This window comes from Oncorhynchus masou, chromosome 22 (genome assembly GCF_036934945.1).
Source record: "Oncorhynchus masou masou isolate Uvic2021 chromosome 22, UVic_Omas_1.1, whole genome shotgun sequence".
In the NCBI taxonomy this organism is placed as follows: domain Eukaryota; kingdom Metazoa; phylum Chordata; class Actinopteri; order Salmoniformes; family Salmonidae; genus Oncorhynchus; species Oncorhynchus masou.
This window is the reverse complement of record NC_088233.1, coordinates 6,123,639-6,195,727: the sequence shown is the minus strand read 5'-3', so window position 1 is coordinate 6,195,727 and position 72,089 is coordinate 6,123,639. Positions and strand designations below refer to the sequence as shown.

General features: G+C 43.7%; 1 protein-coding gene across 1 annotated transcript; it reads right to left on the bottom strand.

Moving 5' to 3' along the window:
* Positions 1–19,472: 19,472 nt before the first annotated feature.
* LOC135509779 (protogenin B-like) lies at positions 19,473–65,892 on the bottom strand. The gene is made up of 21 exons (XM_064930679.1): positions 65,823–65,892; positions 64,790–65,089; positions 58,118–58,262; positions 57,637–57,773; positions 57,271–57,451; positions 56,862–56,977; positions 53,402–53,561; positions 52,871–53,118; positions 49,875–50,039; positions 49,153–49,458; positions 45,133–45,321; positions 33,173–33,266; positions 32,723–32,896; positions 30,479–30,531; positions 29,940–30,014; positions 28,295–28,465; positions 27,500–27,691; positions 22,734–22,857; positions 21,789–21,936; positions 20,235–20,324; positions 19,473–20,093 (listed from the first exon to the last, which is right to left on the bottom strand). The coding sequence occupies exons 1-21, from the start codon at positions 65,890–65,892 to the stop codon at positions 19,473–19,475; spliced, it is 3,759 nt and encodes a 1,252-aa protein (XP_064786751.1).
* Between the last annotated feature and the right edge of the window lie 6,197 nt (positions 65,893–72,089).

Sequence of the window (72,089 nt, the reverse complement as noted above, 5' to 3'; positions counted from 1 at the left end):
GTATGTTGTAGTACTAGTTGTGTATATTGTAGTACTAGCTGTGTATGTTGTAGTACTAGCTGTGTATGTTGTAGTACTAGCTGTGTATGTTGTAGTAATACCTGTGTATGTTGTAGTACTAGCTGTGTATGTTGTAGTACTAGCTGTGTATGTTGTAGTACTAGCTGTGTATGTTGTAGTACTAGCTGTGTATGTTGTAGTAATAGCTGTGTATGTCGTAGTAATAGCTGTGTATGTTGTAGTAATAGCTGTGTATGTTGTAGTACTAGCTGTGTATGTTGTAGTACTAGCTGTGTATGTTGTAGTACTAGCTGTGTATGTTGTAGTAATAGCTGTGTATGTTGTAGTACTAGCTGTGTATGTTGTAGTACTAGCTGTGTATGTTGTAGTAATACCTGTGTATGTTGTAGTACTAGCTGTGTATGTTGTAGTACTAGCTGTGTATGTCTAGTAGTAATAGCTGTGTATGTTGTAGTAATACCTGTGTATACTAGTTGTATGTACTAATAGCTGTGTATGTTGTAGTACTATGTTGTAGTACTAGCTGTGTATGTTGTAGTACTAGCTGTGTATGTCGTAGTACTAGCTGTGTATGTTGTAGTAATAGCTGTGTATGTTGTAGTAATACCTGTGTATGTTGTAGTAATACCTGTGTATGTTGTAGTAATACCTGTGTATGTTGAAGTCAGGTGTTTCACCTGCATGAGGTGAATATTCTTCTTCACTTCGCTTATGGCCTCTTCCTCCTCCAACTGTTTGCCCTTCTTCAGCCTGTAGGATGAGCAGATGAAGAAACAGGTATGTGTCACGCCCTGGTCGAAATATATTATATTTATCTTCATTTATTTGGTCAGGCATGGGTTACTGTGGTGTGTTTTTGTCTTGGGGGTTTTGTGGGGCGTATAGTATTAGTCTATGGCTGCCTGAGGCGGTTCTCAATCAGAGTCAGGTGATTATCGTTGTCTCTGATTGGGAACCATATTTAGGCAGCCATATTCTGTGAGTGTTTTCGTGGGTGATTGTCCTTGTTGTGATTGTCCGTGGGTGATTGTTCCTGTCTCTGTGTCTTCACCAGATAGGACTGTTTAGGTTTTCACATTTCCGTCTGTTGTTTTTGTTCATGTTCAGTTATTTCACGTCTAGTCTACTTTCATTCAATAAACATGAGTAACCATCACGCTGCATTCTGGTCCGTTCCTCCTTCAACAGAAGATAGCCGTTACAGTATGAGCTCATTGAGCTATCACTTCCATACATACAGATTGACACAACGACTTGCTAATCCACTGATTTACTGAGATATCATAATATAATAATAATAATATATAATGATATAATAACATAATAATAATATAATAATATAATATTATATAATATAATATAATAATATAATATAATAATAATAATATAATAATATAATAATATATAATGATATAATAACACTGCCTTGTTTGCAATATATACACATTGCCACAAAGACTTTGCAAACTACTCCCAAAGTTCCTTCAAATATCAGATCATAACTTCTGCCTATAATTAAAGGGCCCGTCAGGAAGCATTACTATCCCAGGGTCAGGAAGCATTACTATCCCAGGGTCATGAAGCATTACTATCCCAGGGTTAGGAAGCATTACTATCCCAGGGTCGGGAAGCATTACTATCCCAGGGTCAGGAAGCATTACTATCCCAGGGTCAGGAAGCATTACTATCCCAGGGTCAGGAAGCATTACTATCCCAGGGTCGGGAAGCATTACTATCCCAGGGTCAGGAAGCATTACTATCCCAGGGTCATGAAGCATTACTATTACTATCCCAGGGTCAGGAAGCATTACTATCCCAGGGTCAGGAAGCATTACTATCCCAGGGTCAGGAAGCATTACTATCCCAGGGTCAGGAAGCATTACTATCCCAGGGTCGGGAAGCATTACTATCCCAGGGTCAGGAAGCATTACTATCCCAGGGTCAGGAAGCATTACTATCCCAGGGTCGGGAAGCATTACTATCCCAGGGTTAGGAAGCATTACTATCCCAGGGTCATGAAGCATTACTATCCCAGGGTCAGGAAGCATTACTATCCCAGGGTCAGTTACTATCCCAGGGTCAGGAAGCATTACTATCCCAGGGTTACTATCCCAGGGTCAGGAAGCATTACTATCCCAGGGTCCATTACTATCCCAGGGTCAGGGAAGCATTACTATCCCAGGGTCGGGAAGCATTACTATCCCAGGGTCAGGAAGCATTACTATCCCAGGGTCAGGGAATCCCAGGGTCAGGAAGCATTATATCCCAGGGTCGGGAAGCATTACTATCCCAGGGTCAGGAAGCATTACTATCCCAGGGTCAGGAAGCATTACTATCCCAGGGTCAGGAAGCATTACTATCCCAGGGTCGGGAGGGGTCAGGAAGCATTACTATCCCAGGGTCAGGAAGCATTACTATCCCAGGGGAAGCATTACTATCAGGGTCAAAGCATTACTATCCCAGGGTCAGGAAGCATTACTATCCCAGGGTCAGGAAGCATTACTATCCCAGGGTCAGGAAGCAAGCATTACTATCCCAGGGTCAGGAAGCATTACTATCCCAGGGTCAGGAAGCATTACTATCCCAGGGTCAGGAAGCATTACTATCCCAGGGTCAGGAAGCATTACTATCCCAGGGTCAGGAAGCATTACTATCCCAGGGTCAGGGGGTCAAGCATTACTATCCCAGGGTCAGGAAGCATTACTATCCCAGGGTCAGGAAGCATTACTATCCCAGGGTCAGGAAGCATTACTATCCCAGGGTCAGGAAGCATTACATCCCAGGGTCAGGAAGCATTACTATCCCAGGGTCAGGAAGCATTACTATCCCAGGGTCAGGAAGCATTACTATCCCAGGGTCAGGCAAGGGTCAGGAAGCCTTACTATCCCAGGGTCAGGAAGCATTACTATCCCAGGGTCGGGAAGCATTACTATCCCAGGGTCAGGAAGCATTACTATCCCAGGGTCAGGAAGCATTACTATCCCAGGGTCGGGAAGCATTACTATCCCAGGGTCATGCTTCACTCTGTGTCTACACCTGTTGTTTACGAAGCATGTGCCAATTTTTTTAAACATTTTAATTTAGGACTTTGCTTGTTATTTATCAAAAACAGAAAACTATGAATTGTACTCAGCGGTTCATGATAAACTTTGCCTGTCGTTTCTGTTTGATCTCTTCCACCTTCTTCATCGCTGATAGGTGAGAATTGTCTGTTAATTGAATGGTTAGAATGTTCCGCCCTGAAACATATAATTGTATGGAATTGATTAGAATGTATAAAATCATAATCAATAAATGTGTAGTCCTAGTCAGAATTAGGGTAAAACAATATGACTTTATGGTATTTTAAACACAGACTGTCTGAGCTTGGTGCCGACCTGACGAGAGATTTGGGAGAGAACGGGGAGTACGTCTCAAGGACAAGGTCACCATCTTTGTCGGCTGGGTGGTGAGACAGTGTATGTTTGTGTGTGTGTGTGTGTGTGTGTGTGTGTGTGCGTGAGAAGTCAGTGTAAAATTAATTGATTTTGTATTCTTGACTTCAGAACGTTCCCATGAATAAACCTTTTTGACTATTTTAGCTGGGCCTCTGTCTGTTTCATTCAACCAGGATCTTACAAATTCCGGTTTGCAGACTGAGAGTAATATAATTCAATTGGGTTTATGTACCTGGAGAACATAACTCTCTTATCAATTGGTCCTTCAAGGCCGGATCTCAAAATCTACCTCTGTCGTCCCGAGGAACTGCTGACAACCGTAAGGAAAAAGACTTGACCTCTGAATTGAGGGTTTATTTCAGGCCAGTGGTGAACTGGTACACGACAGAGGTGGTGACGAGATCCACCCTACATTGCTTTTCCCAGTCTTCAAGAAGTTGACTGATCTCTGTCCGTTTCATTTAAATAAGAACCTTACAAAGTCTTAGAAACAGACAGAGTGTATTAATTGCATTGGTTAATGAACACATAGGAACAAAATTCCTCTTAACAATCGCCTCCACTAAATAACAAAAAATAAGTTCGGTTGTTGCTATTCTAGTCAGCATTTAAAATGGACTCACGCATTAACAACGCAATTAGTCCAATGTAAACAATGATACGATGAACCGAGGTGACTTGAAGAGCCATGTGAGAGGATAAAAAAAGCTGGATCAATAAATGACCTTATCTTACCCCACAACTCCCTTCTGTACTTGACTGGAATATTTCTGCGCTTCTCAAACTCCAACGAGTTGTCCTGAAGTAGGGAACAAATATTAAGACTACTAGTAGTAGCTACATAAGGATATTTACTTTATGAATATTTCATCAAATTCAATCAAAATGTATTTTTTTTAAATAAAGCCTTTTTTTTACATCAGCAGTGGTCATAATGTGCTCTACACTAAGGGCTGTGACGATGCCAGTATGGCAATAAAACAAATTCCATGGCAAAGAATTAAAACACAAAGCAAAGCAGGCTAGACTCTTTGGTCCTTTAAAAAACCTGCTGGATGTAACATTGTGTGCTATGTAGCTTAGAAAATAAATGTGACCCTGGATAGTTAAAAATCTGCTTTGTGTTTTGGTTCCTTGCCACGATACTAAGATACTGAGAGTATCGCGATCTGATATCATCCCGGGCTCTACTATACAGAAACCCAGCCTAAAACACAAAAGAACAAGCAATGCAGATGTAGAAGCACGAGTGGCTAGGAGAATAAAAAAAATCCTTAGAAAGGAAGAAACCAAGAGAGGAAAATACGGAGGAAGTGGAAGCTGAGTTGGAATCAAGCAACGCGTAGAACAAAGTCGGTAAATACGAATGTCGGACAACAGAAGTATCGAAAACTGGTACTGATACGTGTTTGAATGATAATAAATCACTTCTTGTTGAGATGTGTTTGTTGAGTAAGGATGTGCATTAGAGGTCGACCGGTTATGATTTTTCAACGCCGATACCGATTATTGGAGGACCAAAAAAAAAGCCGCTACCGATTAATCGGCCGATTTTTTTATCTTTATTTTTAATAATGACAATTACAACAATACTGAATTAACACTTATTTTTAACTTAATATAATACATCAATAAAAATCCATTTAGCCTCAAATAAATAATGAAACATGTTCAATTTGGTTTAAATAATGCCATAACACAGTGTTGGGAGAAAAAAAGTAAAAGAGCAATATGTGCCATGTAAGAAAGCTAACGTTTAAGTTCCTTGCTCAGAACATGAGAACATATGAAAGCTGGTGGTTCCTTTTAACATGAGTCTTCAATATTCCCAGGTAAGAAGTTTTAAATTGTAGTTATTATAGGACTATTTCCCTCTATACCATTTGTATTTCATTAACCTTTGACTACTGGATGTTCTTATAGGCACTTTAGTATTGCCAGTGTAACAGTATAGCTTCCGTCCCTCTCCTCGCTCCTCCCTGGGCTCGAACCAGGAACACAACGACAGCACCCCTCAAAGCAGTGTTACCCATGCAGAGCAAGGGGAACAACCACTCCAAGTCTCAGAGCAAGTGACGTTTGAAACACTATTAGCGCGCACCCCGCTAACTAGCTAGCCATTTCACATCGGTTACACCAGCCTAATCTCAGGAGTTGATAGGCTTGAAGTCATAAACAGCGCAATGCTTGATGCACAATGAAGAGCTGCTGGCAAAACGCACGAAAGTGCAGTTTGAATGAATGCTTACGAGCCTGCTGCTGCCTACCACCGCTCAGTCAGATACTTGTATGCTTGTATGCTCAGTCATATTATATGCAACGCATGACACGCTAGATAAACTAGTAATATCATCAACCATGTGTAGTTAACTAGTGATTATGATTGATTGATTGTTTTTTATAAGATAAGTTTAATGCCAGCTGGCAACTTACCTTGGCTTACTGCATTCACGTAACAGGCAGTCTCCTTGTGGAGTGCAACGAGAGGCAGGTGGTTATAGCGTTGGACTAGTTAACTGTAGGGATTGGATCCCCCGAGCTGACAAGGTGAAAATCTGTCGTTCTGCCCCTGAACAAGGCAGTTAACCCACTGTTCCCCTGAACAAGGCAGTTAACCCACTGTTCCTAGGCCGTCATTGAAAATAAGAATGTGTTATTAACTGACTTGCCAAGTTAAATAAAGATTAAATAAAGGTGTAAAAAATTCTCCTGTTGTTTTTGTGATAAAAAACAAATACCTACCCATGTGAACCTTGGTTATGTAAAATACACAGATCCCCAAACCATTGCTGTGTAAGAATTGTAAAGGAGATTGAGGTGTCAACATTTTTGAGGAGTCAATCGAATCTCCTATGCGGAGGCGATTTAAAATAATTGAGAAAAACAAGTGATGCTATAGTGAAGAGATAGTAGTACACACTACAAGTATGCTGAAGACACACTACAAGTGATGCTATAGTGAAGAGATAGTAGTGGACACACTACAAGTGATGCTATAGTGAAGAGATAGTAGTGGACACACTACAAGTGATGCTATAGTGAAGATATATAGTGAAGAGATAGTGGACACACTACAAGTGATGCTATAGTGAAGAGATAGTAGTGGACACACTACAAGTGATGCTATAGTGAAGAGATAGTAGTGGACACACTACAAGTGATGCTATAGTGAAGAGATAGTAGTGGACACACTACAAGTGATGCTATAGTGAAGAGATAGTAGTGGACACACTACAAGTGATGCTATAGTGAAGATATAGTAGTGGACACACTACAAGTGATGCTATAGTGAAGAGATAGTAGTGGACACACTACAAGTGATGCTATAGTGAAGAGATAGTAGTGGACACACTACAAGTGATGCTATAGTGAAGAGATAGTAGTGGACACACTACAAGTGATGCTATAGTGAAGAGATAGTAGTGGACACACTACAAGTGATGCTATAGTGAAGAGATAGTAGTGGACACACTACAAGTGATGCTATAGTGAAGAGATAGTAGTGGACACACTGATGCAAGTGAAGAGATAGCTATGATGTGAAGAGATAGTAGTGGACACACTACAAGTGATGCTATAGTGAAGAGATAGTAGTGTGATGCTATAGTGAAGAGATAGTAGTGGACACACTACAAGTGATGCTATAGTGAAGATATAGTAGTGGACACACTACAAGTGATGCTATAGTGAAGATATAGTAGTGAAGAGATAGTAGTGGACACACTACAAGTGATGCTATAGTGTAGTAGTGGACACACTACAAGATGCTATATAGTGAAGAGATAGTAGTGGAGATAGTAGTGGACACACTACAAGTGATTTTGACTTAAAGGATTTTACAGAAGAAGACTTGTAGGTTGTGCTGATCCGCCCTCCCAGGTTCCCCTTGAGCCTCTGTAGGGATTAGTATGCATTACGCCTCGATAACAACACACAGACAGTCGGGGATGAACGGGATTGAAATGAGCTTGTGACTACAGACAAACATCTGTTTTATTTATTTTTTAACAGAAAAGCTGTTTGATTTATTTTAGTGTATTTATTTATTTATTTATTTTTCTAACCAATCGGGGATTTGTACAATTTTGTGGGAATCCTATTTAGCAATCCCACACAGTAGAGTGGAGAGATGAAACACAGACAAACTGATTCATGAAAACATCCCAGAAAACTAACCTAATACAGACAAACATCTGTTTTATTTCTTTTTTTTAACAGAAAAGCTGTTTGATTTATTTTAGTGTATTTATTTATTTATTTATTTTTCTCCAATTTTGTACAATTTTTGGGAATCCTATTTCCATCCCACACAGTAGGTGGAGGGATGCACATTAACTTTGTACGATCGCCAACATACCACAGAAGAAGAAGACACCTAAGAGATGAAGCAGGCTCTGAGGGGTGGCCAGTACTCTTCTGGCTGTGCCGGATAATATACATCAGTAGAGTGACTCACAACTGTAAACTCCTCCCCGGAAGCTTTTCTGAAAGCCTTCGTCCACCTGGTCTTTGTTGGGCTGCGTTTCTTCTTGATGTTTTTTTTGTGGCACTTCGACTTGCAGAAACGGAACACCTAATAACAAAATTAACAGAGCTATTACATGTATTTCTGTTACTTGGGAATCACTGCTAGCCTTGTGCAACCATCCAGAGCTTATATTCTGTTTCTCTACCAATCAAATTGTATTGGGTCACACACACATATTTACCAGATGTTATTGTGGGTGTAGCGAAATGCTTGTGTTCCTAACTCCAACAGTGATGTAATATCTAACAATTCACAACAATAGACAAATCAAAAGTTAAATAATGGAATTAAGAAATATATAAATATTTGGAGGACGAGCAATGTTGGGAGAGGCATTGACTAAAATACAGTAGAATAGAATACAGTATATACACACAGACACCAGTAGAATAGAATACAGTATATACACACAGACACCAGTAGAATAGAATACAGTATATACACACAGACACCAGTAGAATAGAATACAGTATATACACACAGACACCAGTAGAATAGAATACAGTATATACACACAGACACCAGTAGAATAGAATACAGTATATACACACAGACACCAGTAGAATAGAATGCAGTATATACACACAGACACCAGTAGAATAGATTACAGTATATACACACAGACACCAGTAGAATAGAATACAGTATATACACACAGACACCAGTAGAATAGAATACAGTATATACACACAGACACCAGTAGAATAGAATACAGTATATACACACAAACACCAGTAGAATAGAATACAGTATATACACACAGACACCAGTAGAATAGAATACAGTATATACACACAGACACCAGTAGAATAGAATACAGTATATACAGTATATACACACAGACACCAGTAGAATAGAAGACAGTATATACACACAGACACCAGTAGAGTAGAATACAGTATATACACACAGACACCAGTAGAATGAATACGTATATACCTCCCTTGTTCGGGCCTTCCTTGTTCGGGCTCCTCTCCTTGTTCGGGCTCCTCTCCTTGTTTGGGCGGCGTTCGACAGACACCAGTAGAATACATCGCCGCTCCATTTCTCATATGTCCATTTGTTTTGTCTTGTTCCATTACACACCTGGTTTTCATTCCCCTCTAGTCCTCAGTTCCCCATCATGTCTGTGTTTATATAATTGTTTATTGTCACGTGATTATTTTGTCAGGCGCTGCACTTTTGTTATAGACCGTGTTTGTAGTATGTTTAATGACCGGTATTAAAGTGCGTCTGTTTAATATACTCCGCTCTCCTGCACTTGACTTCTCCTCCCATATACACGCCTAACACCCTCGGTCCCTGCTTTGAAGCACCTGTACTGACCTCGCCTTCTGGATGATAGCGGGGTGAACAGGCAGTGGCTCAGGTGGTTGTTGTCCTTGATGATCTTTTTGGCCTTCCTGTGCTGTTGGTATGCTGGAGGGTAGGTAGTTCCCCCCCCCCCACCCCCGGTGATGCGTTGGGAAGACCGCACCACCCTCTGGAGAGCCCTGCAGTTGTGGACGGTGCCCGACAGGATGCTCTCAATTGTGTATCTGTAAAAGTTTGTGAGGGTCTTGGGGCCAAGCTGAATTTCTTCAGCCTCCTGAGGTTGAAGAGGCACTGTTACACCTTCACCATGCTGTCTGTGTGGACCATTTCAGTTTGTCCGTGATGTGGATAGGGGCATGCTCCCTCTGCTGTTTCTTGAAGTACACGATCAGCTTCTTCTTTCTGTTGACGTTGAGGGAGAGGTTATTTTCCAGGCACCACTCCACCAGGGCCCTCACTTCCTCCTTGTAGACTGTCTCGTCATTGTTGGTAAATCAGGCCTACTACTGTTGTGTCGTCTGCAAACTTGATGATTGAGTTGGAGGCGTGCATGACCATGCAGTCCTGAGTGAGGGTGGACAGGAAGTACAGGAGGGGGCTGAGAACACGCCTCTGTGTTGAGGATCAGCGAAGTGGAGGTGTTGTTTCCTACCTTCACCACCTGTGGGCGGCCCGTCAGGAAGTCCAGAAGCCAGTTGAACAGGGCGGGTTTCAGACCCAGGCCCCGAGCTCAATGATGAGCTAGAGTCGATCAACAGCATTCTTACATAGGTATTCCTCTTATCCAGATGGGACAGGGCATTGTGCAGTGCGATGGCATCGTCTGTGGATCTATTGGGGCGGTATGCAAATTTCAGTGGGTCTAGAGTAGCAGGTAAGGTTGAAGTGATATGAACCTTGCCTGATGAACTCAGTCACTGTGTCCATGTAAAATGTCAATGTTATTCTCAGATGCTAACCAAAACATATCCCAGTACGAGTGATCAAAACAATCTTGAAGCGTGGATTCCTATTGGTCAGACCAGGGTTGAATAGACCTTAGCATGGGTACTTCCTGTCTGAGTTTCTGCCTATAGGAAGAAGAACTTAGGTAGAGTTTTCCTCAAAATTAGCTTTTTAAAATCCTCAGCTCCAATAAATAGGATATGTGGTTTCCAGTTTGCATAAAGTCCAGTGTAGTTCTTTGAGGGCCGTCGTGGTATTCGGTTTGAGGGGGAATATACACGGCTGTGACTATAACCGAAGGGAATTCTCTTGGGAGGCATTTGATTTTAAGGTATTTTAGGTCGGATTAACAAAAGGACTTGTGTTTCTGTATGTTATAACAATCACACCAAATTAAATCAAATGTTATTTGTCACATGCGCCGAATACAACAGGTGTACAGTGAAATGCTTACTTACAAGCCCCTAACCAACAATGCAGTTAAGAAAAATAAAGTAAAAAATTGAAAGTAAAAAATACAAATGAGCAGAAGTAAAACAACAATAGCGAGGCTAAAAGGAGGAACCGGTAAAAATAATTAAAGAGCAGTTATCCTGTGAGTAAAAATCAACTCCCCAATCAGTCAACAATCAATCATCAATCAGGACACACCTATAACCTATCAGGATGGTTTAAAAACCCCATCATTTGTTACAGAGTCAATGTGTTTCACTCGCTTTGTCTTAATCTCTCTTTTGTTTAAGCACCTCATAGCACTTTGTCATCACCTGTGAGTATTGTTTTTTGGTTATGGTGTTTGTGTTTGATTGCTGGTGGGAAAAGGGGGAAACCAAGACAAGTATTGAGGTGAACTTTGTTAAATGTCCATGTATGTAGAGTTATAGTGACTATGCATAGATAATAAACAGAGAGTAGCAGCAGCAGCATAAAGGGGAGGGAACAATGCAAATAGTCTGGGTAGCCATTTGATTAGCTGTTCAGGGGCATCAGATTAGCTGAGATTAGCTGGCAAATTTAATGAAGGTGTTGGAGTCGTGCCTGGTCATGCAGTCATGAGTGAACAGTGAGTACAGGAGGGGACTGAGCACGTAGCCCTGAGGGGCCCCTGTGTTGAGGATCAGCATGGAGGATGTGCTGTTACCCACCCTTACCACCTGGGGGCGACCTGTCAGGAAGACCAGGATCCAGTTGCAGAGGGAGGTGTTTAGTCCCAGGGTCCTTAGCTTAATGATGAACTTTGAGGGCACTATGGTGTTGAATGCTAAACTGTAGTCAATGAATAGCATTCTCACATAGGTGTTCCTTTTGTCCAGGTGGGAAAGGGCAGTGTGGGGTGCAATGAGATTGCATCATGTGTGGATCTGTTGGGGCGGTATGCAAATTGGAGTGGGCCTAGGTTTTCTGGAATAATGAAGTTGATGTGAGCCATGACCAGCCTTTCAAAGCATTTCATGGCTACAGACGCGAGTGCAACGGGAAGGTAGTGATTTAGGCAGGTTACCTTAGTGTTATTGGGCACAGGGACTATGGTGGTCTGCTTGAAACATGTTGGTATTACAGACACAGTCAGGGACAGATTGAACATGTCAGTGAAGACACTTGTCAGTTGGTCAGTACAACATCCTGGTAATCCGTCTGAGAACCCAGCTGGCTGATCCTCGCCCTGAGCTCATCTGCTTTATTGTCCAGAGACATTAGCGAGTAATATACTCGGAAGCAGTGGATGGTGTGCACACCTCTCGAGTCGGACTAGAAGTCCACTCTGAATACCTCTTCTCTGCCTGTGGGGTCTTGGAGCAGCCTCTAGGATAAGTTAAATTGTCCTGGGGGGGATACGAACTAAGGATCCAATTCAGGAAAGTTGTATTCCTGCTGCTATCGCCTGTTACCGCTACTCTGATATCCAAAAATGATTTCCGGCTGTATGTAATAACACAAAAACAATGTTCTGGGCAAACAACTACCTCTTTCCCTACTGTATTTATTTTGCTCATTGCACCCCATTATTTTTATTTCTACTTTGCATTCTTCCACTGCAAATCTACCATTCCAGTGTTTTACTTGCTATATTGTATTTACTTCGCCACCATGGCCTTTTTTTGCCTTTACCTCCCTTATCTCACCTCATTTGCTCACATCGTATATAGACTTGTTTATACTGTATTATTGACTGTATGTTTGTTTTACTCCATGTGTAACTCTGTGTCATTGTATGTGTCGAACTGCTTTGATTTATCTTGGCCAGGTCGCAATTGTAAATGAGAACTTGTTCTCAACTTGCCTAATTGGTTAAATAAAGGTGAAAAAAATAAAAAATAAATAATAATGTATGAAATAACCCACAAAAAAAGAATAACTTGCTGTCTAGGGGTTAATTATCATCAGTATCTGTGTCGCTGTAGTTAGCTCGCTTTGGTCCACACATCGGATGGTCTTGCAGCTCGTAGTGTATGGGACATATGCTGTGTTTAAAACTCGTTTTATTCCCCCCTGAGTTCCCAGTTGTTTTGAACGCGATAACAGCGGTCCATATCTAACTAGAGATGCAGACAAAAGTTGTCGACGCTGAACAAGGCAACGAACACCAAATAGTCATAACTTGCAGTCATTACGTACAAACATCACCCCATGGCCGGAGTTAAACAGGCCCCGCATTGTTCAAACATGTCTTTACGTCTTCCTCTATTCGTTCGTCACAGCAGACGTCTGTCTGAAGCGCTTTTGCTGCCCCCTGCAGGACGTACCCTGAACTACTGACGGGTAGATGTTCAATTTGCACCAGACATTCAAAAGCATGCTCGTGCGGCAAGGTCGATTTCCGCGGTTATAAACCTCGGGTCGTTAGACTGTTCCAACGTTTTTATTTTTTATGAACCCAATATAATTCCTACTTTGAGACGCTTGACATGGTCACCTCTTATTTTTTTATGTTCTGAAAAGCAAAAGTGATCCTAGATCAACATTCAGTCTTGGAGAAGTACACAGCATATAAAGAGGGTGGGGGAAGTGATGGTGAATAACCCAGTTGCCAGTATATCCCTGAGTTAGTTATGTTAAAGACGGATAAAAAAGGAACCATGCAATTCCTCATTGAACATACTGCCATGGATACACAATAAAACAATAAGTTATAAGAGAGATTCCGTGATTGGGCAGAGGATAAAAGACTTGGCCAGGGAATCGAGCATTGCCGTTTCTGTCAAAACTCCCCAAGGAGAGGTGGGTGTGGAGTCAGGCGCAGGAGAAACAAGTAATGAATGAAAAGGGCGTTTAAATCAACCAGCTCAAAAATCACAGGACACCGGACTACAGCAGTAGTCATAAAACCCCACTCAGACACAGTCCAGGGAAAAACAACCATGAACTAGCGAAAACAATCCCGCACAAAAGCCCAAAGGAAATGTCGAGATGAAATACAACCCCCCTAAATAACCAAAATCCTAAATAACCAAAATGAAACCAGGTGAACCACATACAGACATAACCAAAAGGAAAGGAAAAAAGATTGTTGGCAGCTCGTCGACCGGTGACGACGACCGCGGCCCGAAAAGGGAGAGGATCCACCTTCGGTGGAAGTCGTGACAGTTTCAAACCCCACGTGTGCAGATTGTCAACATACGGTATAAACAGTAAAATAAATATGTTTGTGTGTTTATGATTAAATGCTGTTCAAATGTCCTGTGGGTCTATATCTGCTTGTAGTGGTCCTACCATACAGTCCTGCGTATTGCCATTCAATCTGGAGAGAAACATCGCGGGATGTATTCCAAGGTGCTTTAAAGAACTACACATTTGCATGCTGAGAATGTCGTGGTAAAAATTCAATATAACATTTTCTAAATCTTCTTGAAATGTTTTGAGGACCTCTAAGACAAAGTTAAATGTACACCGAACAAAAATATAAACACAACATATAAAGTGTTGGTCCAATTTTCACGAGTGGAAATAAAAGAGCCCAGAAATGTTCCATACGCACAAAAAGTTTATTTCTTTAAAATGATGTGTACCAATTTGTTTACATCCTTGTTAGTGAGCATTTCTACTTTGCCAAGATAATTCATCCACCTAACAGGTGTGGCAAATCAAGAAGCTGATTAAACAGCATGATCATTACACAGGGGCACCTTGTGCTGGCGACAATAAAAGGACACTCTCAAATGTGCCGTTTTGTCACACAACACAATGCCACAGATGTCTAAACTTTTGAGGGAGCGTGCAATTGGCATGATGACTGCAGGAATGTCCACCAGAGCTGTTGCCAGAGAATTGAATGTTAATTTCTCTACCATAAGCCGCCTTAAAGAATTTGTCAGTACGTTCAACTGGCCTCACAACCACACACCACGTATAACCACGCCAGCCCAGGACCTCCACATCCAGCTTCTTCACCTGTAGGATCATCTGAGACCAGCCACCTGCACAGCTGATGAAACTCTGGATTTGCACATTTAAAGAATTTCTGCACAAACTGTCAAAAACAGTCTCATCGAGCTCATCGACCCGAGCTGATCTGCATACTCGTCGTCCTCACCAGGGTCTTGACCTGACTGCAGTTTGATGTCATAACTGACTTCAGTGGGCAAATGCTCACCTTCGATGGCCACTGTCGTGCTGGAGAAGTGTGCTCTTCACGGATGAATCCCGGTTTCAACTTTACCTTGCAGATGGCAAACAACATGTATGGCGTTGTGTGGGCGAGCGGTTTGCTGATGTCAACATTGTGAACAGAGAGCCCCATGGTTGCGGTGGGATTATGTTATGGGCAGGCATAAACTACAGACAACAAACACAATTGCATGTTATCGATGGCAGAGATATTGTGGTGAGATCTTGAAGCCAATTGTCGTGCCATTCATCCACCGCCATCACCTCATGTTTCAGCATGATAATGCACCGCCGCATATCACAAGGATCTGTCCTAGAAGCTGAAAATGTCGCCGTTGTTACATGGCCTGCATAGTCACCAGACATGTCACCCATTGAGCATGTTCGGGATGCTGTGGATCAACGTGTACATGTAAGCTACAAACGTCATAGAAAAACATACTTATTTGGAAATTGTGGAAACATCATACAACATTGTGTTCTGTGCAATCTAACGTAAACATTGTACGAATGTCATCACAACTGAGCATTGTGTTTTGGGAACCCATCGCCTATAATGTACCCACAACCTAATTCAATGTTCAACCTCTGTTCTGTCAACATTCTTGTATTTTTTTTGCACCCTGATACAGACATGATCTGAATGTCAGCACAACTGGAGTTGTTTTGTTGTTGGTGTTTTCATGAACATATCTTTTTGTGACGTCCCCACAATATTCCCAATAACCTAATGACACATGCTGGTAACCTTCAAAGAACAGATTCAACATTTTCTAGAAATATTCTTGCAACAACAGGTAAATGTTTAAAACAAACATTCTATAAATCATCAGCACGACTAGACAGTTTTTTGAGTTATGAAAACATTTGCTGCAAAAGTTCCCAGAATGCAATTTTCACACAGAACCACTTTTTGGTTTGCTGGACAGACTTAGATCCACATATATACGAACCAATCCTGTATCTGTTGACACTGTATAGTGTATTTTGGTGTCATGTCCTCATCACATCCATATCAATGGAAAACCTTTTTCAGGAAACATTTTTATTCAAATGATGAGACCATCTTGAGAGGATAAAAAGAATGTGTTTTGTAACACAGAAACACTTTACTTTAATACTTGGGAGAAAGAAATACATGACATGGTAAACATGAATGACAAAATCAGGAAATGACAACAAAAACACATGTTAAATAGTAGATATACAAGGACACATTCAAATTGGTGTCCGGCAAAGGCAGCAAGCCCCCCTCGCCGACAAAACCTGTCACTGACGCAGGCTCTGAGAACACAGACAGACGGGGGGATACCAGCCCAGTCTTTTCTTATATCCATCTAAGGCCGTGTCTAGACTTGACAGTTCGCGCAGCTTTAGTATTCTGATCATGGAATTCTGATCATGGAATTCCGAAAGTGTCACCTACAAATAAATGTGTCTTCCGTGTCCACATTGTGTCCGGATTCCTCTTTTTCCTGCGCTATATTCAAATGCCAGTGTGCATTCTACAAACGGTGGAATAGGCTAAATATGATAATAACACAACAACAACTGATGGCAATAGCTAACTACTGTAGCTAACTACTGTAGCTAACTAGCCAGCTAACCTTTGTAGCTAACCAGCCAGCCAACCTCTGTAGCTAGCAAGCAACACTAAAGGGATTGTAAAAGGGTTTGCATAACTCTAGCCAAACTAAACAAAATAGCTATTCTAAATATTAGCTTGTTGGCTAGCATTTCTGAGGCTAGCAAACACGTTCCTCACACACACTAACAATGTATGTCCTCCAACGTTATAATGAAAAAGGCGCGTCTCGATTTCAAAACAAGCTTTCTGGAGACTTATGAGAGGAGTGTTGATGACATCGCCCACTGTATGCACTTTCGGTAGCCTGATTGTGTCCAGACTGAGGAGAAATCCACACACAGTGCATCCCTGACCAACTCCTGAAGTGGTCACCAGATCTGAACACAATCAGACCACAAAGCGACCCGTCTTTTCAATGCGACCTTCGTATTCCGATAGTAGAAGTCACATGCAAGTGTCAAGTGTAGACATGACCTCAGGAAAAATATGCTTTAACACGAAATAAAACTATCCTAAAATAAACAAAACCATAAAATGTTTTAAAAAGTCCCAAAAGTAAACTTTTAACATCTTTCAGGTGAAATCTCATGAACACGATCCAACTGACAACTGAACGCTCTTTGACCTCTCAAGCCACACAAAACAAAATAGAACTTGGCATCACAATGATTCGACTTTAAAAACGCATTTTCTAGTTAATCAAAATCCTAGCAACTTATAACACATTATGCAAATACTGTTGTGAAAAAAAAAAGTTGTAAAACCAAATAACTAATTATTAAAACAACATCTTCTTTGGTCAAGATTATTTGCTTTTCAAAGATATAAAACTTGATTACGTTGCTCTTCACACATAGGGGTTATTGATTTGATAGTCAGAATCTTATGGTATTGTCAAACTGGGATGTGTAATATAATAGCAGCCTGCTCCCAGATGTGTTTGATCTGTGAAGCCAACTCCTATGGTCATCGTCATGGCTGGCATGCTATACAGCACAAACAAATCTGGTACCAGGCTAGAAACATACTGGATACAAATATACATTTCTCCATCATACAACATTCATTTAAAAAAATGGTATTCATGTGAATTGTTGACCGCAGGTGATATCAGATTGATGAATGCAAAATGCTTCTTCATCCATCCACTATCTCTGTCAATACACTGACTGGATTCTTTGTTTTGGTGTGAGACAAACTGCTGTCCGTGTTGGGCTTAATTCCAGTTCAATTCAGTAAATTCTGTAATATCTGGAAGACGCATCAGTCCTCCCATCTTATCTATCTGGAGGACGCATCAGTCCTCCCATCTTATCTATCTGGAGGACGCATCAGTCCTCCCGTCTTATCTATCTGGAGGACGCATCAGTCCTCCCATCTTATCTATCTGGAGGACGCATCAGTCCTCCCATCTTATCTATCTGGAGGACGCATCAGTCCTCCCATCTGATCTATCATCTATCTGAATCCCCCCATTTGAGGAAGTAGACAACTCTTTGGCATCTAATAGCACAGTGTCAACGCTGCATTGAGCATCAATGATCTACTGTACATAGAAGGCAAATGGAGGACACTCGTCTGAAAGACAGAGCACTAAAGCTTTCAACCAGATATAAAAACGTGTCTTGAAAATGTACAATAAGAATTGTATTTAACTCGATAATTCAACGAGAAATATACATAATTGACACGGCAGCGAAATGATTCAGAGGACACTTACAATACTGTAGGGCTGTTATGTCATGTGTTCCTACTCTTTCTTTGGCTCTCTGTATCTACAATCATCTGCAAAGCCCTTTTCCACGTAATAAGGCCATTTTAAAGCTTTTAAGGTACGCCGTACTGCAAATGCCAGTTCAACGTTTAATTTTTAGTTACTTGATCTTACTCAAATAGAGACTGGTGGTACAGTATCTAATGCACTTCAATGTTAGAACTATACTGAAGAGGCTCGTCATTAAAAAATCTAAAATGTAAACGCTTTTCAAACCTTACAAAAAAACAAACAAATAATTCCATCAAATAATTCCAAAAGGAATTTTCACAAATCTTCAAACTAAATTCAGCCTTTAACTATAACTCCTGCAGGTAAGACGACATGGCTGTGAAATATTTTCAACCTCATTACCCTGAGTTAGGGAAAATAATACTGCACAATATACTCTTAAAATGAGGTAGTAGTATAATACGGTACTTGCACAATATACTGTTATAAATGAGGTAGTACTATATATACAGAGTCAGAGTAACTGAGGTAGACCATCAGCAGTGAGGAGGGTCACCAACCAAACCCTCTGCTTCAATGGAAGAAAACAATCTACTTAATTATAGAATGTATCATAAAACAATATATTTTTTTTTACATTCTTTTGAACATTCATTGTTGGGTGAGCTTTGGTTGAGAACAGACATTAAGGACTGGTTTCCCGGACAAAGATTAAGCTTAGTTTTGTAAAAAAAATAAAATAAAGAAAAGCCCCTTCCAATGTCCAATCTTCACTAAACATGCTTATCAGGATCCCATAGCATCCCTCTCATGGATTCATGACAAAGCATCATCTGTGTGGAGTTTCTTTCTTTGTTGTGCTAATAGAGGGGGGGGGAGGTTCTCTTCTACACTGTTCAACCAATCCTGTAAACGTGGAGGAGGAGTTAAGATGGGGATGTCGACTTGTTAACGTCCTAAAGCGGAAGTCTCTCTTTCCAGTTCCCCTGAAAACCGGATGCATCCGGTTGTCGCCGACCCCCGCTGAGGTTAGTGTCTAAGAAATCATCCCTAAAGACCTGACACAAAGACGAAAAACCAGACAGACTGAAAATAAGATCAAAATGAAACAGGAAAACAACAACATTCATTACAAATATCTTGAGGTAGACCTGAAGCAAAAGCCCATTTCCTCCTTAAAGCTTCAACTTCCTGATCCCTCTATGTAACTGTATGTTCCTCGCCCAAGGACCTATTTCAGGAGGCAAAGAAGCGAGAAAGGTGGGCTGCTTCAACTGAAAATAAGCCACATTCAGGTTGGGTAACCTATCACCAGGACGAGCCTGTTGACTGGACGGTGGCCTGGGCAGGATAAACAGCTTCCTCAGCCGAGAGGGAACAGGGATGCTGGACGGTGGCCTGGGCAGGATAAACAGCTTCCTCAGCCGAGAGGGAACAGGGATGCTGGACGGTGGCCTGGGCAGGATAAACAGCTTCCTCAGCCGAGAGGGAACAGGGATGCTGGACAGTGTCATGACCAGGCTGGTGGAGACCATGATGGAGACGGTAGGGAGGTCTTGGTGGCGTCACCTCAGATTCCACTTTAAAACTAGGCTTTTCTTCTTCTTCCTTCTCTGGGCTGTCATCCAACTCCGACCCGAAGGACGGAGGCCTGGAGTTACGGCCTGAGGTGGCGGTGGACGGGTTGCTCATCTCATTGCTTATCTCTTCGTTGGAGTAGTGACCAGAGTCTCCTGTCTCCTGACTTCCGTCGCTGGTCTCAGTAGTTCCAGAGCTGTTTCCCTCACTGAAACCCCCGGAGCTCTCCAAGCCCCCTAGTGGCCCGAACAGGATATGCAGGCTGGAGGGCTGGAGGGGGGGCGCACCTTCCTTCTCCTCGTAACACAGAACGGTCTTCCCTGCCTCGTACAGACATGCTCTGTTCTCAGCCTAGAGATAAAGGAGAGGAGAGATATTTGTTGTATAACAACATTGTATAACAAATAACCAATAGTCAATACTGTAAACTCCATGTTGAAGACTGGTATTTTGATAGCAGCAACATGATTTGGTTCATGTCTGAAGACCGACCTGGCTTGTATTTCTATTGTATCTCTCCCTCTTAAAAAAGTGCCATCTCTCACTGCGGTTGGCTCCTGTGATCACCAGGTTTGTCCCACCCTGAACACAGAGAGAGAACCAGATCAGAGACAGATAAAGGCGTAGAGTACATTCAGAAAGTATTCAGACCCTTTTAGACTTTTTCCACATTTTGTTACGTTACAGCCTTATTCTAAACTGGATTCAATCAATTTAAAAAAAAATCATCAGCAATCTGCACACAATACCACATAATGACAAAGCGGAAAAAATATTCTTTTTCCATTTTTTTTTCTTCAGATTTACATAAGTATTCAGATCCTTCTGCTGTGAGACATGAAACTGAGGTCAGGTGCATCCTGTTTCCATTGATCATCCTTGAGATGTTTCTACAACTTGATTGGAGTCCACCTGTGGTCAATTGTATTGATTGGATATGATTTGGAAAGGCACACACCTGTCTATATAAGGTCCCACAGTTGACAGTGCATGTCAGAGCATGAACCAAGCCATGAGGTCAAAGGAATTGTCCGTAGAGCCCCGAGACAGGATTGTGTCGAGGCAAAAATCTGATGAAGGGTACCAAACATGTCTGCAGCATTGAAGGTCCCCAAGAACACAGTAGCCACCATCATTCTTAAATGGCAGAAGTTTAGAACCACCAAGACTCTTCCTAGAGCTGGCCGCCCGGCTAAACTGATCAATCGGGGGAGAAGGGCCTTGGTCAGGGAGTTGACCAAGAACCCGATGGTCACTCTGATAGAGGCCCAGAGTTCATCTGTGGAGATGGTTGTCCTTCTGGAAGTTTCTCCCATCTCTGCAGCCCTCCACCAATCAGGCCTTTATGGTAGAGTGGCCAGATGGAAGCCACTCCTCAGTAAAAGGCACATGACAGACCACTTGGAGTTTGCCAAAAGGCACCTAAAGGGCTCTCAGACCATGGAGAAACAAAATTGAAACCAAGATTGAACTATTTGGCCTGAATGCCAAGCGTCACATCTGGAGGAAACCTGGCACCATCCCTATGGTGAAGCATGGTGGTGGCAGCATCATGCTGTGGGGATGTTTTTCAGCGGCAGGGACTGGGAGACTAGTCAGGATCGAGAGAAAGATGAACAGAACAAAGTGCAGAGAGATCATTGATGAAAACCTGCTCCAGAGCGCTCAGGACCTCAGACTGGGGCGAAGGTTCACCTTCCAACAGGACAACGACCCTAAGCACACAGCCAAAAGACAACACAGGAGTGGCTTCGGGACAAGTCTCTGAATGTCTGCGAGTGACACAACCAGAGCCCGGACTTGAACCCGATTTAATAAATTTGCAAAAAATTCCCCAAAATAATAATGTCTTTGTCATTATGGGGTATTGTTTGTAGGTTGATGAGGTTGATAAAATGTCATCCATTTTAGAATAACGCTGTAACCTAACAAAATGTGGAAAAAGTCTAAAGGGGTCTGAATACTTTCCCGAAGGCACAGTATATGACATAAATACAGTCACATACATACACACTCATGGCCTGTGTCTGTGGAGTCATGTCTCACCTTGGCATCAATGAAGTGTGGTGCCATCATGGGCATCAGGGCCTCTATGTTCTCAGCCTGGTGGTCATTGGCCAGGGACAAACCAGTATGTGGACCATGGGTTCCCTCACCGTTCACTACGTCCATGATCTTACAGATGGAAGATTTCCTATTGGAGCAAAGAGTAGAAGTTAGGGGACAATATGAAATAATCTATTTGAAGAGAGTTCTTTCAAAAATGGCTGAAGCATTAGAATGAGTAAATGGACTAATGTCTGTGAAGGAGAAGAAGAAACAGAAGGAGAAGAAACAGAAGGAGAAGAAACAGAAGGAGAAGAAGAAGAAACAGAAGGAGAAGAAACAGAAGGAGAAGAAACAGAAGGAGAAGAAGAAGAAACAGAAGAAGAATCAGAAGGAGAAGAAGAAACAGAAGAAACAGAAGGAGAACAAAGAGAAGAAGAAGAAAAAGAAGAAGAAGAAATAAGAAGAAGAAGAAACAAGAAGGAGAAGAAGAAGAAACAGGAGAAGAAGAAACAGAAGAAGGAGAAGGAGAAGAAACAGAAGAAGAAACAGAAGAAGAAGAAACAGAAGGAGAAGAAGAAGAAACAGAAGGAGAAGAAGAAGAAACAGAAGGAGAAGAAGAAGAAACAGAAGGAGAAGAAGAAGAAGAAGAAACAGAAGAAGGAGAAGAAACAGAAGAAGGAGAAGAAACAGAAGAAACAGAAGGAGAAGAAGAAACAGAAGAAACAGAAGGGGAAGAAAGAGAAGAAGAAGAAAGAAGAAGAAGAAACAGAAGAAGAAGAAGAAAGAAGAAGAAAAAGAAGAAAAAGAAACAGAAGGAGAAGAAACAGAAGAAGAAGAAACAGAAGAAACAGAAGAAGATACAGAAGAAACAGAAGAAGAAACAGAAGAAGAAGATAGAGAAGAAACAGACAACTTTTACTAAGATGGACATTGTGTAAATACCTGGATCTGCCTTTGCTGATGAGGATGATGGTACACATCACTATACAGGCCAGAGCGATGCAGACCCCCACGATGATCCCGGTCATGGAATTCTGCTCCGTGTGGTACAGGCCGTCAGAGAACACTGGAAGACACAATGAGTAATCACATCAATTAATAACTCTACCTACAAGTACATATTACCTCGACACCGGTGCCCCCGCACATTGACTCTGTAGCGTAATACTCTGTATATAGCCTGCACATTGACTCTGTACCGGTACCCCCTGTATATAGCCTCCACATTGACTCTGTACCGGTACCCCCTGTATATAGCCTGCATATTGACTATGTACCGGTACCCCCTGTATATAGCCTCCACATTGACTCTGTACCGTAACACCCTGTATATAGTCTCCACATTGACTCTGTACCGGTACCCCCTGTATAAAGCCTCCACATTGACTCTGTACCAGTACCCCCTGTATATAGCCTCCACATTGACTCTGTACCGGTACCCCCTGTATATAGCCTCCACATTGACTCTGTACCGTAATACCCTGTATATAGCCTCCACATTGACTCTGTACCGGTACCCCCTGTATAAAGCCTCCACATTGACTCTGTACCAGTACCCCCTGTATATAGCATCCACATTGACTCTGTACCGTAATACCCTGTATATAGCCTCCACATTGACTCTGTACCGTAATACCCTGTATATAGCCTCCACATTGACTCTGTACCGGTACCCCCTGTATATAGCCTCCACATTGACTCTGTACCAGTACCCCTGTATATAGCCTCCACATTGACTCTGTACCGTAATACCCTGTATATAGCCTCCACATTGACTCTGTACCGTAATACCCTGTATATAGCCTCCACATTGACTCTGTACCGTAATACCCTGTATATAGCCTCCACATTGACTCTGTACCGGAATACCCTGTATGTAGCCTCCACATTGACTCTGTACCGTAATACCCTGTATATAGCCTCCACATTGACTCTGTACTGTAATACCCTGTATATAGCCTCCACATTGACTCTGTACCGTAATACCCTGTATATAGCCTCCACATTGACTCTGTACCAGTAATCCCTGTATATAGCCTCCACATTGACTCTGTACCGTAATATCCTGTATATAGCCTCCACATTGACTCTGTACCATAATACCCTGTATATAGCCCTACAACCAGGTAAAGTAAGAGACTATATTATGTTTGTTGTCTCCAACTGCAGTATGTTCAAAGTCCAAGATTTGACAGGTCCAATGTCTCTGCAGTCCAACAACACTGACCACTAGCCACAATACTTACTACAACACTCTGTAGTCCAACAACACTGACCACTAGCCACAATACTTACTACAACACTCCAGTCCAACAACACTACGACAATACTAACTACAACACTCTCCAGTCCAACAACACTGACCACTAGCCACAATACTTACTACAACACTCTGCAGTCCAACAACACTGACCACTAGCCACAATACTTACTAGTCCAACAATACTAGTCCACAATACAACACTACTGACAACACTCTCCAGTCCAACAACACTGACCACTAGCCACAATACTAACTACAACACTCTGTCACTCCAACAACACTGACCACTAGCCACAATACTAACTACAACACTCTGCAGTCCAACAACACTGACCACTAGCCACAATACTAACTACAACACTCTCCAGTCCAACAACACTACGAACAATACTAAACAACACTCTCCAGTCCAACACAACACTGACCACTAGCCAACAATACTTACTACAACACTCTGCAGTCCAACAACACTGACCACTAGCCACAATACTTACTACAACACTCTGCAGTCCAACAACACTGACCACTAGCCACAATACTTACTACAACACTCTGCACTCCAACAACACTGACCACTAGCCACAATACTAACTACAACACTCTGACAATACTCAATACAAACAACACTGACCACTAGCCACAATACTTACTACAACACTCTGCACTCCAACAACACTGACCACTAGCCACAATACTTAACAACACTCTGCAGTCCAACAACACTACGACAATACTAACTACAATACTCTCCAGTCCAACAACACTGACCACTAGCCACAATACTTACTACAACACTCTCCAGTCCAACAACACTACGACAACGATACTACTAACGACAATACAAACAACACTCTCCAGTCCAACAACACTACAACAATACTAACGAACTACAACACTCTGCAGTCCAACAACACTGACCACTAGCCACAATACTTACTACAACACTCTCCAGTCCAACAACACTACACAATACAATACTAACGTAAACAACACTACAACACTCTCCAGACAATACAAGTACTCTCCAGTCCAACAACACTGTCCAACACACTAGACAACACTTGCACAACACTGACCAACAACACTACGACAACACTCTCCAGTCCAACAACACTACAAACACTGACTCAGTCCAACAACACTGACAACACTCTCCAGTCCAACACACTACCACAATACAACAACACTCTCCAGTCCAACAACACTGACCACTCTCCAGTCCAGCCACAACACTACTAGTCCAACAACACTACTAAGTCAACAACACTGACCACTAGCCACAATACTTACTACAACACTCTGCACTCCAACAACACTGACCACTAGCCACAATACTAACTACAACACTCTGCACTCCAACAACACTGACCACTAGCCACAATACTTACTACAACACTCTCCAGTCCAACAACACTACGACAATACTAACGAAAACACTCTCCAGTCCAACAATACTAACGACAATACAAACGACAACACTCTCCAGTCCAACAACACTACGACAATACTAACGACAATACTCTCCAGTCCAACAACACTACGACAACACTCTCCAGTCCAACAACACTGACCACTAGCCACAATACTTACTACAACACTCTCCAGTCCAACAACACTACGACAATACTAACTACAGCACTCTCCAGTCCAACAACACTACGACAATACTAACTACAACACTCTCCAGTCCAACAACACTATGACAACACTAGTACAACAACACTACGACAACACTTTCCATACAACACTCTCCAGTCCAACAACACTACAACACTGTCCAACAACACTACAACACTCTCCAGTCCAACAATACTAACTACAATACACTCTCCAGTCCAACAACACTGACCACCAGTCTAACAACACTACGACAACACTCTCCAGTCTAACAACACTATGACAACACTTTCCAGTCCAACAACACTCACTACGAACAACACTCTCCAGTCCAACAACACTGCGACAACACTCTCCAGTCCAACAACACTGCGACAACACTCTCCAGTCCACAACACTGCGACAACACTCTCCAGTCCAACAACACTCTCCAGTCCAACAACACTACGACAACACTAGTCTAACACTGACAACACTCTCCAGTCCAACAACACTACGACAACACTAGTCTAACAACACTGCAACAACACTCTCCAGTCCAACAACACTACGACAACACTCTCCAGTCCAACAACACTACGACAACACTCTCCAGTCCAACAACACTGCGACAACACTCTCCAGTCCAACAACACTCTCCAGTCCAACAACACTGCGACAACACTCCAGTCCAACAACACTACGACAACACTACTAACAACACTGCGACAACACTCTCCAGTCCAACAACACTCTCCAGTCCAACAACACTGCGACAACACTAGTCCAACAACACTCTCCAGTCCACAACACTCTCCAGTCCAACAACACTACGACAACACTCTCCAGTCCAACAACACTCTCCAGTCCAACAACACTACGACAACACTCTCCAGTCCAACAACACTGTCCAACAACACTACAACAACACTCTCCAGTCCAACAACACTACAACAACACTCTCCAGTCCAACAACACTCTCCAGTCCAACAACACTGCGACAACACTCTCCAGTCCAACAACACTCTCTCCAGTCCAACAACACTACGACAACACTCTCCAGTCCAACAACACTCTCCAGTCTAACAACACTGCGACAACACTCTCCAGTCCAACAACACTGACAACACTCTCCAGTCCAACAACACTGCGACAACACTGTCCAACAACACTGCCAACACTCTCCAGTCCAACAACACTACGACAACACTCTCCAGTCCAACAACACTGCGACAACACTCTCCAGTCTAACAACACTGCAACAACACTGTCCAGTCTAACAACACTACGACAACACTCTCCAGTCCAACAACACTGCGACAACACTCCCAGTCCAACAACACTGCGACAACACTCTCCAGTCCAACAACACTGCGACAACACTCTCCAGTCCAACAACACTCTCCAGTCCAACAACACTACGACAACACTCTCCAGTCCAACAACACTACGACAACACTCTCCAGTCCAACAACACTGCGACAACACTCTCCAGTCCAACAACACTCTCCAGTCCAACAACACTGCGACAACACTCTCCAGTCCAACAACACTCTCCAGTCCAACAACACTCTCCAGTCCAACAACACTACGACAACACTCTCCAGTCCAACAACACTCTCCAGTCCAACAACACTGCGACAACACTCTCCAGTCCAACAACACTCTCCAGTCCAACAACACTACAACAACACTCTCCAGTCCAACAACACTCTCCAGTCCAACAACACTGCGACAACACTCTCCAGTCTAACAACACTGCGAAACACTGTCCAACAACACTGACAACACTCTCCAGTCCAACAACACTGCGACAACACTCTCCAGTCCAACAACACTGCGACATAACTAACCTGCGGTGTCTGAGGAGGAGCCACTGCCTGAGTGCCTGGGGCTCTTCCTCGGTGTCTAGACCCAGGCCCCAGGGCCAGCTCCACAGTAGTAGAGAAGGGCCCGTCTCCCACCTGGTTGGAGGCAGAGATCTTCACCAGGTAGATGTTACCAGGCTCCAGACGCTCCAGCAGGGCCATGGTGTTACTTCCTGTAGGGACAGCGGACAGGTTTTAGAGCGGACTGGAGTTAGAATGCATCATAACACAGCCATTCCCAAAACCCCAGACACAAATCTTGGATGCACACTGGTCAGATACGTCAGAAAGGTTTAAATCTGCACTCAACGGACTCCAACTGTAGCTACAACACTCTGCTCTCAAAGCTTCTGCCCAAGCCTGTCTCCAGACCCTCCCCTTCCAAAAGGCCCACCTGTGTTTACAATTCCTCTGTGATATCTGGCTGTCTAACCATATCACTCATCCTCCCTCTGCAGTATCTGCCAGTATCTAGCTGTTCCACGCACCCTCCCTCTGCAGTATCTGGCTGTCTAACCATCACATTCATCCTCCCTCTGCAGTATCTGCCATTATCTAGCTGTTGCACGCATCCCCCTCTGCAGTATCTGGCTGTTCCACTCACATTCCCTCTGTAGTATATTCTGGTATCTAGCTGTTCCACTCACCCTCCCTCTGTAGTATATTCCGGTATCTAGCTGTTCCACTCACCCTCCCTCTGCAGTGTCTGCCAGTATCTAGCTGTTCCACTCACCCTCCCTCTGCAATGTCTGCCAGTATCTAGCTGTTCCACTCACCCTCCCTCTGCAGTGTCTGCCAGTATCCGACCAGCCGGGCCCTCTGTGAGGCGTACAGGATGGTGTAGTGCGTCACTGCCAGGTTGTTTTCCTCTGGTTCTCTCCAGGAAACCAGGGCTGTGCCGTCCTCAATCAGACTCACCCTCACACCTTCAGGAGGGTGGCTGGGCGCTGACGAACAGAAAAGAGTAATTTGAGTCTCTTAAGCTTAAATGTATCTCGGTACGTCATCTAGTACAGTTGGCTGAATGTTATTGTGTGCACAAGGGTTCGCTGGTTCTCGCCCATCTCAAATAAAATAACATTTTAAAAAGTTTATTGGTCGCGTACAAAAAAAATCGTCAGGTTATATAGCAGGTGCAGCGTCATGCTTATGTTACTAGCTCAAACAGCGCCTGTAGAATGTCTACCAAATACAATACAAATACAGAAATAATCAAAATACAAAACAAAAAAAATGTCAGAATGAGTCCAACAACCCAGAGTAGATAAATCAGTGTGAACGGTGTCTGAATACACAATATAAATACCTGTTGTGTTCAGACAGTAGATCACTTGGAAGAAAATGGTATGTACAGTAGTAGGTATATTAGGATGAGCTATGTTGAGAATACAGTATATACATAAACAGTGAGTCAACAACCGTATATACACAGAATATGAGGTGCCTGGTGTTCAATGTGTTCTGTCTATATACATGGGGTATCAGTCTCAAGGTGCAGGGCAGAGAACCGGCCCGGGAACATCTCAGAGTTGGCTGGGAAGGAAGCTGCTGATGTCACTTAAAGAGTTAAATAGACTCCTTCATAAGGTATAGATCACGAAGGACTCTTTATCCTTGTTATCCTTGGGAAACGTGACACGATACGGCAGAAGACAATAAGAGGTTTGTTTACTTGTTGGTAGAGTCCTCTGAAGGACAACCACGCTCCAGGGACTAGCCAGTTGACAATAAGAGGTTTGTTTACCTGCTGGTAGAGTCCTCTGAAAGACAACCACGGGGACTAGCCAGCAGAGAACCGACAATAAGAGGTTTGTTTACCTGCTGGAACCACGCCCAGGGACTAGCCAGTTGACAATAAGAGGTTTGTTTACGCTGGTAGAGTCCAAAGGCTCCAGGGACTAGCCAGTTGACAATAAGACGTTTGTTTACCTGCTGGTAGAGTCCTGAAAGACAACCACGCTAACAATAAGAGTTTGTTTACCTGCTGGTAGAGTCCTCTGAAAGTTAGCCAGTTGACCTAAGACTGGTAGAAAGTCCTCTGACAATAAGACAACCACGCTCCAGGGACTAGCCAGTTGACAATAAGAGGTTTGTTTACAGAGTTGACAATAAGAGGTTTGTTTACCTGCTGGTAGAGTCCTCTGAAGGACAACCACGCTCCAGGGACTAGCCAGTTGACAATAAGAGGTTTGTTTACCTGCTGGTAGAGTCCTCTGAAGGACAACCACGCACCAGGGACTAGCCAGTGACAATAAGAGGTTTGTTTACCTGCTGGTAGAGTCCTCTGAAGACAACCACGCTCCAGGGACTAGCCAGTTGCTGGTCCTCTGAAGACAACCACGTAGCCAGTTGACTTTGTTTAAGAGTCCTCTGAAGGACAACCACGCTAACTAGCCAGTTGACAATAAGAGGTTTGTTTACCTGCTGGTAGAGTCCTCTGAAGGACAACCACGCTCCAGGGACTAGCCAGTTGACAATAAGAGGTTTGTTTACCTGCTGGTAGAGTCCTCTGAAAGCCAGACAACAACACGCTCCAGGGACTCCAGTTGACAATAAGGTTTACCTGCTGGTAGAGTCCTCTGAGCCAGTTGCCAGTTGACAATAAGAGGTTTGTTTACCTGCTGGTAGAGTCCTCTGACAACCACGCTCCAGGGACTAGCCAGTGGAGGTTTGTTTACCTGAGTCCTCTGAAAGACAACCACGCTCCAGGGACTAGCCAGTTGACAATAAGAGGTTTGTTTACTGAAAGACAACCACGTCCAGGGACTAGCCAAAGACAAGTCCAAAGACAAATCCACGTCCAGGGACTAGCCAGTTGACAATAAGAGGTTTGTTTACCACAATAAGAGGTTTGTTTACCTGCTAACTAGCCTGCTGGTAGTTGGACAACCACGCTCGACAATAAGAGGTTTGTTTATCTGCTGGTAGAGTGGAGGTTTGTTTACGCTGGTACCACTAACTCATAGCGCGAGTGTTGGAGTCCAGGCTCTGTATCAGCACACTCTGGTTGGCACTGACGAGGACAAACAGACATCCCAGAATAAATATTAACAATCGTGACAGGGTTTGATAAAAAAAAAACACACACTCCGTGTTCATAACAATGTTGAGCTTCAGTCTCTTGTCAGAAGAGACGTAAAGTGTAAAACTAAATCACTACATGCAGTAGTGTAGCCTAGTGGGGCGGCAGTGTAGCCTAGTGGTTAGAGCGTTGGACTAGTAACCGAAAGGTTGCAAGTTCAAATCCCCGAGCTGACAAGGTACAAAATCTGTCGTTCTGTAAAAAAATAAAGAAATAAAATTTCCATGATCGGAAGAATGACAATGTAAATGGACAATAACATAGTAGTAAAGTCACTGTAAGAAAGTTAAATATACACTGAACAAAAATATAAATACAACATATAAAGTGTTGGTCCCAGGTTTCATGAGCTGAAATAAAAGACCCCCAGAAATGTTCCATACTCACAAAACGCTTATTTCTTTAAAATGATGTGTACCAATGTGTTTACATCCTTGTTGGTGAGCATTTCTACTTTGCCAAGATAATTCATCCACCTGACAGGTGTGGCAAATCAAGAAGCTGATAAAACAGCATGATCATTACACAGGTGCACCTTGTGCTGGGGGGGACGACGACAATAAAAGGCCACTCTAAAATGTGCAGTTTTGTCACACAACACAATGCCACAGATGTCTCAAGTTTTGAGGAAGCGTGCAATTGGCATGCTGACAGCAGGAATGTCCACCAGAGCTGTTGCCAGAGAATTGAATGTTAATTTCTCTACCATATGCCACCTCCAACATAATTTTAGAGAATTTGACAGTACGTCCAAAAGGCCTCCCAACTGTAGACCACGTGTTTGGCGTCAAGTGGGCGAGCGGTTTGCGGATGTCAGCGTTGTGAACAGAGAGCCCCATGGTGGAGGTGGGGTTATGGTGTTTGCTGATGTCAACGTTGTGAACAGAGAGCCCCATGGTGGCGGTGGGGGGGTTGTGAACAGAGTGCCCCATGGTGGTGGTGGGGTTATGGTATGGTGTTTGCTGATGTCAACGTTGTGAACAGAGTTCCCCATGGTGGTGGTGGGGGGGTTGTGAACAGAGTGCCCCATGGTGGAGGTGGGGTTATGGTGTTTGCTGACGTCAGCGTTGTGAACAGAGAGCACCATGGTGGAGGTGGGGTTATGGTGTTTGCTGATGTCAACATTGTGAACAGAGAGCCCCATGGTGGAGGTGGGGTTATGGTGTTTGCTGATGTCAACATTGTGAACAGAGAGCCCCATGGTTGCTGTGGGAGGGTTGTGAACAGAGTGCCCCATGGTGGTGGTGGGGTTATGGTATGAGCAGGCAATAAGCTATGGACAACGAACACAATTGCATTTTATCGATGGCAATTTGGAATGCACAAAACTACCGTGACGAGATCCTGAGCCCCGTTTATTTTAAAGGTATCTGTGACCAACTGATGCATATCTGTATTCCCAGTCATGTGAAATCCATAGATGAGGGCCGAATGAATTGATTTCAATGGACAGATTTCCGCATGTGAACTGTAACTCAGTATAATCAATAAAATTGTTGCATTCATATTTTTGTTCAGTATAATAATCTTAGTATTGATATAGCAGTAAAGTATCCTTCTTCCTCAACAGACTCCAGGATACAGGTATAAACATCAGAAGTCTCTTGTAGAAAGAGGAGGGAGGGAGTGTTACTAAGGTAAACAGTTGTACGTTTGGGTGGACAGAAGGGGCTCTTTGGTAAAAGGGGTGAATTGGTCATCAAAAAGGAAGGAGGACCAAGGCACTCTTCATATAATTAATTATTCACTATTAATTAGTATAATTAATCAATTAATATAATTATTATTGATTCATTATTTAAATTATTAATTAAAACAATTATTAGTTATTATAATTATTAATTATTATAATGATTCATTATTGTAATTATGAATGATTATTTGTTACAATTATTAATTATTATAATTATTAATTATTGTAATTATGAATGATTATGTGTTACAATTATTAATTATTATAATTATTAATTCTTGTAATTATGAATGATTATTTGTTACAGTTATTAATTATTATATGTATTAATTATATGAAGTGTGCCTTGGTCCTCTTTTCTTATTGATAATCATAAGTATGTTGTAGATCACGAGCAGTTCTGTTGCAGAACATTGGTCATGAACTCACGTCTGTATGTAGCGTATGGCTGATGCGTTCATCAGGCCCACAGGTGTGCAGCGAGCTGTGTAGCTGACAGCCTTCCTAGAGGCGAAGGCAGGACGGCTCCAACGCAGGTACACCGTCGACGAGCTGTTGGCCACCGCACTCACATGGTCCGGGGCTGGAGGGGAGGCCACCGGGCTGGAGGGGAGGCCACCGGGCTGGAGGGGAGGCCACCGGGCTGGAGGGGAGACCACCGGGTGATCTCGTACAGCTACAACACGCAGCCACACACAGATGGAAAACAAACAATTTGTCATAAAAACAAAATAACATTTCCTGTACAAAATGTGTGCGATTGCTTCAGATGTCGAATGAGTATTTTTATGGTAGTGGGAGATGTGTTAGAGGCCCACGTAGAATTCAGGATGAACAGAAGCTGAAGCAGATGTATCTGATTTGTCTGTTTACTTACACACACATCCTGGGGTGCTGAGAGTCTGGTCGGCCTGGTAACCATCTCCTACAAGGCTTAATGCCAACAGTTTCACATGGTATTTCCTCCTTGGGTCTGGAAAACAACAAATGGTAGATTAATAAATCATTTCTGTGGAAATATATATTGTATTTTCTGTCTATTGTCAACTGACCCACATTCGAGTTAAAAACATCAGTGCAAACAAAAGACACATCTGAAATGGCCATTATCAGTCAAAACATAAGAAATAAGAATAAATAAATGAAAAGTTAACAAAAGTTTGCTTTTTTCAGTTAAAGTACTAGCCCCTAAGAGCTGGAGGGTAGACGACCTCTTGGTCTTAGCTGACCGTTCCCTACTCACACAGAGTTCAGTGTCTCCCCCCTTTTTGCCCTCAGAACAGCCTCAATTCGTCGAGGTGTTGGACTCTACAAGGTGTTGAAAGCGTTCCACAGGGATGCTGGCCCATGTTGACTCTACAAGGTGTTGAAAGCGTTCCACAGGGATGCTGGTCCATGTTGACTCTACAAGGTGTTGAAAACGCGTTCCACAGGGATGCTGGTCCATGTTGACTCTACAAGGTGTTGAAAACGCGTTCCACAGGGATGCTGGTCCATGTGGACTCTACAAGGTGTTGAAAACGCGTTCCACAGGGATGCTGGTCCATGTGGACTCTACAAGGTGTCCAAAGCGTTCCACAGGGATGCTGGCCCATGTTGACTCTACAAGGTGTTGAAAGCGTTCCACAGGGATGCTGGCCCATGTTGACTCTACAAGGTGTTGAAAGCGTTCCACAGGGATGCTGGCCCATGTTGACTCTACAAGGTGTTGAAAGCGTTCCACAGGGATGCTGGTCCATGTGGACTCTACAAGGTGTTGAAAACGCGTTCCACAGGGATGCTGGCCCATGTTGACTCTACAAGGTGTTGAAAACGCGTTCCACAGGGATGCTGGCCCATGTTGACTCTACAAGGTGTTGAAAACGCGTTCCACAGGGATGCTGGTCCATGTTGACTCTACAAGGTGTTGAAAGCGTTCCACAGGGATGCTGGTCCATGTGGACTCTACAAGGTGTTGAAAGCGTTCCACAGGGATGCTGGCCCATGTTGACTCTACAAGGTGTCGAAAGCGTTCCACAGGGATACTGGCCCATGTTGACTCTACAAGGTGTTGAAAGCGTTCCACAGGGATGCTGGTCCATGTTGACTCTACAAGGTGTTGAAAGCGTTCCACAGGGATGCTGGTCCATGTTGACTCTACAAGGTGTTGAAAGCGTTCCACAGGGATGCTGGTCCATGTTGACTCTACAAGGTGTTGAAAGCGTTCCACAGGGATACTGGCCCATGTTGACTCTACAAGGTGTTGAAAGCGTTCCACAGGGATGCTGGTCCATGTTGACTCTACAAGGTGTTGAAAGCGTTCCACAGGGATGCTGGTCCATGTTGACTCTACAAGGTGTTGAAAGCGTTCCACAGGGATGCTGGTCCATGTTGACTCTACAAGGTGTTGAAAGCGTTCCACAGGGATACTGGCCCATGTTGACTCTACAAGGTGTTGAAAGCGTTCCACAGGGATGCTGGTCCATGTTGACTCTACAAGGTGTTGAAAGCGTTCCACAGGGATGCTGGTCCATGTTGACTCTACAAGGTGTTGAAAGCGTTCCACAGGGATGCTGGTCCATGTTGACTCTACAAGGTGTTGAAAACGCGTTCCACAGGGATGCTGGCCCATGTTGACTCTACAAGGTGTTGAAAACGCGTTCCACAGGGATGCTGGTCCATGTTGACTCTACAAGGTGTTGAAAGCGTTCCACAGGGATGCTGGTCCATGTTGACTCTACAAGGTGTTGAAAACGCGTTCCACAGGGATGCTGGTCCATGTTGACTCTACAAGGTGTTGAAAACGCGTTCCACAGGGATGCTGGTCCATGTGGACTCTACAAGGTGTCCAAAGCGTTCCACAGGAATGCTGGTCCATGTTGACTCTACAAGGTGTTGAAAGCGTTCCACAGGGATGCTGGCCCATGTTGACTCTACAAGGTGTTGAAAGCGTTCCACAGGGATGCTGGCCCATGTTGACTCTACAAGGTGTTGAAAGCGTTCCACAGGGATGCTGGTCCATGTGGACTCTACAAGGTGTCCAAAGCGTTCCACAGGAATGCTGGTCCATGTTGACTCTACAAGGTGTTGAAAGCGTTCCACAGGGATGCTGGCCCATGTTGACTCTACAAGGTGTTGAAAGCGTTCCACAGGGATGCTGGCCCATGTTGACTCTACAAGGTGTTGAAAGCGTTCCACAGGGATGCTGGTCCATGTTGACTCTACAAGGTGTTGAAAGCGTTCCACAGGGATGCTGGTCCATGTGGACTCTACAAGGTGTTGAAAACGCGTTCCACAGGGATGCTGGCCCATGTTGACTCTACAAGGTGTTGAAAACGCGTTCCACAGGGATGCTGGCCCATGTTGACTCTACAAGGTGTTGAAAACGCGTTCCATAGGGATGCTGGTCCATGTTGACTCTACAAGGTGTTGAAAGCGTTCCACAGGGATGCTGGTCCATGTTGACTCTACAAGGTGTTGAAAGCATTCCACAGGGATGCTGGCCCATGTTGACTCTACAAGGTGTCGAAAGCGTTCCACAGGGATACTGGCCCATGTTGACTCTACAAGGTGTTGAAAGCGTTCCACAGGGATGCTGGTCCATGTTGACTCTACAAGGTGTTGAAAGCGTTCCACAGGGATGCTGGTCCATGTTGACTCTACAAGGTGTTGAAAGCGTTCCACAGGGATGCTGGTCCATGTTGACTCTACAAGGTGTTGAAAACGTTCCACAGGGATGCTGGCCCATGTTGACTCTACAAGGTGTTGAAAACGCGTTCCACAGGGATGCTGGTCCATGTTGACTCTACAAGGTGTTGAAAAGCGTTCCACAGGGATGCTGGTCCATGTTGACTCTACAAGGTGTTGAAAACGCGTTCCACAGGGATGCTGGTCCATGTTGACTCTACAAGGTGTTGAAAACGCGTTCCACAGGGATGCTGGTCCATGTTGACTCTACAAGGTGTTGAAAACGCGTTCCACAGGGATGCTGGTCCATGTTGACTCTACAAGGTGTTGAAAGCGTTCCACAGGGATGCTGACCCATGTTGACTCTACAAGGTGTTGAAAGCGTTCCACAGGGATGCTGACCCATGTTGACTCTACAAGGTGTCGAAAGCGTTCCACAGGGATGCTGGCCCATGTTGACTCTACAAGGTGTTGAAAGCGTTCCACAGGGATGCTGGTCCATGTTGACTCTACAAGGTGTTGAAAGCGTTCCACAGGGATGCTGGTCCATGTTGACTCTACAAGGTGTTGAAAGCGTCCCACAGGGATGCTGGTCCATGTTGACTCTACAAGGTGTCCAAAGCGTTCCACAGGGATGCTGGCCCATGTTGACTCTACAAGGTGTCGAAAGCGTTCCACAGGGATGCTGGCCCCATGTGGATTCTACAAGGTGTTGAAAGCGTTCCACAGGGATGCTGGTCCATGTTGACTCTACAAGGTGTTGAAAAAGCGTTCCACAGGGATGCTGGCCCATGTTGACTCTACAAGGTGTCGAAAGCGTTCCACAGGGATGCTGGCCCCATGTGGATTCTACAAGGTGTTGAAAGCGTTCCACAGGGATGCTGGCCCATGTTGACTCTACAAGGTGTCAAAAGCGTTCCACAGGGATGATGGCCCATGTTGACTCTACAAGGTGTTGAAAGCGTTCCACAGGGATGCTGGCCCATGTGGACTCTACAAGGTGTTGAAAGCGTTCCACAGGGATGCTGGCCCATGTTGACTCTACAAGGTGTCCAAAGCGTTCCACAGGGATGCTGGCCCATGTTGACTCTACAAGGTGTCGAAAGCGTTCCACAGGGATGCTGGCCCATGTTGACTCTACAAGGTGTCAAAAGCGTTCCACAGGGATGCTGGCCCATGTGGACTCTACAAGGTGTTGAAAACGCGTTCCACAGGGATGCTGGCCCATGTTGACTCTACAAGGTGTTGAAAACGCGTTCCACAGGGATACTGGCCCATGTTGACTCTACAAGGTGTTGAAAACGCGTTCCACAGGGATGCTGGTCCATGTTGACTCTACAAGGTGTTGAAAACGTTCCACAGGGATACTGGCCCATGTTGACTCTACAAGGTGTTGAAAACGCGTTCCACAGGGATGCTGGCCCCATGTGGACTCTACAAGGTGTTGAAAACGCGTTCCACAGGGATGCTGGCCCCATGTGGATTCTACAAGGTGTTGAAAGCGTTCCACAGGGATGCTGGCCCATGTTGACTCTACAAGGTGTCGAAAGCGTTCCACAGGGATGCTGGCCCATGTTGACTCTACAAGGTGTTGAAAGCGTTCCACAGGGATGCTGGCCCATGTGGACTCTACAAGGTGTTGAAAGCGTTCCACAGGGATGCTGGCCCATGTTGACTCTACAAGGTGTCCAAAGCGTTCCACAGGGATGCTGGCCCATGTTGACTCTACAAGGTGTCCAAAGCGTTCCACAGGGATGCTGGCCCATGTTGACTCTACAAGGTGTTGAAAGCGTTCCACAGGGATGCTGACCCATGTTGACTCTACAAGGTGTCGAAAGCGTTCCACATGGATGCTGGCCCATGTTGACTCTACAAGCTGTCGAAAGCGTTCCACAGGGATGCTGGCCCATGTGGACTCTACAAGGTGTCCAAAGCGTTCCACAGGGATGCTGGCTCATGTGGACTCTACAAGGTGTCCAAAGCGTTCCACAGGGATGCTGGCCCCATGTTGACTCCAATGCTTCCCACAGTTGTGTCAAGTTGTCTGCATGTCCTTTGGGTGGTAGACCAGTCTTGATACACAAAAGGAAACTGTTGAGCGTGAAAAACCCAGCAGCGTTGCAGTTCTTGACACAAACTGGTGCGCCTGGCACCTACTTTTCCGCTTGCTAGATACTTTATGTCCCAAATGATTCTATTTACATTTTATAGTCGATTTTGACACTAGAATCAATGTTTCTGACTCATAATGCAGATGCCACATCAGCCGTTTATAAAATGAGAAGTTGATTTTTTAGGGCCAATCGCTCTTTAAAAATTGTGCAATTCAATTCAGTGTCTTTCCCTTGAAAACGCACCACACGCTAACCATCTCCTAAATCATGATGTATTTTAGGGGACCGTTAATGATTAGTTTTATATCTTGGTGTGAAAGGTTAGGTTCTGGGTATTGACCAGTGGAAAGGGGAGGGGTGGTGTGTGTGTGTCCAGGCCTGTTGTTGTGGTGATGGGGGGATGAGACCAGGAGGCTTGGTGGGAGTCCTGGGGCTAGGGGCTGGGGTGCGGGGGCCAGAGGCAGCATTCAGCTGCTAGGACCCAAGGCCCCTGGGACAAGGGGGTGGGGGGGGGGTTGACTAGGGTCAGGGGTCAGGCCAAGATAGAACAGAAGGAATCTGGGCTTCAGGACTGTGGGAGAGGAGAGAGTAGACCATTCTATGACATTTGACATGTCTTTATTCTTTTGGAACTTCTGTATGTGTAATGTTTACTGTTCATTATTATTGTTTATTTCACTTTTGTATATTATCTACCTCACTTGCTTTGGCAATGTTAACATATGTTTCCCATGCCAATAAAGCCCCTTGAATTGAATTGAGTAGAGGAGGGGAGGAGCCCCCTTTGTTTCCCCTTGTCGGGACCTTCTGTTCCATCTGACCACCCCTCCAGCCTTCTATCTACCCTCCACCAGGCCGCCCCTCCAGCCTTCTATCTACCCTCCACCTGGCCGCCCCTCCAGCCTTCTATCTACCCTCCACCTGGCCGCCCCTCCAGCCTTCTATCTACCCTCCACCTGGCCGCCCCTCCAGCCTTCTATCTACCCTCCACCTGGCCGCCCCTCCAGCCTTCTATCTACCCTCCACCTGGCCGCCCCTCCAGCCTTCTATCTACCCTCCACCTGGCCGCCCCTCCAGCCTTCTATCTACCCTCCACCTGGCCGCCCCCCTCCAGCCTTCTATCTACCCTCCACCAGGCCGCCCCTCCAGCCTTCTATCTACCCTCCACCTGGCCGCCGCCCCTCCAGCCTTCTATCTCCACCCTCCACCTGGCCGCCCCTCCAGCCTTCTATCTACCCTCCACCTGGCCGCCCCTCCAGCCTTCTATCTACCCTCCACCTGGCCGCCCCTCCAGCCTTCTATCTACCCTCCACCAGGCCGCCCCTCCAGCCTTCTATCTACCCTCCACCTGGCCGCCCCTCCAGCCTTCTATCTACCCTCCACCTGGCCGCCCCTCCAGCCTTCTATCTACCCTCCACCTGGCCGCCCCTCCAGCCTTCTATCTACCCTCCACCTTAGACAGATATAATATTTACCACAGAAAGGTTTGTCCACTCAAATTACCCTTTCAATTTGGACACATATTCACTGAGGGTACAACACATGAAGAACACCTGCTCTCTCCATGACATAGACTGACCAGGTGAATACAGGTGAAAGCTATGACCCTTTATTGATGTCACTTGTTAAATCCACTTCAATCAGTGTAGGTGAAGGGGACGAGACAGGTTAAAGTAGGATTTTTTAGTCCTGAGACATTTTTTCTTTTTTACCTTTATTTAACTAGGGAAGTTAGTTAAGAACAAATTCTTATTTTCAATGACGGCCTTTAGGAACAGTGGGTTAACTGCCTGTTCAGGGGCAGAACGACTCAATATTAAGAAGGTGTTCCTAATGTTTTGTACACTCAGTGTATCGAGAGGGTGCACTGACTGGACAGCCCCTGTCCTTTAACCTTCAATTTGGAGGCATATATAGAAAGGATTGTCCACCCTACTGCCACTATCTTACCCTTCAACATATAGGCTAACTTCCTTCTAGATGAATCTATAAACTTCCTTCTAGATGAATCTATAAACTTCCTTCTAGATGAATCTATAAACTTCCTTCTAGATTAATCTATAAACTTCCTTCTAGATTAATCTATAAACTTCCTTCTAGATGAATCTATAAACGTCCTTCTAGATAAATATATAAACGTCCTTCTAGGTAAATCTATAAACGTCCTTCTAGATACATCTATAAACTTCCTTCTAGATAAATCTATAAACTTCCTTCTAGATAAATCTATAAACTTCCTTCTAGATGAATCTATAAACGTCCTTCTCGATACATCTATAAACATCCTAGATAAATCTATAAACTTCCTTCAAGATAAATCTATAAACATCCTAGATAAATCTATAAACGTCCTAGATAAATGTATAAACCTCCTTCAAGATAAATCTATAAACTTCCTTCTAGATAAATCTATAAACGTCCTAGATAAATGTATAAACCTCCTTCAAGATAAATCTATAAACTTCCTTCTAGATAAATCTATAAACGTCCTAGATAAATCTCTAAACTTCCTTCTAGATAAATCTATAAACTTCCTTCTAGATAAATCTATAAACGTCCTAGATAAATCTATAAACTTCCTTCTAGATAAATCTATAAACGTCCTTCTAGATAAATCTATAAACGTCCTTCTAGATAAATCTATAAACTTCCTTCTAGATAAATCTATAAACTTCCTTCTAGATAAATCTATAAACGTCCTTCTAGATAAATCTATAAACGTCCTTCTAGATAAATCTATAAACGTCCTTCTAGATAAATCTATAAACTTCCTTCTAGATAAATCTATAAACTTCCGTCTAGATAAATCTATAAACGTCCTAGATAAATCTATAAACTTCCTTCTAGATAAATCTATTAACATCCTTCTAGATAAATCTATACACTTGCTTCTAAATAAATCTACAAACTTCCTTCTAGATACATCTATACACTTCCTTCTAGATAAATCTATACACTTCCTTCTAGATAAATCTATACTCTTCCTTCTAGATAAATCTATTAACTTACTTCCAGATAAATCCTTTAACTGTAAAAAGCCTAGATTGAGTTCTAATCATATTATGTATTATGGTTCCTCTCTAGGTTTCTTCCTAGGTTTTGGCCTTTCTAGGGAGTTTTTCCTAACCACTGTGCATCTACACCTGCATTGCTTGCTGTTTGGGGTTTTAGGCTGGGTTTCTGTACAGCACTTTGAGATATCAGCTGATGTACGAAGGGCTATATAAATAAATTTGATTTGATTTGATTTGATGTATCTGACGGGGGCGGCAGGTAGAGAGACTTACAGTAGTGAGTCATTTAGCAGACTCTCTTATCCAGAGCCACTACAGTAGTGAGTCATTTAGCAGACTCTCTGATCCAGAGTCACTACAGTAGTGAGTCATTTAGCAGACTCTCTTATCCAGAGTCACTGCAGTAGTGAGTCATTTAGCAGACTCTCTGATCCAGAGCCACTACAGTAGTGAGTCATTTAACAGACTCTCTTATCCAGAGTCACTGCAGTAGTGAGTCATTTAGCAGACTCTCTGATCCAGAGCCACTACAGTAGTGAGTCATTTAACAGACTCTCTTATCCAGAGAGACTTACAGTAGTGAGTCATTTAACATACTCTCTTATCCAGAGAGCCACCACAGTACTGAGTCATTTAGCAGACTCTCTGATCCAGAGTCACTACAGTAGTGAGTCATTTAGCAGACTCTCTGATCCACTACAGTAGTGAGTCATTTAACAGACTCTCTTATCCAGAGAGCCACTGCAGTAGTGAGTCATTTAGCAGACTCTCTGATCCAGAGTCACTACAGTAGTGAGTCATTTAGCAGACTCTCTGATCCACTACAGTAGTGAGTCATTTAGCAGACTCTCTGATCCAGAGTCACTACAGTAGTGAGTCATTTAGCAGACTCTCTGATCCAGAGAGCCACTACAGTAGTGAGTCATTTAGCAGACTCTCTGTTCCACTACAGTAGTGAGTCATTTAGCAGACTCTCTGATCCAGAGAGCCACTACAGTAGTGAGTCATTTAGCAGACTCTCTTATCCAGAGAGACTTACAGTAGTGAGTCATTTAACATACTCTCTTATTCAGAGCCACTACAGTAGTGAGTCATTTAGCAGACTCTCTGATCCACTACAGTAGTGAGTCATTTAGCCGACTCTCTGATCCACTGCAGTAGTGAGTCATTTAACAGACTCTCTGATCCAGAGAGCCACCACAGTACTGAGTCATTTAGCAGACTCTCTGATCCAGAGTCACTACAGTAGTGAGTCATTTAGCAGACTCTCTTCCACTACAGTAGTGAGTCATTTAACAGACTCTCTGATCCAGAGTCACTACAGTAGTGAGTCATTTAACAGACTCTCTGATCCAGAGCCACTACAGTAGTGAGTCATTTAACAGACTCTCTTATCCAGAGTCACTACAGTAGTGAGTCATTTAACAGACTCTCTTATCACTAGTAGTGAGTCCACCCAGAGTCAGTACTTTAACAGAGTCATTTAGCAGACTCTCTGATCCAGAGTCACTACAGTAGTGAGTCATTTAACAGACTCTCTGATCCAGAGTCACTACAGTAGTGAGTCATTTAACAGACTCTCTGATCCAGAGTCACTACAGTAGTGAGTCATTTAACAGACTCTCTGATCCAGAGTCACTACAGTAGTGAGTCATTTAACAGACTCTCTGATCCAGAGTCACTACAGTAGTGAGTCATTTAACAGACTCTCTGATCCAGAGTCACTACAGTAGTGAGTCATTTAACAGACTCTCTGATCCAGAGTCACTACAGTAGTGAGTCATTTGGCAGACTCTCTGATCCAGAGTCACTACAATAGTGAGTGCATACATTTTCATACTGGTCCCCCGTGGGAATCGAACCCACAACCCTCGGACATCACAGAGGCCATTGTGAAATAGGGGACAGACAGTGCAATTCTCTAATCCAAGTCCACTGTCTCAAGACCATAGGTCATAGGTCCTTTGTCCGTCTAGCTCTGGCCAGTCCCAGGGGGCCGTGGGGTGTGGTGGTAACCTCACCCCATCCTGCTGGAGGTCGGGTGCTAGTCAAGGTGTTGGGAGGGGGGGGCTCTGGCCCAGTGGCTATAGTACAATAGCCAGGGATAACGTATGCAAGCCAAGGATGAGATCCATGGGAAACGGTGGTGGGAAGAACCTCTGGGCCCTGACCTCTGGGCCCTGACCTCTGACTCCCTTGGAGGCTTTGCTGCTCACACAATGCTGGGAGAGGGAATGGAGAGACACTGGGGAGGGGACTGGACAGTGACTAGAGTAGCCTGGTCCCAGGTCTGTGTGTGCCGTCTTCACAACTCATACGGTCATCGCGATGCCAGAAGTGACAAGGACCACAAAGAGTTGGTAAGACAGCACAAACAGGACCAGGATCGGGATGGAGAGGGGGGCTGGGGAGGAGAGGGGGTCTGTTTAGGAAACAAGGGCCAGGCCGTACTGAATGGGCACGGACGGAGAGAAAGAGCAAGAAGACATTAAAAGATGTCAGTGCATATACAAAATAAGCCCCTCCCCGATGTTTTACAACAACACAGGGAGCCAGAAACTCCCCAGGCCACTGATGTTTCATTCTGTGTCCTCAAGCTGGAGTTCTATACCCACCTATACCCAATCTATATCTATACCCACCTATACCCAATCTATACTTACACCCACCTATACCCAATCTATACCTATACCCACCTATACCCAATCTATATCTATACCCACCTATACCCAATCTATATCTATACCCACCTATACTCAATCTATACTTACACCCACCTATACCCAATCTATATCTATACCCACCTATACCCAATCTATCTATACCCACCTATACCCAATCTATATCTATACCCACCGAGGTCAGTACAGGTGCATCAAAGCTGGGACCGAGAGACTGAAAAACAGCTTCTATCTCAAGGCCATCAGGCTGTTAAACAGCCACCACTAACATTGAGTGGCTGCTGCCAACACACTGACACTGACTCAACTCCAGCCACTTTAATAATGGGAATTGATGGGAAATGATGTAAAATATATCACTAGCCACTTTAAACAATGCTACCTAATATAATGTTTACATACCCTACATTATTCATCTCATATGTATACGTATATACTGTACTCTATATCATCTACTGCATCTTTATGTAATACATGTATCACTAGCCACTTTAACTATGCCACTTTGTTTACATACTCATCTCATATGTATATACTGTACTCGATATCATCTACTGTATCTTGCCTATGCTGCTCTGTACCATCACTCATTCATATATCTTTATGTACATATTCTTTATCCCCTTACACTTGTGTGTATAAGACAGTAGTTTTGGAATTGTTAGTTAGATTACTTGTTGGTTATTACTGCATTGTCAGAACTAGAAGCACAAGCATTTCGCTACACTCGCATTAACATCTGCTAACCATGTGTATGTGACAAATAAAATTTGATTTGATTTGACCTATACCTACCTATACCCAATCTATACTTATACCCACCTATACCCAATCTATGTTTATACCCAATCTATATCTATACCCACCTATGCCCAATCAATGTCTATACCAATCTATATCTATAGCCACCTATACCCAATCTATACTTACATCCACCTATACCCAATCCTTACTTATACCCAATCTATATCTATACCCAATCTATGTCTATATACAATCTATATCTATACCCACCTATACCCAATCTATACTTACACCCACCTATAATTAGGTATAGGTGGGTATAGATATAGATTGGGTATAGGCGGGTATAAGTATAGATTGGGTATAGGTATAGATTGGGTATCTATACCTATACCCAAACTATACCTATACCCGCTTGTACCCAATCTATACCCACTGGTACCCAATCTATACCCACTTGTACCAAATCCATACCTATACCCGCCTATACCCAATCTATATCTATACCCACCTATACCCAATCTATACCCAATCTATATCTAGACCCGCCTATACCCAATCTATACCTATACCCAATCTATACCTATACCCAATCTTTACCTACTGTAACTATCACTCACCCAGGCCACTGATGGTGTATTCTGTGTCCTCAGGCTGGAGCTGGATGGAGGGCTGTTCTGGTTGGCCCTCCTCATGGTAACAGAGCCGGTAACCCTGGACGACCACGGAGCCTGGAGATGGCTGCCATCGAACCAAGATGGAGGTGCAGTTGAGAGGCTCCAGTTGCTGCAGCAGTGGGGCAGGTGGCACTGTGGGGACACAGGAAGGAGAGCAGGTATGAAGAGGATGATGAAGGACACAGGAAGGAGAGTCGGTACGAAGAGGATGATGAAGGACACAGGAAGTAGAGTCGGCATGAAGAGGATGATGAAGGACACAGGAAAGAGAGTCGGGATGAAGAGGATGATGAAGGACACAGGAAGGAGAGTCGGTACGAAGAGGATGATGAAGGACACAGGAAGGAGAGTCGGTACGAAGAGGATGATGAAGGACACAGGAAGTAGAGTCGGTACGAAGAGGATGATGAAGGACACAGGAAGTAGAGTCGGTACGAAGAGGATGAAGGACACAGGAAGTAGAGTCGGCATGAAGAGGATGATGAAGGACACATGAAGGAGAGTCGGCATGAAGAGGATGATGAAGGACACATGAAGGAGAGTCGGCATGAAGAGGATGATGAAGGACACAGGAAGTAGAGTCGGCATGAAGAGGATGATGAAGGACACAGGAAGGAGAGCAGGGAGGAAGAGGATGATGAAGGACACAGGAAGGAGAGTCGGGATGAAGAGGATGATGAAGGACACATGAAGGAGAGTCGGGATGAAGAGGATGATGAAGGACACAGGAAGGAGTGTCGGTACGAAGAGGATGAAGGACACAGGAAGGAGAGTCGGTATGAAGAGGATGATGAAGGACACATACAGGCACCGCTACAGGCCAGGGCACATAGGGGCCGATTCAGATGTAGGAGTGTACGTCTTTCCTACACACATCTTGTAACGTCTGCTTCCAACTCACACCCTCAAACACCGAGATCCCCTGAACGCAGATCCCAATCACCTAATTTCTAATCACCTGTTCACTCACCTGTATATCATTATCACACACTATTTAGTTCAGTTCTTTGCACCCCGTCACTGTGAGGTCTTTCGGAGCTCTGTTTTCCCCATGATTTAATCCTCCTGTGTATGATAGTTTTTGGTCTGCCTCACTAACGACGCCTTTTGTCTATTCCCTGCATGTACTTTAAGCCTATCGGATTTCCTGTTATCTACCTATTGCCTGGTCTCCCGGAGGACGTTACTAGCCTTTTCCCTGCCTGTACTGTTGCCTTTTTGGACCCTCTGTGTATGACCTTCTGCCTGCCCCTGGACCCAGCTACCTGCCTCCTCCTGTGTATGACCTTCTGCCTGCCCCTGGACCCAGCTAGCTGCCTCCTCCTGTGTATGACCTTCTGCCTGCCCCTGGACCCAGCTACCTGCCTCCTCCTGTGTATGACCTTCTGCCTGCCCCTGGACCCAGCTACCTGCCTCCTCCTGTGTATGACGTTCTACCTGCCCCTGGACCCAGCTACCTGCCTCCTCCTGTGTATGACCTTGTGCCTGCCCCTGGACCCAGCTAGCTGCCTCCTCCTGTGTATGACCTTCTGCCTGCCCTTGGACCCAGCTACCTGCCTCCTCCTGTGTATGACCTTCTGCCTGCCCCTGGACCCAGCTACCTGCCTCCTCCTGTGTATGACCTTCTGCCTGCCCCTGGACCCAGCTACCTGCCTCCTCCTGTGTATGACCTTCTGCCTGCCCCTGGACCCAGATACCTGCCTCCTCCTGTGGTCCTTTACAATAAACACCTGCTGCTTTGTGCGCTTGAAACCAGCTTGAGGAACTCTGCATGGGACTAGGCTTGGCTAGGCTAGGGATTCACAGAGAGAAACACAACCACTGTGTGTGAGAAGACTATCCCTACCACATAACCCTAACCTTTATCCAAGAGGAACTGACCATGACCCACCAGTAGGGACACACTTCTATAAGTGACCAAGCAGATGGGCCCTGGTTAAAAATAGTGCACTAAAATGGAATAGGGTGCCAACCCTGGTCTAAAGTAGTGCACTAAATACGGAATAGGATGCCAACCCTGGTCTAACGTATTACAGTAGCCTGACCAATCAGATGTGGACCTGACTACATCAATACAGTAGTCTGACCAATCAGATGTGGACCTGACTACATCAATACAGTAGCCTGACCAATCAGATGTGGACCTGACTAAATCATTACAGTAGCCTGACCAATCAGATGTGGACCTGACTACATCATTACAGTAGCCTGACCAATCAGATGTGGACCTGACTACATCATTACAGTAGCCTGACCAATCAGATGTGGACCTGACTACATCATTACAGTAGCCTGACCAATCAGATGTGGACCTGACTACATCATTACAGTAGCCTGACCAATCAGATGTGGACCTGACTACAAGCTGGATCACCCTATGTTAGTTACCTTTATTACTGGAGGTATTGGGTTAGGGTGTGATGTTAGTCACCTTTATTACTGGAGGTATTGGGTTAGGCTGTGATGTTAGTCACCTTTATTACTGGAGGTATTGGGTTAGGGTTAGGGTGTGATGTTAGTCACCTTTATTACTGGAGGTATTGGGTTAGGGTGTGATGTTAGTCACCTTTATTACTGGAGGTATTGGGTTAGGGTGTGATGTTAGTCACCTTTATTACTGGAGGTATTGGGTTAGGGTGTGATGTTAGTCACCTTTATTACTGGAGGTATTGGGTTAGGGTGTGATGTTAGTCACCTTTATTACTGGAGGTATTGGGTTAGGGTTAGGGTGTGATGTAGTTACCTTTATTACTGGAGGTATTGGGTTAGGGTTAGGGTGTGATGTAGTTACCTTTATTACTGGAGGTATTGGGTTAGGGTGTGATGTTAGTCACCTTTATTACTGGAGGTATTGGGTTAGGGTTAGGGTGTGATGTTAGTCACCTTTATTACTGGAGGTATTGGGTTAGGGTGTGATGTTAGTCACCTTTATTACTGGAGGTATTGGGTTAGGGTGTGATGTTAGTCACCTTTATTACTGGAGGTATTGGGTTAGGGTGTGATGTTAGTCACCTTTATTACTGGAGGTATTGGGTTAGGGTGTGATGTTAGTCACCTTTATTACTGGAGGTATTGGGTTAGGGTGTGATGTTAGTCACCTTTATTACTGGAGGTATTGGGTTAGGGTGTGATGTTAGTTACCTTTATTACTGGAGGTATTGGGTTAGGGTGTGATGTTAGTCACCATTATTACTGGAGGTATTGGGTAAGGGTTAGGGTGTGATGTTAGTCACCATTATTACTGGAGGTATTGGGTTAGGGTGTGATGTAGTTACCTTTATTACTGGAGGTATTGGGTTAGGGTGTGATGTTAGATACCTTTTACTGGAGGTATTGGGTTAGGGTGTGATGTTAGTTACCTTTATTACTGGAGGTATTGGGTTAGGGTGTGCTGTAGTTACATTTATTACTGGAGGTATTGGGTTAGGGTGTGATGTTAGATACCTTTTACTGGAGGTATTGGGTTAGGGTGTGATGTTAGTTACCTTTATTACTGGAGGTATTGGGTTAGGCTGTGCTGTAGTTACCTTTATTACTGGAGGTATTGGGTTAGGGTGTGATGTTAGATACCTTTTACTGGAGGTATTGGGTTAGGGTGTGATGTTAGTTACCTTTATTACTGGAGGTATTGGGTTAGGGTGTGCTGTAGTTACCTTTATTACTGGAGGTATTGGGTTAGGGTGTGATGTTAGATACCTTTTACTGGAGGTATTGGGTTAGGGTGTGATGTTAGTTACCTTTATTACTGGAGGTATTGGGTTAGGGTGTGATGTTAGTCACCTTTATTACTTGAGGTATTGGGTTAGGGTGTGATGTTAGTCACCTTTATTACTGGAGGTTTTGGGTTAGGGTTAGTGTGTGATGTTAGTCACCTTTATTACTGGAGGTATTGGGTTAGGGTTAGTGTGTGATGTAGTTACATTTATTACTGGAGGTATTGGGTTAGGGTGTGATGTTAGTCACCTTTATTACTGGAGGTTTTGGGAGTGCGGTGGGAGGTCCAGGAGGAGGGTTCACACCACCCCACCCTGGTGGCTGCAGAGATCCGGAGAAGGTAGATGGTATCAGGTTGAAGGTCACCGAGGAGGTACTGGGTGTTGTTCTGGGCCAGTTCCACAGACAAAACCGTGGCGTCTGTGGCCGTGCGGTAGGAGAGTCGGTAGGCCCAGATGTTACCACGGGACAGTTTGGTGGACAGGGGTTGCCACGACACCTGGATGTCTGTAGGGCTGTGGCTGGTCAGACTGAGCTCCGGGGTACGTAGGGGCACTGAGGGAACAGGAAGAGCGACATCATATAAATCATTATATATTAGTCATTTAACAGATTCTCATTTCCAAAGCGACTTCCAATCAGTGCATCAACTAAACAAAGGTAAAACAATCACATAATATGTTTAACATCATTACAAAAGGTTAAAAACCTTCTTCAGAAGAGCCAATATCTGAAGAATAATACGAGTGAATATGTATATTCAATATAATAAATAGTAATACGATAATACATTGACTCACATCGTTTCCCTGAATATTACGGCAATATTATCTCAAATGAAGCGATTTAGTGAATCATTTAGGGAATCATTGGGTCCCTGTCCTCTACTGCTCAACTCAATTCAATTCAAGTAGATTTTATTTGGTGTGACAAAAAAAAAAAAGTATACAAATTTGTATGTCCTTACTCACCGTCCTCCAGAGTGTGTTGACAGACTTGGTCAGACATACGGCTCGCTCCCATTGGCATATAGGCCACAATGTAGAAAGAGTAGTTCCAGGCTGGCTCCAAGTCATCTATGATGTAGCTGGTCGTGTCGTTGCCAATCACTGCCTGATACTCCTCATTGTTTAGTCCTGGAATGGATAGAGAGCAGATGAAAAGCATAGGTGTGAGATGCTTCAAATGTAGGGCTCCCTTTAAAAAAGAGGAAATACCTCAATGGGACCTGGTTAAATAAATGAGAAATAAAACAAATTAAATAGATGTAAAAAGACCAGAGATCTTCATAACCAGGTGGTATATAAACAAATTGAATTCACTGTTTGGGTAAACTACCCAGCAAACCAAAATTGGTTCTGCGAACGTTGCTCTTACATTTTGTTTGCGACAGTATGCTCAAAATATGTGTTATTACATGATCTGGAAACCTAATTAGAACGTTTGGGGAATGTTCTGTGGGTGGCTGTTACAGATGTAGTGCACAACATTATAGTTAGGAGAACGTTCTACGGATATTTCATTTAAAAAAAAATTGTTTGAATGTTTTTTTTTGGGGGGGGTGTTATCATCCCAACGTTAGATAAAACCTTAACTATGACTTGTAGTCAAAGGGCTACCCACCAGCCTTGAAACAGAACTGGAAAATGGCAACATCATTTTGTAGATAATTGTGATTAAGTTGAAGAATTTGTGATCTACAACTTGTAAAAATTGCAAATTAATTAAAACATTATAAATTTAAAAAAAGGTACAATTTCAAAATCATATCCCATTTTGGGTCATTTCCCCTTAGCAACATTCTGAGGTTGCCATGTTCCATCTTGGTTACCATTGTTACACACATTCCATTGTCCATGTTTGCAAAAAGAAACGCCGGACCGGAGGAATCCAAAAACAATGCGAGATAAGAAGCTAACAAAAGTAACCAAAGTCAAACTGTGTTTTTGATGCTAAATATCATACATTTTTATTTCTTTAAATCAAAGTTATGTGCAACTTTTACAAGTTTTGAATCATTCATGCTCATAGCACTATATACATAATGTTGCAGTTCAGTTTTCTGGGTCACGGAGCAACACATTTCTGGTAGGTGGCCCTTGGACTATTACAGGGAATGTTAGCTAATGTTCCGGGAATGTTTCTGGTTTGCTGGGTAGTCTTTCTGCTAATAGTCTCTCTCTTGCCCCTCAGATCTTCTGTAAACATTGACCTTATGCAGAGCAGAGGCACATTCCCTGTGACATGTTTTAATTTTTAATTTTACCTTTATTTTACTAGGCAAGTCAGTTAAGAACAAATTCTTATTTTCAATGACGGCCTAGGAAAGTGGGTTAACTGCCTGTTCAGGGGCAGGACGACAGATTTGTACCTTGTCAGCTCAGGGATTCTAAATTGCAACCTTTCGGATACTAGTCCAACGCTCCAACCACTAGGCTACCCTGACTTTCCTGCCTAAAGGCCTCAAACAGTCCTAATCTGTAACATGTCTTTCCTGCCTAAAGGCCTCAAACAGTCCTAACCTGTGAGTTAAAGAAAAACGTTTTGTTTACATTTGTCTGTATCCACTTTTTAATTTAATTTTTAATCTTTAGCAACTGTCAGCAATTATTGTTGTTTAAAATGTCAGTTAACTAATGTTGTAGATTATCTTCTGATTAAAAAACATTAGCTGGCACACACCCAGAAACATGTATTTGTGTGGAGGTGCTGACTAATGCATCACATTTCGGCATCACTGTGCCTTCTTCAGGTTCTCCTTGTGGACCCTGAGGAAGGCACAGTGATGTCGAAATGTTGATAAATACCCATTCAATTGCTGGGAGTTTATATATGGAGTGTGTGACTTTCTTTATTTTGATAGTTTGTAGATTATCTTCTAACATTACAAGTGTTTGGAGGTCTGTTTGGTCTGGAATAGTAGACAAGAGTAAGTCCGATTTCAAAACCATTATATCAGGCTTAAAGAAAATGGTGTCCTGTCCCTTTAAGAGCGAGAGCGGTGTGGTTGAGAAGGTTGAGGTTGGACAATGGCGCGCCGTAGCTGTTGTTATTTTGGAGCGTAGGCCATTCTTCCTGCTTAAACCTCGACCTCGCCGTGGCGACAACAGATGGCCTCCAAGGAAAGCTGGTCACACATTAGACTACTAGAGGTTAGAGCCCTGCCTGCCTCCATAGTCTATTGAGATAGACTGGACTCACTCCTTTCAATACCTTCATTGTGAAGTTCAACAAGTTCAACCACAATTTGCAACAGTTCTCAGTGACCTTTGGCGCCTGTAACATATTGGTACAAAATATATATATATATATTTTTTAAATTAAATTATTTTCTGGACAGAAAAGATGAATGTATGAAGAAAAAACAACCTTTTCCATGCCTCTGTTATTCTCGCCAGTGATTTCTTTAGAATGCCCACATATCAAACAATATTTGAATTGTCATCGTGTTTTAACCAGAAAGTCCCTTCCGATAAATCATCTCTTTTCCTAGAGAGATCAAATAGCTGTGGCTTGTGGACATTCCTTTTGTCATCTATCCTTGTAAGACAACATGTTAATTCCTCCCTCTCTCTGTCTTTACTCCTGCCTTCGGGATTCATGTAGTGTACAGAGTATGTGATGACTTATGCCAGCATTATACAGATGTAGGATCTTAATTTGATCACTATTTTGTTGCTGAGAATTTTCCTGCACGGCAGGAAATGCAAACTTCCAATGTTTTTGAGGTTTAAAAAGGCTTTCTCTAAAGTTTGTAATTTCCACTTTGAAATGTCAGACTTGATTTGCCCAAATGAAATATATTTCAACCCTTTCCAAAAATGTCCATTAATTAGAATCCACATAATAATAATTCATGTTGCTGCAGGATTATTTTCCTGCTGTAGCAAACTTGCACAAATTAAGATCCTACATCTGTAATAAGGACATTATTAAGGCTCATACACACTTATAACAAGTAATTTACCCTCAGCTTTCATGTAGTGTACAGAGTAAGCAATGACTTTGTCAGCGTTGTAGATGGGTCTCTCCCAGGCCAGTAGGATGGCTGAGGAGGAGATGGTTTCAGCGTGGATGTTCCTGGGCGCGCTGGGCCGATCCTCAGACATCACCACGATGAGGCGTGCCAGGGACAGAACGCTGCCCTGCTCGTTCTCCGCCACACACTGGTAGATGGCATCATCCTCCGGGATGATCTGAGTGATCACCAGTTTACTGTGGAGGGAAACACAGAATTAGTGAACATCGAGTACAATCAGGAAATGGGCGGGGGGGGGGGGGTTCTCCCAATTCCCCTTCATACAGTTTTTAATATGTAGACATTGTGATTAGATTTCCGCAAATGTAGGGCACTATTACTACAATCTGTTCTTGTTATACTGAAACTGTGAAGTTTTCTAATCTAAAAGAAAATGAAACAGCTAAATTTTGATTTGTTTAGGGATAAGTGGTGAATTGTCTAATAAGTTTAATAAGGTGAAATACGTTAAGGCTCTACCTGTTGTACATCTTGATCCTGCCGTTCAGGTGCACCTCCTCTCCATTTTTCAGCCAGGTGATGCGAGGTGGCGGCACACCCTGAGCCTGGCACATGAAACGGGCAGTGCCAGCCCTGGGACGAGTCTGGCTCTCTGGCCTCTCCACCATGGACGGAGGCTCTGGAGGGACATAACAGCGGGTAGATTAGGTTAGTTTCCCCTTTAACTGGTAGATGAGGTTAGTTTCCCTTAAATGGTAGATGAGGTTAGTTTCCTCTTTAACTGGTAGATGAGGTTAGTTTCCCCTTTAACTGGTAGATGAGGTTTCCCCTTTAACTGGTAGATGAGGTTAGTTTCCCCTTTAACTGGTAGATGAGGTTAGTTTCCTCTTTAACTGGTAGATGAGGTTTCCCCTTTAACTGGTAGATGAGGTTAGTTTCCCCTTTAACTGGTAGATGAGGTTAGTTTCCTCTTTAACTGGTAGATGAGGTTAGTTTCCCCTTTAACTGGTAGATGAGGTTAGTTTCCCCTTTAACTGGTAGATGAGGTTTCCCCTTTAACTGGTAGATGAGGTTAGTTTCCTCTTTAACTGGTAGATGAGGTTAGTTTCCCCTTTAACTGGTAGATGAGGTTAGTTTCCCCTTTAACTGGTAGATGAGGTTAGTTTCCCCTTTAACTGGTAGATGAGGTTTGTTTCCTCTTTAACAGGTAGATGAGGTTAGTTTCCCCTCTAACTGGTAGATGAGGTTTGTTTCCTCTAACTGGTAGATGAGGTTAGTTTCCCCTTTAACTGGTAGATGAGGTTAGTTTCCCCTTTAACTGGTAGATGAGGTTAGTTTCCCCTTTAACTGGTAGATGAGGTTTGTTTCCTCTAACTGGTAGATGAGGTTAGTTTCCCCTTTAACTGGTAGATGAGGTTAGTTTCCCCTTTAACTGGTAGATGAGGTTAGTTTCCTCTAACTGGTAGATGAGGTTAGTTTCCCCTCTAACTGGTAGATGAGGTTAGTTTCCTCTAACTGGTAGATGAGGTTAGTTTCCCCTCTAACTGGTAGATGAGGTTAGTTTCCCCTTTAACTGGTAGATGAGGTTAGTTTCCTCTTTAACTGGTAGATGAGGTTAGTTTCCCCTTTAACTGGTAGATGAGGTTAGTTTCCCCTTTAACTGGTAGATGAGGTTAGTTTCCTCTTTAACAGGTAGATGAGGTTAGTTTCCCCTTTAACTGATAGATGAGGTTAGTTTCCCCTTTAACAGGTAGATAGGTAGATGAGGTTAGTTTCCCCCTTTAACTGGTAGATGAGGTTAGTTTCCTCTTTAACAGGTAGATGAGGTTAGTTTCCCCTTTAACTGATAGATGAGGTTAGTTTCACGCTAACTGGTAGATGAGGTTAGTTTCCCCTTTAACTGGTAGATGAGGTTAGTTTCCTCTTTAACTGGTAGATGAGGTTAGTTTCCCTCTTTAACTGGTAGATGAGGTTAGTTTCCCCTTTAACTGGTAGATGAGGTTAGTTTCCCCTTTAACTGGTAGATGAGGTTAGTTTCCTCTTTAACTGGTAGATGAGGTTAGTTTCCCCTTTAACTGGTAGATGAGGTTAGTTTCCCCTTTAACTGGTAGATGAGGTTAGTTTCCCCTTTAACTGGTAGATGAGGTTAGTTTCCTCTTTAACTGGTAGATGAGGTTAGTTTCCTCTTTAACTGGTAGATGAGGTTAGTTTCCCCTTTAACTGGTAGATGAGGTTAGTTTCCCCTTTAACTGGTAGATGAGGTTAGTTTCCTCTTTAACTGGTAGATGAGGTTAGTTTCCCCTTTAACTGGTAGATGAGGTTAGTTTCCTCTTTAACTGGTAGATGAGGTTAGTTTCCCCTTTAACTGGTAGATGAGGTTTCCCCTTTAACTGGTAGATGAGGTTAGTTTCCCCTTTAACTGGTAGATGAGGTTAGTTTCCCCTTTAACTGGTAGATGAGGTTTTTCCCCTTTAACTGGTAGATGAGGTTAGTTTCCTCTTTAACTGGTAGATGAGGTTTCCCCTTTAACTGGTAGATGAGGTTAGTTTCCCCTTTAACTGGTAGATGAGGTTTCCCCTTTAACTGGTAGATGAGGTTAGTTTCCCCTTTAACTGGTAGATGAGGTTAGTTTCCCCTTTAACTGGTAGATGAGGTTTCCCCTTTAACTGGTAGATGAGGTTAGTTTCCCCTTTAACTGGTAGATGAGGTTAGTTTCCCCTTTAACTGGTAGATGAGGTTAGTTTCCTCTTTAACTGGTAGATGAGGTTAGTTTCCCCTTTAACTGGTAGATGAGGTTTCCCCTTTAACTGGTAGATGAGGTTAGTTTCCTCTTTAACAGGTAGATGAGGTTTCCCCTTTAACTGGTAGATGAGGTTAGTTTCCTCTTTAACTGGTAGATGAGGTTAGTTTCCTCTTTCACTGGTAGATGAGGTTTCCTCTTTAACGGGTAGATGAGGTTAGTTTCCCCTTTAACTGGTAGATGAGGTTAGTTTCCCCTTTAACTGGTAGATGAGGTTAGTTTCCCCTTTAACTGGTAGATGAGGTTTCCCCTTTAACTGGTAGATGAGGTTAGTTTCCCCTTTAACTGGTAGATGAGGTTAGTTTCCCCTTTAACTGGTAGATGAGGTTAGTTTCCTCTTTAACTGGTAGATGAGGTTAGTTTCCCCTTTAACTGGTAGATGAGGTTTCCCCTTTAACTGGTAGATGAGGTTAGTTTCCTCTTTAACAGGTAGATGAGGTTTCCCCTTTAACTGGTAGATGAGGTTAGTTTCCTCTTTAACTGGTAGATGAGGTTAGTTTCCTCTTTAACTGGTAGATGAGGTTAGTTTCCTCTTTCACTGGTAGATGAGGTTTCCTCTTTAACGGGTAGATGAGGTTAGTTTCCCCTTTAACGGGTAGATGAGGTTAGTTTCCCCTTTACTTTATACAGCTCTTTGAGTGTCTGAAAAAACACTATTCAATTCCATCCAAAACATACACGGATGATGGTTGAGGTCAAAGACAATATAACAGTTTGATATCTGTGGTTCCAGTACCTTACATTGTTGTCTGAAAACACATACAGTGGGGTAAAAAAGTATTTAGTCAGCCACCAATTGTGCAAGTTCTCCCACTTAAAAATATGAGAGAGGTCTGTAATTTTCATCATTATTATTATTTTCCACCATAAATTGCAAATAAATTAATTAAAAATCCTATAATGTGATTTTCTGGATTTTTTTCCCATTTTGTCTGTCATTTGAAGTTATTATTTTCCATCTTTTTAAGTGGGAGAACTTGCACAATTGGTGGCTGACTAAATAATGTTTTGTCCCACTGTATATTGGAGCAATGAATATGGGCATAAGATTCTGGAATCGGAGACACAGATTTAAGCCAATCCTGGACACCAACAAAAAAACACTTTCAATGAAGATTATCGACTGAACAGGTTTATTCTGTTGTGCGGGAAGGAAATGTACCCAAGTATTGTACCCACCGAGCACGGTGAGGTTGGCAGCAGCGTTGGTGTAGTTACGAGTTCCTGGTGTGGAGGCTCTACAGATGTAGACTCCATTGTGCTGAGGCTTCACATTACTGATCAAGAGGTTCCCACTGACAGAAAAACACATATCAAACTTGACGCATTTGAAACACACTTTACCGTTAAACACACTTTTACCATTAAAACAAAACACTGTAGTAAAACAAAAGAACATAAAACACAACAGATGTCTTAAATAATACTAATACAACCACTGATTAAAAGGCCAAGCTATATAGGACGTTGATTAAAGGTACAGGCGGCCACGAACAAAGTAAACAGCAGTATTGGGGGCGAACGTCAGATCGTTGATTCTCAGTTTAAGCGTGATTCAAAAAACATCCATGGTGTATGTCTGTCTTACCTGCCCAGCACCCTGGCATTGTACACGTCAATGGGTTTACTGTCGGCTCGGCTCCAGGATATGATGGGTCTGGGGTTGCCCGTAGCGATACACTCCAGAACCACAGTGTGGTGGAGGGACACCGTCACATTCTGGGGGCCCGCTACGATCCGGGGCATCTGACGGGGCTTAGGGCCAACACCTGAAAAAGATAGGAAGACCAAGACACATGTCAAGTAAGCATTAAAGCAATAAACAACGTTTCTATGTACATTAATGGAAATATACCAGGAAGTGGAGACGTGATACAGCTGTCCATAGGAGAAATACACAGATTGCTTCCTTTATTGAATAAATGTGTTGTTGACAGTTCTTATTCTCAATTACCTGGTTTGATAACGGACAGCGTTGCCTCGCTGCTGTTGACGCGGTTGCCGATATTGGTGGCCACACAGCGGTACTTCCCAGCATCCTCTAGCTGGACGTTGTGGATCTGAAGAACTCCGTTGGGCAGGACTGTGATTCTAGAGTGACACGGTATAGTCAGTGATAGTTAGTACCAGGACCTGATAGAACAGTATAAACACAAACCCCCCCCCAAAAAGCGATGAGATTGAAGTAAACTCAAGAGACAAATGCGGTCTTCTATATTGAATTGTACCCTAACATAAACACACATATTAATACCATACTAGTCTGATTTGAATAATATTTTAAAAACTATACAGCTATGGAGTGGAATGACAAATGCTTCTTGACCACAACTCGTGGTCATGGTAAGCATGGTCCAGCTGCAGACCCTAAACATCGCTTGTAGAACCTTTTACATTAAAACACATTTTTGCCCCGATATTCATATATACTGTACCTGTCTGTCTCCAGCGGTAGTGTGCTTTGGTCTAGCTCCCAGGTCACGCTGGCAGGAGGGTTAGAGGTCACCTGACAGGTGAACCTGGCCACGGAACTCTCAGTCACCTCCAAAAGCACAGGATGCACCACGAACGGTGAGATATCTGGAGCACACAATGAAAGACCAATTAGCTATGGGACACAACACACAGTCTGGCCAAAGGAAGCAGTGGTCACTCAACCTAAGACTCAATGTAACTCTGCCCACGAGGCTCAATGTTCTAAACTGACCTTAGAACACACAGACTGCCCTTAGAACACACAGATTGCCCTCAGAACACACAGACTGCCCTCAGAACACACAGACTGCCCTCAGAACACACAGACTGCCCTTAGAACACACAGACTGCCCTTAGAACACACAGACTGCCCTTAGAACACACAGACTGCCCTTAGAACACACAGACTGCCCTCAGAACACACAGACTGCCCTCGGAACACACAGACTGCCCTCAGAACACACAGACTGCCCTTAGAACACACAGACTGCCCTCAGAACACACAGACTGCCCTTAGAACACACAGACTGCCCTTAGAACACACAGACTGCCCTCAGAACACACAGACTGCCCTCAGAACACACAGACTGCCCTCAGAACACACAGACTGCCCTCAGAACACACAGACTGCCCTCAGAACACACAGACTGCCCTCAGAACACACAGACTGCCCTCAGAACACACAGACTGCCCTCAGAACACACAGACTGCCCTCAGAACACACAGACTGCCCTCAGAACACACAGACTGCCCTCAGAACACACAGACTGCCCTCAGAACACACATAGAATAACCAGGGAGTTCATGAGTTCTAGATGCAAACTGGTGCAACATATTCAAATGTATTTATTTACTTTACCATTAAGTCCAGGTGTGGCAGTTAAGAACAAATGACTGACTGGAATGTCTGTAGGACCCTAACCATTTAAAAATGTTTCTCTGATGAACTTGTTATCAAGTGTTTCACAAAACGACTGCATTGATTTCAACAACTTTGCTTGGGAATTTGAATATTCAGCTTTCAATCTAATAGTTTGAAGATATAAGGTCAAGTCTTGTCAAATCCTGACGTTGATAAATGTGATCTGAACCCACGAGGGAGTTTAATACATCCCAGCCACCACGCTCTTGTCTTTGAGCCAATCATCTGTGCAGCTGGTCAGCTGGTCCGAATCAATAGAACAATCAATAGATCAATGGGAGAATGGCATTGAATGATGATTGGTCATAAATTAACACAAATCAATGGACTGGCTCTCGTGAGATAAGGCTTTAAGACTGCAGATAGATGAAGAAGGAGGAGGCGGAGGAAGAGGAGGAATATAAATAATAAAAGTATGATAATGAATCATCACAGAGATCTTCAATAACGAACACTAGAAGGTTCTGTCTGCCTGACCATTGAGTACGTAACACAAACACGATGTGTCATTGGAAACAACAGAAACTAACGTTGTGTCCATTTGAGTCAGGATGGCTGAGTGATGAGCTCAGCCACGTCCTGCAATTAACGAGGAATCTTTCCATAAGCATACCCTAAAACTCACACAAATCCACTGTAAACATATAGGTACCAAAGGCAATACGTTTACCCTTCAATATGTTTGTTTTTAGTGATAACACATCTGACCCTCTCAGTCACATGACCAGGCCAATACCATGTTAAAGACCCCAGTCACAGGACCATACCATGTTAAAGACCATGTTAAAGACAATACCATGTTAAAGACCAGTCACAGGACCATACCCCAGTCACAGGACCATACCATGTTAAAGACCCCAGTCACAGGACCATACCATGTTAAAGACCCCAGTCACAGGACCATACCATGTTAAAGACCCCAATCACAGGACCATACCATGTTAAAGACCCCAGTCACAGGACCATACCATGTTAAAGACCCCAGTCACAGGACCAGGACAATACCATGTTAAAGACCCCAGTCACAGGACCATACCATGTTAAAGACCCCAGTCACAGGACCATACCATGTTAAAGACCCCAGTCACAGGACCATACCATGTTAAAGACCCCAGTCACAGGACCATACCATGTTAAAGACCCCAATCACAGGACCATACCATGTTAAAGACCCCAGTTACAGGGCCATACCATGTTAAAGACCCGTCACAGGACCATACCATGTTAAAGACCCGTCACAGGACCAGGCCAAAACCATGTTAAAGACCCCAGTCACAGAAAATCAATGACTAGTTTCTCCTATTAAAGTCAACATAAAAATGTTGCTCTAAAGCAGATTTTTGAATTAAAAATATTTGCTATTTAATTTGAAGCCTAATAAGAACAATATTGCACACAAATAAAAGCTAAACCTAATGTTGAGAAGGTCATCCTTGCCCTGGATTGGAGAGAACAGCAATCAAATGGCTACCTTCCCCATTGCATATGATAATCACCTAAATATCTTATTAAAAACATGTTAAGGGCCTCCTGAGTGGTGTAGCGGTCTAAGGTACTGCATCGCAGTGCTTGAGGCGTCACTACAGACCTGGGTTCGATCCCAGGCTGTGTCACAACCGGCTGTGACTGGGAGTCCGATAGGGAGGCGCGCAATTGACACAGCGTGGTTTGGGTTAGGGGAGGGTTTTGCCAGGAGGGGCTTTACTTGGCTCATCGCGCTCTGGCGACTCCTTGTGGCGGGCCCGGGCGCCTGCAAGCTGACCACGGCCATCAGTTGAGCGACACATTGGTGCAGCCGGGTTCCGGGTCAAGAAACATGATTTGGCGAGTCATGTTTCGGGGGACGCATGACTCGACCTTCGCCTCTCCCGAGCACGTTGGGGAGTTGCAGCGATGAGACAAGATCGAAATTGGGAAGAAAAAGGGGGGTGTAAAAAATAAAAAAAATAAATATTTTTTTGTAACATGAGAAACATCTTGAAAACAATGGCACCATGGAATGTAGGCCTAGGTCTTCACCACCCAGAGCCAACTACCCTAGGCCCTGCAAAGATGATCTAAATGCCCACCCATAGATAAGAGGCCAGGCCATCCTCTCTGGTGGGGGGTTTCTGCCGGTGGTCGGGGTCAGCCATGTTGGGGGGTGTGGCCCGGGCAGCAGACTACTCCACTAATATGGTCAGCCCAGCCTAGCTTTGTCGTAAACAGCAGATCAATGGACAGGTCAGATAGCACAAAGGTTCCCTTAAAAGGAGGTCAGGGTTCAAACCCAGCCCCCCATGTCCATCCAATTTCAGCCCAAATTGGGGGGGAGACCTGGTCGGATCGAAGACTGTTATCGGTCTGGACAGCTATTGTCTACCCCCCCCCCCCAAAAAAAGAGACTTAGTTTTTTTGTTAGTTGTTTTGTTTTAGAATATGAAACAATGTTGCTGTAGTATGATTGTAAAGATGCGGGTGTAGTGTGATGTCATAGAGCACGTTGCTCTATGACATCAGTGGTATAACACGGACTGTTATCAAACTGAAAATCAGACGTAATAATAAACATCACAGAACTCTTGTAGCTTTCCTTTCCTGAGCATTTTTTTTTCTCCTCTCCAGATGTTTGATAATACAACCTAGTCACCCGCTTGACAGATCGGGCCTAGTCTATACATACATAGAACAATAGAGTTGCCCTTGACAATGATAGTGAGTGTGGGAGAGGTCAGCGATGAGAGAGCCACTGAAAGGACCAACGGACTAGTGAAAGGACAGAGGACAGCAGGACAGGGCAACCCCCAGACCCAGCACAGAGCTCAGAGCAGGCTAGGCCAGGCGGTGACATCACAAAGACTTTCTCATGCAACCCTTGACCTCTCTGGGCCTCTGGGAATGATGGGGAGCAGCAGAGAGAAAGAGAGATGCCCCTCCTCCAACCTCTGCCTCCCCAGCCTCCATACAGCTGGCCAAAACCTTTAACCCTTTAGGAGCCACACTCATCATTGCCAGATCTAACAACTATTATAAAAACTTACAATAAACTAAGCAACATTGATATTGGTGTTGCTTTTGATAAACAAGGAATAAGTGATACTTAAAATATCGCCCCCCCCCATCCCTAAATTATGTCCTACAGGAAAATATGAAAAAAATATCCGACCAAAAAGATAAACCAGACTAAACGAAGCCAACCCATGTGGTTGTGTCTAAGAACTGGCCTGGTGATGCTCAATAGACCATAGATCTGGACAGCTGTCCTGTCCACTGAGATGTGGACAAACTAATGCCCTGCAACAGAGTCTTTTCTTTAGGGCCAGTCAGGAACTGTCAGGGCCAGTAAGGAACAGTCAGGAACAGTCAGGGCCAGTCAGGAACTGTCAGGAACTGTCAGGGCCAGTAAGGAACAGTCAGGAACAGTCAGGGCCAGTCAGAAACAGTCAGGGCCAGTAAGAAACAGCCAGGGCCAGTAAGAAACAGCCAGGGCCAGTAAGGAACAGCCAGGGCCAGTAAGGAACAGCCAGGGCCAGTAAGGAACAGCCAGGGCCAGTAAGGAACAGCCAGGGCCAGTCAGGAACAGTCAGGAACAGTCATGGCCAGTAAGGAACAGTCAGGAACCGTCAGGGCCAGTAAGGAACAGTCAGGAACCGTCAGGGCCAGTAAGAAACAGTCAGGAACAGTCAGGAACCGTCAGGGCCAGTAAGGAACAGTCAGGAACCGTCAGGGCCAGTAAGAAACAGTCAGGGCCAGTCAGGAACAGTCAGGAACCGTCAGGGCCAGTAAGGAACAGTCAGGGCCAGTCAGGAACAGTCAGGGCCAGTAAAGAACAGCCAGGGCCAGTAAGGAACAGTCAGGGCCAGTAAGGAACAGTAAGGAACAGTCAGGGCCAGTAAGGAACAGTAAGGAACAGTCAGGAACAGTCAGGGCCAGTAAGGAACAGTAAGGGCCAGTCAGGAACAGTCAGGAACAGTCATGGCCAGTCAGGCCCAGTAAGGAACAGTAAGGGCCAGTAAGGAACAGTCAGGGCCAGTAAGGAACAGTCAGGGCCAGTAAGGAATAGTCAGGAACAGTCAGGGCCAGTAAGGAACAGTCAGGGCCAGTAAGGAACGGTCAGGGCCAGTCAGGAACAGTCAGGGCCAGTCAGGAACAGTCAGGGCCAGTCAGGAACAGTCAGGGCCAGTAAGGAACAGTCAGGGCCAGTAAGGAACAGTCAGGGCCAGTAAGGAACAGTCAGGGCCAGTAAGGAACAGTCAGGGCCAGTCAGGGCCAGTCAGGAACAGCCAGGGCCAGTAAGGAACAGCCAGGGCCAGTAAGGAACAGCCAGGGCCAGTAAGGAACAGCCAGGGCCAGTCAGGAACAGTCAGGAACAGTCATGGCCAGTAAGGAACAGTCAGGAACCGTCAGGGCCAGTAAGGAACAGTCAGGAACCGTCGGGGCCAGTAAGGAACAGTCAGGAACCGCCAGGGCCAGTAAGAAACAGTCAGGAACAGTCAGGAACCGTCAGGGCCAGTAAGGAACAGCCAGGGCCAGTCAGGAACAGTCAGGGCCAGTAAGGAACAGTCAGGGCCAGTAAGGAACAGTCAGGGCCAGTAAGGAACAGTCAGGGCCAGTAAGGAACAGCTAGGGCCAGTAAGGAACAGTAAGGAACAGTCAGGAACAGTCAGGGCCAGTAAGGAACAGTCAGGACCAGTCAGGAACAGTCAGGAACAGTCATGGCCAGTCAGGCCCAGTAAGGAACAGTAAGGGCCAGTAAGGAACAGTAAGGGCCAGTAAGGTACAGTAAGGGCCAGTAAGGAACAGTCAGGGCCAGTAAGGAACAGTCAGGGCCAGTCAGGGCCAGTAAGGAACAGTCAGGGCCAATAAGGAACAGTCAGGGCCAGTAAGGAACAGTCAGGGCCAGTAAGGAACAGTCAGGGCCAGTAAGGAACAGTCAGGGCCAGTAAGGAACAGTCAGGGCCAGTAAGGAACAGTCGGGGCCAGTCAGGGCCAGTAAGGAACAGTAAGGAACAGTCGGGCCAGTAAGGAACAGTCAAGGCTGGCCAGACAAAGGGCTAAAAGTGACGGAAAATCACACAGAGACAGCACTGGTCTACACTGACAATGAACCAACACAAGAACACGGCAGACTGACTGATCCCATTTTCCAGGAAATGGTGTGTGTGTGAAAGTGTGTAGGTGTGTGTGTGTGTGTGTGTGTGTGTGTGTGTGTGTGTGTGTGTGTGAAAGTGTGTGTGTGTGTGTGTGTGTGTGTGTGTGTGTGTGTGTGTGTGTGTGTGTGTGTGTGTGTGTGTGTGTGTGTGTGTGTGTGTGTGTGTGTGAAAGTGTGTAGGTGTGTGTGTGTGTGTGTGTGTGTGTGTGTGTGCGTGTGCTTCCATATTACTTTTCCTAAATTACACATATAACCTGTTAACCTGAGTATGTAATTATCTTTCAGACTGTCCATCAGTTTTTCTTCTTTGAAAGAAGTCTATAGCTCCACAAGAATATTTGACCACCAATAAGGAGAGGCCTGTCCACTTCCTGAAACACTGGACCACTTCTAATGACATGGAAAACCTTACTGAGGACTTTTCTCAATAACGTGTTTGTGTGTGTCATTACAAAATGTTGTTGTTCTATAGCATTCTACATACAACCTGCAATGATGCGTTTGATATGCCTTTTAAGAGGTATATACAATGTATGCTTTCCAGTGACACATTGTATTTACCTCATGCTCCATACTTACTTGTGATAGTCAGTCGGGATCTTTGGCTTAATATGGCTCCATATCTATTCTGAGAGAGACATTGATAGAAACCTTTGTCTGACTCCTCTCCATCTCCCCTGACCTCAGGTATGTACAGTGATCCGTTGGACAGGATTTGTAGTCGTTTGCTCTCCTCTACCCGGACTCCATTCCTCAGCCATCTGATGGTGATGGGAGGCTGTCCGTGGGCCACACAGTCCAGGGTCACCGGATCCCTGGTTGTTACTACAACATCACTGGGTTCTGTGATGAAGGAGAGCTCACTGAAACAAAAAACACCTGGAAATGGAAAGGAGAGGGGACCGTTAATGAGATGGAAGGAGGAGGAAGGATGGAGAAATGGATGGATGGAGAGGAAGGCATTGATATGTTCGGTCTGTCCTGTCAGGTCTGTGGGACTCTATTGGGCACTTATGTATTGCACAATACTTGCATGGTTACCATAGCAGTGTATTATAGCAGTGTATAGCTTTTAGTGTAAAATTCTGGACCGTTTCATGTATTTCCTGATAAATACATCACAAATAGAAAGAAAAATAAATAACTCTGATACAGTGTATCGCCTAGTTATTGCTCAGGTTACTTGGTACACAATACAGTGTTGATGAGACCAAAAAAATATATACCAAAGTGTCAGTTTGAATTGGGAAAATTCAGTTAATTTGAATATTTTGGTCCATACAGGAATTAACAACTGGACACTGGCCAAAACAATTAGGCCACTCAAGTCAGTCACTTGGTTCCTCTAAACTATGTAATCATAGCATTTTACACAGAATATTAACTTATTTTTTCCCTTTTACGCTATAAACTATATTATTTTTTCTCGTGCATCCTTTTTTTGCCCGGTATATTATCCGCCCAAAAGGTTGTGGCTACATTCTGTGGTCATCCGGTCTGGTACGGTTAATGTCTGGTCACACACACACACTCACACAGACCTCAAACTCTCTTGCAGTTGCAAAGAACTACTGACACAGAAAAGATACAGGAAGAAAACAAATGACTTAACCTGATAGTTGAATAAACAAAACAAAACACAGCAAACACTGCTGGTATCGATTCCTTCTCAAAATCGCCATTTATTCCGATTGTCCTGTCATTCTATAAAGGAGGACCGCCGTTCCCCATCGTGCTGCGAGCCTCCCTCAAATGACGAATGACACCGGTGCTGAGAACTCCTGAGACAGACTCCCGCTGAGACCCCACCCCCCTGACGGCGCATGCGCTTCTTGAGCCAAGCTTTAATCGTGGGGCGCATGTGGTGGGTTTCCACTAATGGTTCCCAAACTGTGTGGCGAGGGGTCTGCGGGTCGGCCGCGGGTGTGGACTGGGGGAACCACTAGTGGAAACACACTACATGTATAGTACCAGTCAAAAGTTTGGACACACCTACTCATTCCAGGGTTTTTCGGTATTTGTACTATTTTCTACATTGTAGAATAATAGTGAAGACATCACAACTATGAAATAACACATGGAATCATGTCGTAACCAAAAAAATTGTTAAACAATTTAAAATATATTTTATATTTGAGATTCTTCAAAGTAGCAAACCATTTGCCTTGATAAATAAAGGTAAAATTTTAAAAAGTTAAAACAATTGCTTTGCTTTGCACACTCGTGCATTCTCTCAACCAGCTTTATGAGGTAGTCACCTGGAATGCATTTCAATCAACAGTTGTTCATTAATTTGTGGAATGTATTTCCTTCTTAGTGTGTTTGAGCCAATCAGTTGTGTTGTGACAAGGTAGGGCTGGTATACAGAAGACAGCCCTATTTGGTAAAAGACCAAGTCCATATTATGGCAAGAACAGCTCAAATAAGCAAAGACAAACGACAGTCCATCTGTAACGATCGTCTTCAGGAGAAAGAGAGGCGGACCAAAGCGCAGCGTGGTTAGTGTTCATCTCTTTAATAAGAAACTGAACACTTCAAAAACAAAACAACAAAGTGACAACCGAAACAGTTCTATCTGGTGCAGACACACAAAGCCCATCATGAAGATAAGTCAATACGGAACATTTCAAGAGCCTTAAAAGTTTCTTCAGTTGCAGTCACAAAAACCATCAAGCGCTCTGATGAAACTGCCTCTCATGAGGACCGCCACAGGAAAGGAAGACCCAGAGTTACCTCTGCTGCAGAGGATATGTTCATTAGAGTTAATTGCACCTCAGATTGCAGCCCAAATAAATGCTTCACAGAGTTCAAGTAACAGACACATCTCAACATCAACTGTTTAGAGGAGACTGAGTGAATCAGGCCTTCATGGTTGAATTGCTGCAAAGAAATCCCTACTAAATAATAAGCAATACACCAATAATAAGAAGAGACTTGCTTGGGCCAAGAAACACGAGCAATGGACATTAGACTGGGGGAAATGTGTACTTGTCTGATGAGTCCAAATTGGAGATTTCTGGTTCCAAACAGTGTCTTTGTGAGACGCAGAGTATGATCTCCGCATGTGTGGTTCCCACCGTGAAGCATGGAGGAGGAGGTGTGATGGTATGGGGGTGTTTTGCTGATTTATTTAGAATTCAAGGCACACTTAACCAGCATAGCTACCACAGCATTCTGCAGGGATACGAGATCCCATCTGGTTTGAGCTTAGTGGGACTGTCATTTGTTTTTCAACAAGACAATAGCCCAACACACCAACAGGCTGTGGAACCAAGGAGAGTGATGTAGTGCTGCATCAGATGACCTGGCCTTTACAATCACCGACCTCAACCCAATTTAGATGGTTTAGGATGAGTTGGACCGCAGAGTGAAGGAAAAGCAGCCAACAAGTGCTCAGCATTTGTGGGAACTCCTTAAAGACTGTTGGAAAAGCATTCCAGGTGAAGCTGGTTGAGAGAATGCCAAGAGCGTGCAAAGTTGTCATCAAGGCAAAGGGTGGCTACTTTAAAGAATATAAAATATATTTTGATTTGTTTAACACTTTTTTGGTTCCTACATGATTCCATGTGTTATTTCATAGTTTTGATGTCTTCTCTATACTCTACAGTCGTGGCCAAAAGTTTTGAGAATGACACAAATATAAATTTTCACAAAGTCTGCTGCCTCAGTTTGCATGATAGCAATTTGCATATACTCCAGAATGTTATGAAGAGTGATCAGATGAATTGCAATTAATTTCAAAGTCCCTCTTTGCAATGCAAATGAACTGAATCCCCCAAAAACATTTCCACTGCATTTCAGCCCTGCCACAAAAGGACCAGCTGACATCATGTCAGTGATTCTCTCGTTAACACAGGTGTGAGTGTTGACGAGGACAAGGCTGGAGGTCACTCTGTCATGATAATTGAGTTCAAATAAAAGACTGGAAGCTTCAAACAGAGGGCGGTGCTTAGAATCATTGTTCTTCCTCTGTCAATCATGGTTACCTGCAAGGAAACATGTGCCATCATCAATGCTTTGCACAAAAAGGGTTTCACAGGCAAGGAGTTTGGTTAGATTTTCGATTACATTAGTCATGGTAATTAGGCTTCTCCAAGTTCTGATGCTGCTGATGGCATCAGAGCTTGGAAAAGCCTAATTACCACGACTAAATGGTCACATGGAATTTGACTGCCTTCATGACTTGTGACCGTCAGCGTGGCTGAAATACGTTCACCGCAACAGCCTTGCTTGTGCCCATAGAAAAATAGACTTGGTGTGTGCGCGCGTAGTGGCGGCCCGGGGATGTTCTCCAATGCTGCACCATACGATATCCAACAATTGCTGGCATCACCATATATTTGTTAGATGTTGTTTATGGGTTTAGCAAGCAGTTACCAAAGACCAATGCGTTGATAAAAAAAACCTGGTGATCAAGTCCCTAAATGAAACAGCTGCTCTGTTCGACCGTAGAACTTGGTAATTATGAAGTGATATTGACGGTGGTAGCCAATCAGCAGGCTTCCTAAATTAATTCAGCTGTTGATCCAACCGGCCAACATGGACTTGGAGTGGCTATGTCTTTTGCCAATGAAGCTCCTCCCTCCTCTCCCCTTAACCCTTTCATCTCTCCACCCTCATTCAATAACCACACAATAGGCTCCAGCTGTGAGGTTGAAATCAGCTGTGCTGTGGTCAGCTAAAAAAATAATCTAATCTCTCTTTCTCTCTCTGCTCTCTGCAAAGATTTAATCTAGACATTTTGTCTCACCTTACACTTGAGGAAAATACTTTATTCATTTGTTTATTTATTTGTTTTGTCCCCTTTTTACCATACCATTGCAAAAAAAAGCATGTATGCTGTGAAATGGTGCCACCACCATTTGCCTCTTGCAGCGCGACACATCTCCTTCAGAGCGTTGGGCCAGTAAGGGTTGCAAGACCAAATCCCCAGAGCTGACAAGGTACAAATCTGTCGTTCTGCCCCCTGAACAAGGCAGTTAACCCACTGTTCCCCTGAACAAGGCAGTTAACCCACTGTTCCCCTGAACAAGGCAGTTAACCCACTGTTCCCCTGAACAAGGCAGTTAACCCACTGTTCCCCTGAACAAGGCAGTTAACCCATTGTTCCCCTGAACAAGGCAGTTAACCCACTGTTCCTAGGCCGTCATTGAAAATAAGAGTTAATAACTGACATGCCTTGTTAAATAAAGGTTAAATAATACATTTAAAAAAATATTAATTGTGAGCTTCAACTGTCAGTAAAGGAAAGTTTAAATATGGTCTTAAACACCCTGTCATGATGGAGTGTGCAGTGTAATTATATATTGATTAGAGAGCTGACCATTGATTGATTTAATCATATCTGCCCCACTTCAGTCAAAGCTCAAGACTAATGGTCAGGATAACGCTGTCCGATCGTCTCTTTAGTATTCATTCATTCACAAATATGCTCTGTTTCATTTAAAGGTTTCGTAATGCAGGTGAAAATCAGTACAGGACCATCTGTTAAGGTTTGAATCAGAACCTCAACATCTCTCCTTTACTTGATGTTTTAATGCTGTGTAGAAACAGTTAAAGGGGTATTTGACTTTTAAAAATAAAATTATGTCATATTCAAAAGGAGTGCCTACATTATCCACCACCCTGTACATGTGTGTGTTGTTAAACTACATCTGTTATCATAATCCTCATTCGTAGAGCGCCTACATTATCCACCACCCTGTACAGTCCCTGGTAAAATCATTAAGACCTAAAGGTGCTGTAACTCACACAGTCCAATACTGAGCTGCTGTTTATATATCTGTTTATAGTATTGTATCATCCACATTCATTCCCTGGTCAAATCTGGCTACTTATGTGCCCTAAATGTTAGTGTTGGGGAAACTAATCTGAAAATATAGTTTACTAAACTACCCACTACCTCACATCAGAAGAATTTAAGCTACACTAAAGCCACCCTTAAGAAAAATATAGTTTACTTAACTAAAGTTACTTTGATAAAGTAGTTTACTAAATCCAAAGTACTTTGTGAAAAAGTATCGTATCTCAATCTGAAACGTCATAGAATACAAATTAAAAGAACAGATCTGGAGTCAGATGTTAGCAGAATGTGTTATTGAGCCTAATAGAGAAAGGGGAAGGGGGGATACCTAGTTAGTTGTCCAACTGAAATGTGTCTTCCGCATTTAACCCAAACCCCTCTGAATCAGAGAGATGCAGGGGGGCTGCCATAATCGACATCCACGTAGTTAGCTACACCGCTACATGGTAAAACAGTATGTAGTACCAGTAGTTAGCTACATGGTAAAACAGTAGTGTGTAGTTCCAGTAGTTAGCTACATGGTAAAACAGTAGTGTGTGTAGTTCCAGTAGTTAGCTACATGGTAAAACAGTAGTGTGTAGTTCCAGTAGTTAGCTACATGGTAAAACAGTAGTGTGTAGTTCCAGTAGTTAGCTACACCGCTACATGGTAAAACAGTAGTGTGTAGTTCCAGTAGTTAGCTACACCGCTACATGGTAAAACAGTAGTGTGTAGTTCCAGTAGTTAGCTACACCGCTACATGGTAAAACAGTATGTAGTACCAGTAGTTAGCTACACCACTACATGGTAAAACAGTAGTGTGTAGTTCCAGTAGTTAGCTACACCACTACATCGTAAAACAGTAGTGTGTAGTTCCAGTAGTTAGCTACACCGCTACATGGTAAAACAGTAGTGTGTAGTTCCAGTAGTTAGCTACAACGCTACATGGTAAAACAGTAGTGTGTAGTTCCAGTAGTTAGCTACAACGCTACATGGTAAAACAGTAGTGTGTAGTTCCAGTAGTTAGCTACAACGCTACATGGTAAAACAGTAGTGTGTAGTTCCAGTAGTTAGCTACACCGCTACATGGTAAAACAGTAGTGTGTAGTTCCAGTAGTTAGCTACATGGTAAAACAGTAGTTGGTAGTTCCAGTAGTTAGCTGCACCGCTACATGGTAAAACAGTAGTGTGTAGTTCTAGTAGTTAGCTACACCGCTACATGGTAAAACAGTAGTGTGTAGTTCCAGTAGTTAGCTACATGGTAAAACAGTAGTGTGTAGTTCAAGTAGTTAGCTACATGGTAAAACAGTAGTGTGTAGTTCCAGTAGTTAGCTGCACCGCTTCATGGTAAAACAGTAGTGTGTAGTTAAAGTAGTTAGCCACACCTCTACATGGTAAAACAGTAGTGTGTAGTTCCAGTAGTTAGCTACACCGCTACATGGTAAAACAATAGTGTGTAGTTCCAGTAGTTAGCTACACCGCTACATGGTAAAACAGTAGTCTGTAGTTCCAGTAGTTAGCTACACCGCTACCTGGTAAAACAGTAGTGTGTAGTTCCAGTAGTTAGCTACACCGCTACATGGTAAAACAGTAGTGTGTATTTCCAGTAGTTAGCTACATGGTAAAACAGTAGTGTGTAGTTCTAGTAGTTAGCTACACCGCTACATGGTAAAACAGTAGTGTGTAGTTCCAGTAGTTAGCTACATGGTAAAACAGTAGTGTGTAGTTCCAGTAGTTAGCTACATGGTAAAACAGTAGTGTGTAGTTCCAGTAGTTAGCTACATGGTAAAACAGTAGTGTGTAGTTCCAGTAGTTAGCTACATGGTAAAACAGTAGTGTGTGTAGTTCCAGTAGTTAGCTACATGGTAAAACAGTAGTGTGTAGTTCCAGTAGTTAGCTACATGGTAAAACAGTAGTGTGTAGTTCCAGTAGTTAGCTACACCGCTACATGGTAAAACAGCAGTGTGTAGTTCCAGTAGTTAGCTACACCGTTACATGGTAAAACAGTAGTGTGTAGTTCCAGTAGTTAGCTACACCGCTACATGGTAAAACAGTATGTAGTACCAGTAGTTAGCTACACCACTACATGGTAAAACA

What these genes read in the sequence shown, in the direction of transcription:
- LOC135509779 (XM_064930679.1), bottom strand. Translation starts at nt 65,892, where the DNA reads ATGGCGATTTTGAGAAGGAATCGATACCAGCAGTGTTTGCTGTGTTTT. An exon ending in CTACCGCTGGAGACAGACAG is followed by an intron (nt 57,774 to 58,117) that starts GTACAGTATATA and finishes GTGTCACTCTAG; the next exon opens with AATCACAGTCCTGCCCAACG. An exon ending in AATGCCAGGGTGCTGGGCAG is followed by an intron (nt 56,978 to 57,270) that starts GTAAGACAGACA and finishes TTTTTCTGTCAG; the next exon opens with TGGGAACCTCTTGATCAGTA.